The sequence below is a fragment of the Adiantum capillus-veneris genome, chromosome 13 (genome assembly GCF_014529385.1).
Source record: "Adiantum capillus-veneris isolate H3 chromosome 13, ASM1452938v2, whole genome shotgun sequence".
Taxonomy (NCBI): Eukaryota; Viridiplantae; Streptophyta; class Polypodiopsida; order Polypodiales; family Pteridaceae; genus Adiantum; species Adiantum capillus-veneris.
Genome location: NC_140943.1, coordinates 47,606,388 through 47,678,476, shown reverse-complemented (window position 1 = coordinate 47,678,476; position 72,089 = coordinate 47,606,388). Strand labels below are relative to the sequence as shown.

The window sequence follows — 72,089 nt, the reverse complement described above, 5'->3', positions numbered from 1 at the left end:
AGTTTGGTAGACATCTTGATCAAACATTTTGACTTGGTGATACCCTTAAAGGCTTGTAGTCAATACACATACAAAAAGTTCTATTTTTCTTCTTAAAAAGAAGTATTGGAGCTTCGTATGGTGGACTACTAGGTCTTATAAGTCCTCAATCAAGCAAGTCAATGATTTGAGTTTGTATTTCCTTGTGTGCAGATGGATTTACATGATAAGGTGCTCTACAAGGAGGTTCACTACCCGCCGGTATAATATCTATTTTGTTGTCTTTTGGGCGTGAAGGTGGAATTGCAGGTGGTAGATCATGCATGAAACAATTCTTAAATTGTGAGAGAAAATCATCATGTGAAGAATCATGTGAGGTTTCCATTTCAACAAAAATTTGATTTACTAGCACCAGATATGTTTTCAAATTGCTCTTTTGGCTTGAGTGTGAGAGAGAAGTGGAAAGTTTTGATGTGCTAGTGTTGCTTGGATGGAGAAATTTTTATTATTATGAGTGAGAGACATGGTACGTGTTTTATAATTAATTAACGGATCAAATTCATGACAAAATGGCATTCCCAAAATCATATCAAGACCATGCAATGGCGCTTCCAGAAATGTACGTGCTTGTGTAAATTCACCAATGCAAACTTCAACAGTGACTTGGGTTTTTCAATTAAAATGTTGATTATTAAAAACAATTTTGAATTTATGAGGTGAAGAAATTTTGGAGAGAGAGAGTTGTTGTGCCAACCATGCATAAATGAAATCATGGCTACAACCATCATCTGAAAGAATGGTGACACTTTCACCCTTGACTGTGCCTTGCAATTTGAACAAAGTGTGAGGAGATATAGAAGTACCTGAAGATGGTTTGTCATCATGATCATACTCAGGATCATATCCCTCATCGTAATTAGCTTCCACTTCATTGTCGATGGGATTAGCATCTTCGATGAGGTTAATAGTAGCATCGTTGGGTGGTTGTTGTTAAAGGGTCTTTGGTTTGGATTTCGGGTGACTCCATTGGATTGGCCCTTGGGTTGGCCATTGCTCTTAGCACGACCTTTTGGGCACTTATCTGCATAGTGACCATACTGAAAACATTTGGAACACTTTACCTTTTTATTACCATTAGAATTTTGAGCAGGATGTTGGTTGGAAGAATTTTGGTTGCCTCGTTGCTGCGTGTTGTTGTTGTTGTTGCCATAGGGTTGAGAAATTGTAGCAGAATTGTCAAATCTGCGTCTCTTGAAAAAGGTACAACTTTGATGTTTGTTCGTCAAAGTTAGAAGAGAAAGAAGCTCTCTTGTTACGGTTAGTGTTAGCAGTTTGTTCGGTGTGAGGGTTGTCCAACTTTGTTCTTCTCCGCATTAAGGGCCGGATTAATAGCCTTTAATAGTGAATTTGGTTCAAACATATTTACCTCAACACCAATTTGTAGTGCTAAGCTAGATATATATTTTTGCTTTAATTTCCTACAACTAACATGTTTAATAGCTTGCAATTGAATTAAATAGTTCCAAAAACAATCAATGTAGCCCGGGTACATCTTCATTTCGACCATTTCGAATTAAATCACACTGGTGTCGTGATTAGCTTTATATTGTGTGGGCAAAAATTGAGGTAAAAACAGCTTTTTGAATGCATGCTAGGTACGTGGTCTTTTACCATGCTGTTTGGTGGCATTCCACCACAATGCAGCACTACTGCTGAGATGATTTGATGCACACTTTACCATTTCACATTCGGGAAAGTCTTCATCACAAAAATACTCATCTAATTGACTAACCCATGCTAGAACCGTGCTAGCATCTTTAGTGCCATTAAAATCCTTGAAAGTGAAGGCTTTTCTGCTAATTTTGTTTTGCTTGGGTGCCGGTGCAGGTTCTATGAGTGCAAAATGCAATAGTTTATCTTCAAGCTCTTGCCTTCACATACGTTAGAGATTGTTGAAAATGGGCAAGCTTCTTAGCAATTGTGGGTAGATGTGGAACGTGCTACCGTAGTGCCTTTGGTTCGCTTTGACACTAGCTATCAACTTTGTGTATTGGTCTATCACTTTGTCAATGTGCTCATGGACGATATCCATGGTGATTAACATCTCTTCACATTGTTCCATCTGTGTGTGTGTGTGTGTGTGTGTGTGTGTGTGTGTGTGTGTGTGTGTGTGTGTGTGTGTGCATGCACAAGTGCGCTTGCAAGAGCTCAAGCTCTCTCCTTTTCTATCTCTTAACAAAAAGCACAAAAAAAAAAACCATATGCATCGCTACCGTAGTGGCTTTGGTTCACTAGCTATCATCGTTGTGTATTGGTCTATCACTTTGTCAATGTGCTCATGAAAATTGTTCCACAAGGTATTTCTTCCACTTATAGACGAGTCAAAAAGCCTTCTATATATTGCATTACATCATCACAACACCTTTTCCTTCTTGCTCCATATATCTATCAAAGCGATCCATCGAGTAAAAGTGGTTGGTTGTGCACATATTCTTCAAATGCATAGCCTACAAAGATAAACAAAGAGACATTTATTGTGGATTGGTGGATTATTTTTTAGAATTTTATTATTTCTTTTGATCAAAAGATTCCATAGATACTCATCTATAATCATATCCCTCCACGTGGTAGAGAATCTCATAAACTCTAAACAAAATATGTGAGAAATCCTCCTCCCTAGGGATCTATGTAAGAATTATACAATTTGCACTTTTCATATATATAACAATTTCACTATACATTAAAGTGTGGAATCAATAACATAGGGGAGTAGTTCTCAACACCCAACCTAGCATGGAGTTTATGCCATGAGATAGACTGTATCCAGAGGTACCTAGCATGACTAGTGTTACCTCTGAATGTTAATAAGATACTGTCTAATAATCTTACTATGTCTTAGTATCTTGTCTTCATGTCGAAGGATAGATTCAGGCTGAAGTACCTCTTCTTGATCCTCAATCTCGGACGGGTCCCCAATTATTAGTTCTCTTGGTGGTTCTCTTTTGTAAGGGTTAAGTAGGCTCACATGAAAAGCATTGTGTATGAGCCAATAATTGGACAACTTTTGCTGATAGGCTATCTCATTGATTGATTTAAGGATTTGAAACCGTAGTATCATTTTGCTAGCTTAGCATAATACTTTTGGTGACCCATAGGATTTTTGCCCGTCGTTTGCCTCAATCGAGCCTTGGGAAACTTGAGTAGGACCCAATCGTTTTCCTTGAAAGTTAAGGCCCTTCTGTGATTGTTAGCAACAACTTTTTGTCTTTGTTGTCAGATGGATATAGCCTCCTCAATCTTTTGAAAAGATTCTTGTAAGTATCGGCTATACTCTCAGCTACATATGCATAGAGACACTTTATCGAGGAGAGCTGGAGAGAGACAATCCCAGAGACAAATTACAGATTTCTTTACACTAGATATTGGATAGTCAGAGGAACAACCAGAAGATAAACCACCATTGCAAAGCTCTTCCCACACTGCCCACACTCACACTACCATTACTGGCACTTATCATAGACATAGCACTGGAACTAGGGAGATCCAAATGGCCACGAGTGAGGAGAGGAGCTACACAGCACCGACAAAGACTATAGCAGAGGATTTGAGTTCTACTTTCTTGACGTCCAGAGTACAAATGAGGATGGATCCTTGCCATATCCCCCCTTCTTCCATTGTACAATACCTTCTGTACCTTTTTTATTAGCTGGCACGTCCATACAGTCCTAGCTTGTAGTAGTTGTATTTGGTTTTAACTATTTTTTGTATTCAAACACGGTATTAGATTCACTATGTTGCAACAGCTTGGTCTCATAGGTAATTTTGACCTTTTGAAGATTTTAATATACCATTTCATTTCATTTCTAGAGGGGATTTCGGATTTAGTTTAGTCCACTATTGGGTGAAACAAGGTTGCCAGCTATCTCCTACACTATTTGGCATGTATGTGGATGAGGTTGCTGACTACATTAAGGAGGATGGTGATAGAGGAGAACACTTTGCAGATACATGAATCTCACTATTGTTATATGCTAATGATATTGTGTTGATTTTTGAATCACCAAAGGGGATGTAGGGTCACTTAGATGCTTTGTAGGTCACTTAGATGCTTTGTACACTTTTTCCCACAATAGTGGTTGTCTGTTAACCTAAGGAAAACCAAGGTTGTGGTGTTTGACACCACACCACAATGGGTTAGGAGGTCAGCACCCACTTTTACATATGGCTAGGAGACGTTGCAATATACAGATGCATACACCAGTCTTCAGTGGACCGATGTTTTCATTAAGGAGAAGAGTAGAGACTAGATTAACGAGAGCTCATGCAGCTTTGGAGGATTGGAGAAGATGTGTTTCCAAGTTCATTTTTAGAAGCCTCAAACAAAGTTGTGTCTATTTGGCACTCTAGTTGCTTCAACTATGCTTTATGGGTTTCAGATATGGGGACCCTTATTGGACCACCATGGAAGATCTGGTAACACTGATGGATGGAGATGTATGGAGAGGCCTCTAGTCTTTATGATCTCTTGGCTGATTTGGGCTAAGGCATCAATGCCACATGAGATTATCCGAGCCGAGCTAGTTGTCCCCCCTCTCATTATCAAGGCCCTTACTAGATCAGTTTCCTTCATACAAAAATTATGGGACCTCCCCAAAGATAGATATGCTCGGCTAGCCCTTGACTCATCCCAACAACGCACGCTACAGGGGGACACATCATGTTGGTACGGGCAGGGGACATCATGGTTTCAAGAATATAGTTTCAGCATGGATAGATTTCCCCCATTCTAATACTCCTTGGATGCACCCTCCGTTCTCTAACATGGACAGAGATCACTAGACTTATACGTCAGGATTTGATTCAAATGGATACCAAAAGCACATGGATAGAGCTGGTAGAAGAGTTGTGCACAAAGATGGATTTCTATAAAGAGCATCTTCTCCAAATAACAGAGGATGGATATGTAATCAGACCGGCCTATATGGATGCTCATTTATCCTATGGGATACAATGTGCTATTGGTCAGATGCGCACATCATTGCATTAGCTAGAGATTGAGACTAACAGATTTAGGAGAGTACCAGCAGAGGCCAAGATATGCCATTTATGTCATATAGAGCCAGAGACAGAGTTACATCACATGTGTCATTGTTTGGTATACTATGAGATACAAGGCCGCTTGCATTATCTATTTAGAGAGGGATTTGGACCGTTGGCTAGAGTCATGAGATATCAAGATCAGAGATGCCTCAGGTTGTTTTTGCTAGAGCTCTGTAGACATAGGAGAGTCTCTTGAGGAGATCAGGCAGAGGGAGAAATTCCTAGAGGGAGATCATTTTAGAGCAGAGACTCGATAGCCAGATGAGCATGCTTCACAACAGACTTCATAACCCACCTATACCAAATGTATATTAGTTGACAGAGCCATTGAGATCGAGAGAGCTAGACGCCCACATCTACTAGGGCGGCCACGACATTGATGGAGGCTCCATCATAGGATCAAGTCTATTCTAGCACGACATAAGAGACGCCCAATGAGACTATTTATAGAGGTAGACATTGATGAAGCACTTCAACATCCCATGCAATACTTTCTCGAACAATGTTGGATACCGAGCATCCTCAGGCATTGATGATGAAGATGGTGATGATAATTTTAGTCTTTCATTTTACTTCATTTACTTTATTTTATTTTTATTTTTGTACCCAGACATTGGATTAGATCCACGAAGATTGTATCAGTTTGGTGTCATAGCTATAGATCATTTTGTCCTTTTTGAAGACGTTTAATATAATATTTCATTTCATTTCTCTCTCATGGACATCTTCACACCAACAGCTAACAGCATATGCTGCATATGCCATACAAAGCTAGAGATGGAGATGGATTATATATGTCAGTGCACAGTGTATTACTGCTATAGTGGTCGCTTCCACTGTCTATTCAAAGAAGGCTTTGGACCTTTCTCCAGAGTCATGAGCTATTAGGACCAGAGATGTCTTAGACTGTATCTACTTGAGTTACACAGACATAGAGATAGTTTACTGAGGAGATCTGGAGAGAGACAATCCCAAAGACGGTTTACTAATTTCTTTACACCAGACACTCGACAGATGGAGGAGAGGCCACCACTGCAAAGCTCTGTTCACACTCCCACCCATGGTACTCTCATTGTATTGGAGCTCGGGAGATCAAGATGCCACGAGTGAGGAGAGGAGCAGCCACCACTGCAAATCTCATCTCACACTCTCACCCGCGGTACTCTCATTGTATTGGAGCTACGGAGATCAAGACGCCCACAACTGAGGAGAGGAGCTTCACAACATCGACGGAGACTACAACAGAGGATTCGAGACATACTATCGCGACATCCAGAGTACATTTGAGGATGGATTCATCACCCATTGTATCTCTCTCTTGTATTAGGAACCCATTGTATCAGGGATCACATATACCCTACCCAGTTCCAGCTAGTAACACTTCTAGATTCAATTAGTATCTCTTTTTTTGTACTCAAAACATGGTATCAAATTCATCGATTTGTAACAGATTGGTCTCATAGGTCATTAACGCCTTTTAAAGACGTTAATATATCATTTCATTTCATCTCCCTCTCTCTCTCTCTCTCTCTCTCTCTCTCTTTGTATGTGTGTGTGTGTGTGTGTGTGTGTGTGTGTGTGTGTGTGTGTGTGTGTGTGTGTGTGTGTGTGTGTGTGTGTGTGTGTGTGTGTGTGTGTGTGTGTGTGTGTGTGGAGAGGAGCTTCACAATATTGACGAAGACTACAACAGAGGATTCAAGCCATACTATCTCGACATCCAAAGTACACATGAGGATGGATTCATCACCCATTATATCTCTCTCTTGTATTCGACACCCATTGTATCAATGATCACACATACCCCACACAGTTCCAGCTAGTAACACTTCTAGATTCAATTTAGTATCTCTTTTTTGTAGTCAGACATGGTATCAAATTCACCAATTTGTAAGAGATTGGTCTCATTGGTCATTTTGGCCTTTTGAAGATGTTAATATGTCATTTCATTTCATCTCTCTCTCTCTCTCTCTCTCTCTCTCTCTCTCTCTCTCTCTCTCTCTCTCTCTCTCTCTCTCTCTCTCTCTCTCTCTCTCTCTCTCTCTCTCTCTCTCTCTCTCTACACCTGGCAACCCTCCTTCGAAAGAGGGGGATGCTAAAGAGGGGAAGAGGGGGACAGTGGGCAACACATGCTCTGTCTACTCCGTTGCTGTTTGTTGCTCTGTCTGCGAAATGTCGTGGGAGAAAAAATGGCTCCTGTGATAAATTCGGGACTTTTTAAAAGTTTTTTGTGAATACAGTTTGCAGACTTCGCAATTTGCAATGCGCATAATGGCACAGTTAGCGACGCCATTAGCGACACTATATTAATTTTTTGGGGCAACAATTTTGGCATCGCCCGTAAGTTTCTTAGGCGTCGCTACTTACAAAGCGGCCTTGTAGTTGACAAGCAATGATTGAACATTCTTATAAGGTGTAGGGAATGGTCACACTGAGTGACCATTCCCTATAATACTAAGACTGCATGGGAACCAACAACGGCTGAGAGCCATTGGCGAGAGCAGTATTACATGGAATGGTCACTCACAAACCATTCTTGGCCTTCACAGTCAGGGGGAGTGGGGTCAACTAAATCTATCGACTGCAATGAGTGCTGACAGTGAGCTCAACAGAATAGATTTTGTGCGCTGAGTTGGCAGCCATTCTTGTTGCTGACTTGGTGCATGTTGCTTAGAGTTCATTGGATTTCCTTCCTATTGCGGACGTGGCTAGCATCCATTACCTACAGGTTGGATTATGCAGAAGAAAGTTCACAAGATAAACGGCCCTAATTGACTACCCTGTGACCCCTGACTATGAGGGTATACATAAGAAATCATTGCAAAAAGGAAAATTGACACCAAGGACATCCCACTTCTCTTCAAAAATTGCATCATGATTTGAGATCTACGAATAGAAACATATACTAAAAGAGATTAGCAAGGGTTTCCCAACCAGTTGTTTGCCTAATACAATTGCCCACTTGTTGGCACAATCTCTAATGAGTCACTATTAGAAGATTCCAACAATAGATGCCTATTCCAAAAAAGAAGATGCTTAAGAGGCTTTTGAACTTTTGTTATTTAAAGATAGGTTTGAAGATGAAGAAGATATGATTATGGAGAGTAAAGTTGTAGGTTTGAAGTTTTTCATTTCCTCATAGTTTTATGTAGATTGTAGAAAAATGGTTTATGCACTTCAAGCTTTATTTTAAGAAATGGTTGATGGAGATTGAATCTTGATTGACGATATTTGGCACAATGTCAGTCACATAATCACTCCCTAAACAATCAATGCAATCTTCTTGCCAACAATGTTCAAGGATAGTGTATCGAACATGTTTGATTATCCTCAAAATTCATGGAAACTTAATTGCTAGGAAAATCAGTGAGTTATAGCTTTATGTCTCATATAGGATCATACCTAATTAGTTTCAAGCTTGGATATCCTTAAAGCACTGTGATGATCCTCAAGCACCCATAATAACCTAACCATCCATATTGGGGCTATGTTTCACATGCAATGGTTTGCTCAAAAGATAGAAGTCACGGACCTCAAATATGTGTCACTAAGTGAGATGTTGCTTACAAACATCTTTTATAGTCCATCAAGTTAGCATGTGATAGATTGAAGTTACAATTGGGGATGTGAGTGATGAATACCTGCATGGGGGGATGGTGTGTGGAAGGGTCCATCTCAAAATATGTAAGTGTAGTACGTGAGTTTACTCAATGAAGTCTTTTAAATTTCAAAGAGTTATAAAACTACCAGTACAAGAGGGGTTAAAAAACGAGATATAAAAAAGTTATAAATTCGTGAAAGAAAAGGTTCTTGTAATACATGGTGTGTGTAGAGAGGTTTTAGAAAGACCTTTTAGACACATCTACTATAGCTATTTTAAAAGGTGGACACCTCAGGATAAACATAATTTCTTTATGCAAGAACATTTTGCTTATCCTCTTGTTTTGGGTCAACCTTTCGTTATGGCAATGCGGTTGAGACGAAGGTTTGGAATGATAAATTTTCATGTGCTAGAATTCAAAGAAAAGATGGTAAAAGAACTTTTCAATTTATAACTGTATGTGTATAGCATGCAAGGAACAAGGATAGCCTTCAAAATCATAATTTACCAAGGGTGACAAAGGACATTATAGAATCTAGAGATATAGAAAATTGTTTTAGTGCCATTATAAGGTGAGAGTATGATGACACTCATAAAAAAATAGATTTTGCCGATTGTTGATGGTAAAGAGGCTATTCTTTCAAATTTTTTGAGGTTAACTTCTCAAGGTCTGGTGTTTTACAAAGACTTAATGATTTATGAAAATGGGAGAAACAACATATGTGCAATGTTCAAAGATATTTTCAAAGATGTGAAGTGTTGGATCCATATAAGTTATCTCAATTAAAGGTTCTGTGGTTATGATGGAAGAACTTGAAGTTGCTCCTCATTTTAATGCTCATGAAACAACTTGAATGTACACGTGATGGATGACATGAATACGATGCTAATTAAAGAATTTCATTCTTCAGATCACTATGCCTTTGATTGATGATGTGCCAATAAAAGAGTGTGAAGAGGGTGAAAATGATTTGACAATGGATCAAGGGGATACAAAATATCTGTTACCAACCATAGTGCTAATTATAACAATTGGATTTCATTGAGGTTTGAAGATGTTAACCTTACTTTTTTAAGGAAAAAGTCTATGTTCGGAGTTAATTGTGGGTCACTTGTGTGGAGTGTTTGGGAAAAGACCAAGCCCGTTTAAAACTGAAGCTATTCTAATGAAGGACTTCAATTAAAGAAGTTCAAAGATTTGTAGGTGCAAATATTTTCTACTTAATTTGGTTACCTCATTGCGCCCATGTTGCAGAAAAAATGTTTATTGTTACGAAAAGGTCAAAAGTTTAGGGAACGAAATGCACATCAAAGCTATGAGGAAACTGACATAGATGACAAAGAAAATGTTGGACAACTGATTACAAGTGTAGATGGATAATTCTTGAAACTCTTAATATTAGTCTTAGAGGCATTAAATGCAGAATTAGATAGGATGATGAGAATGGTGAAAGGTATGCAATAAGTGTGGTGCTAAGATGTTAATTGCTTAGCATTTTAGCAAAAAGCGTATCCATAGATTAAGAGAGAACTTTGGGGTGTTGAACTACTGTAAAGTATGACAAGAATATTGGAAAAATTACCAAAAGACCCCTCTAATTTGTGGAAATTCCCAAAATACCCCTCAAATTTAAAATTTTCAAAAAATACCTCCAATATTTTGTCATAAATTCTCAAAATTCCCTTCAAATTTTTTAAATTTTCAAAATACCCTTGGTTGTGAGTTTAAATTTCTCCAAAGATACAAAACTTTGTAGCTTTTCATAGGAAGACTGATTGTCTATCAATAGAAGATGCTAAAATGAGGAATTGAGTTGGTTATGTAAGCTTTGGAGATGAATTGCTTCATTATTTTTAGACATAATTGCCCTTTTTTGCGACTTAATTTGTGACAAATTACATGCCAAGCACTCAAACATGGATCTCAATTGTCAAAAAGACATAAAGACTGGAAAATCTTGAGCAATCCAATTAAAATAGATACAAGGGTATTTTGGGAACTTTTGAAATTTGAGGAGTATTTTGGAAATTTCCAAAATTAGAGGGGTATTTTGGTAATTCTTTGAAGAACATTTTATGGGTGCAATAAAGAAGGCTAAGACGGAATGCTTATCTCTACATAGAATGACAACGAGTTGTTTAACACTAGATATTGCCATGTTACGCTTAAGTGCTTATATCAAGTTTCTAAATTTTGAATTTCACCACATTGTTGGAAAAGATAATCCACTTCCTGATTATGTTATTTAAAGTCATTTGCTATTGGAATTCGATGTTAGCCTGTAGTAGTAGGATCATGTAAGCAAGAATGCACGAAAACCGTAAGTAGAACTTTCAACAAAGTACTAGGACATGGTGATCTTATCCGATGAGAGATTGTGACAACCCCTTAGCACATCTCCATGCCCTTGTCGGGTCTGCTACATTCCGCAGATTGACATTTTGTCATTATTGTTCTCACTATACTATAGATGGAAATAGCTGAGGTAGCCAAAAGACATTGGCACCATTGCCACAGGGATCAAAGCACTTAGACTAGAGTAGATGAGACACTATAACCGTCTCTCTTAGTCTATAAAAGTTTAGGTTTTGATTTAGGTCTTAATAAGCTAGAAAGAGTCGAGGTATCCTTGACTTTTGTGTGTTTTGGACTACCCAAAGGTTGAGTTTCTTGTTGAGGGAGTTCAAGTGTTAGGTTTTAGTGTAGGAAATCACTTGGAAGTTTAGTGCAAGGTTTTAGTGGCTAGAGTGGCTGTAGAGTCTGTGTTAGGTTAGAAAAATAAAAACAATGCAAGGTAGATACTTTACAATTCAGAAGACATTTGTTTCAAATTTATTTTTGTTCTTACATAAGAGTAAGATAAGTAGAAGAAATTTGATAGATACTCCCGTCATTTTGGATTTGAATTAAGTTGGAAAGATTATCATTGCATGTTGAATTCAAAGTTGTTTGTAAAAAACTAAGAAGTGAAACACATCATTGTGATTTGAGGGTATAGATTGCATGCACATGAGTGTATGAGTGCACAACATTAAACATAAAAATCAAAAAGTTTGTCATTAGCCTCAGTGAGAACAATCACAATTTTTTCCAGCAAAGTTGATAAGGGGAATTTTTGCATCCTTGAACTGATGAAATTGTTTGACATATTTGTTCAAGCCCTTACGTGAGAGATGGTTGCAAAGTGAAACATCTTATGTATGCAAGAGCCAAGTGACTTGGTGTCAGTAAGGTCATATCCTTCTTGGCTCTCCTTTACAAAGTCAAAATAGACTATAGGCTAGTGTGATAGAGGCATCTAGAGGCACAAGATCTAGAAAAAGGGAAAAACGAGCATTTTTGGGTATTCCTTAGAAAAAAATGGGATTTTTGGGGGGAAAATAGCATTTTGGATATTCCCTAGGAAAATCACGATTTTATTCTTTCACTACATACAGGGGTCAGAAGCTGCCAAAATCTAGGACATAAATACTTCTTAACTCAAACCAAAAAATCAAAAGTGAGTTTGTGCATATAGCTTGAGTGTAGGTCAAATTCAAGCTCTTGGACTTGAAAGAGTTGCTAAAATTGAGGGAAAACTCAAACCAGTGGGTCAGACTTTGTGATAATTGGTGAGTCTCCTATGAGAGGGAAAAACACTTGGGAATTCAGAGAATTTCCAGAATCGTGGAGTAAACAAAAAATTTGGGATTATTTTTTCTAGAGAGCGAGGAGCACATATTTTTGACAAATTTTGATTCTAGAAACAAATTCAAGCCTTGTGCATCATAATTAGCCCTTAAGATCAAGTGAATTGTGCATAATGGCTTGTTGGCTATAGAAATTATATATTGCTAGACTGTTATATTGTTATAGCCAAACCGGTACTTTGGTTTTGTGTTGAGCTTTGTGCAAATAAGAGTCTTATGCACAAGTAGATTCCAAGATAAACGAAGCTATTAAGGGATCTCACAAGTTCTAAGTACCAAGTCAAGTTTCATCCATCTATTTTGTTCATGTTTTTTAGGTTAGAAGCTTTAGATCATTCAGGTGAAAGGTCACCTCTAGAGATCAAGCTAGTTGCGTGTCCACTAAAGAGAGTGTCAATCAGACTGACCTAGAACACTTATCAACCATTCAGAAAGAGGTAGTCTTAGAAACTTCATCCAAGCAAGCATTTTTCCCCTTATGACTGATCAAGCACCGAGTATGAGTTAAAATTTTATCCTTTTGAAAATGCTAGATGGATTCAAGGAACACAACTTACAGATAGTATGAACCTTGTCAATGCTTACAACTATACATTAGAGTAAGCCAATGCAAATGCATTTTCAATAAACAATATTTTTGTCTTATCACTCTCTCTTTCTTTTATTGTGCACAAAATTTAAGAAGTATGCATGCTTAGAATCATGTTTTTGATGACGACGTCTCCCAAACACCAAGTAGAGCTTGTCACTCTACTTTGAAAATATGATATGGACTAAAGAGTAGACATGCTTGTGGCAGCTCAGGCTCTCAAGCACAAAATGGACTAGTCACCCATTTTGTAATGATGTCGTAGGGTAGAAAGGGATCCTTTATCCGCTAGGAAACCATGAACTAATGACTAGGTTTTACCTTCTCTACCTCATAGTCGAGGAAGATTATGATTTCAAGAGAGAGGTAATGTCATAAAAATTTAATATCTACATATCCCAAATGATTTTCTCATGTTAAATTGATCATTTAACATGGGGAGATCAAAGGGAACAAAATTTAGAATACTAGCATGTGTTGATAGACCTGTCTCACCAAGGAACCGAGAGGAGAGGTGGTCCAAAAAGGAGATGGTCTACCCGGAAGAGGGATGTGCACCTAATGGAGCTTGAAAAGACCTTACCTTAGGTTAAGCTTCATTAAGACCTCCAAATGTTAGTGCTAAAGACCTTAGACCTAGGACCATTAGGTGGGAACCATGCCCAATTTTGAGGTGCTTGAGGTGGGAGCCATGCCCAACCTCGAGATAGCTTCACAAGTCAACATAAATCCACATGTATAGTCTCACTTTTTTCAATCAAAACATTACAAACACATGGCAAGCCACATGTCAGGCCTCACTTTTTTCACTTGAAGCATTAAGGCCACATGTCAGGCCCTTAGCCAAGTTGCCCCGATTAAGCTTAAATCCTATTGGATGGCCTATAAGCTTAACCAATATGAATTAAGCTTGATAAAATTAAGCTTAGAAATTTTAGAAAAGACCATTAAAAGAACCAATAAGAATTAAGACCCCTACATTCGTATTGGACAATCCACCAAATGGTCCAATAAAATTTCAGCTTCAATAAAATAATTAAGATCTTTCTCTCAAAGGGAGAAAGGAGGAGTCTTGTCCAAATGCTACAATTAAATATTTAAGATCTTTCTCTCAAAGGGGGAAAGGAGAACACTTGTCCAAATGCTACATCCCTTGCTTGTTATGACTAGAGCCATTCGTTGGCTAGCCCAAGGCTTGAGCCAATAGGCTTGAAGCAAGAGTAAAACAACAAAATTGAATTCTCTCTCTCTCTCTCTCTCTCTCTCTCTCTCTCACATATACTCCACAAGCCACACACACTCCCCCATTGTGTGTTGTGCACACAAATCATCTCGTTCTCCAAGATTGAGAAGTAGAGAGCCTACACCAACACCTCTTGTCTATGGAATGCAAGTCCAACCAAGATTCATGCTTCAAAGCATTGCTTGCCATCTTCATTAATATGCTATGCTATGCTCTATGAGTAATGATATGAGAAGGAACTACTTCTTTCTTATATGCTACTTCTTCTTCCTCTTCCCTTCCCTCACTCCCTGCTAGCTCTCTCCACCTTTGAAGGTGTTTGAGGTCTTGGGCTTGAGGTCGGGGACAAGTTAATGTTTTTGCAAGGAAGTTACGGACATAACTTTGGTGCATGAGTTTTACCATCTTCATTGCATCAACAAGGTCTCAAGGAACACAAAGCATGTAGTGTACCAAGTTTCTCTTCATGGGAGAATCTATAGTACAGACACCTTTTGGAGGGGGGACCGACTCCAAGTAAATCCAGTCTCCTCACTGTTGTCAATTTCTCTAACTTTCTCTCTCTTATACAAGTATTGTTCATGCCAAGCTAAGTAGGCAAAATGTTCATTTTTCTACCTTTGATCAATTTCTCTCATTATGCTATTTAAGAATTGGCTTAAGCAAATGCTCACTATTGTTACTTTAATTTCACTACCATCAATGATATAGTCATATTATGGTACAACTTATGTATTCGATGATAATGTAATTGTGATATCATTTTATTTTCAATGAATGTAATGTAGGAGGCAGCACATGCTAGAGGTGCGAGTGGCCACACGTCCCACTTGGGTCACATGGGTAAGATAGGCTTCATAACCACTTTCGTAAGTATATATTTATAGATTTTCATACCATACTTTTTAGAATTATGTGAAAACAAATAATCATAAACTTTGGACTCTGTTTTGTAAACACCAAAGATTACGGTCGACCTCCGACTCCAGCAGAGATCGAGATGGTGACATGCCAGGGATACAGAGCCTTGCCGCACATCCTTCAGCCAACACGCTCTTTTGTGAGTAATATTTGTAACTTTGAGTTATCTTTTTATGTTAAAATGATTTCCAAATTAGTTTTTAATTATCAAGAGACTTAATTTAACTTTTATGAATGTAGTAGTTTCACGACGAGAGAGATCTCGAGCTTGTTTCGAGAGAGGAGGAGGAGGGTAGACGAGCAGCAGACACGTGATGCATCGTCTTCACATGCTGGGAGACAGGAGGATCGTGCGGACGAGTCCAATATGTCAAATACATAGCCGTAGTGTCATTTAGATAGATAATTATGTTTGAGTATTGACATTGTATACATACATTCATTGATGATTTATATATTCAATCTGCTTCAGTCAGTTCTAGTCTACTTGTATAATACTATTAAGTTTCTTCATTCATATTCAATTTGTTTTAATTGTTTTCATTTATACTGACAAGTTTTTTTGTTCATATTCAGATTATTTTAATCACTTTTGTTTAATTGCAAAGTGTCAAGGAAGAAAAGACCATACCGTGATAATTTATACTTTTGATTTTGTGTTTGCATAAATTCATCGGTTGTCTTTTTGTTGTAGTGTATGTAGAACGCTTCTGAGAGTACACTTTCCGCTTCAAATCTTGTTGTTTAACGTACGTAAGTGAAAGAGAGAGAGAGAGAGAGAGAGAGAGAGAGAGAGAGAGAGAGAGAGAGAGAGAGAGAGAGAGAGAGAGAGAAACAAAAATGGCCTATGAACTTTGAGGATAGCGGAATTAAGAGAATTAGAGTGAGCATTTTTATGAGGCTACTTTGAGAACATACAGGGTGAACTTAATTAGTGGTAGCAACATACTTAATTAACTTGGCATGATCAATACTTTTGCAAGAGAGAGAATTAGAGAACTTGACCACAGTTGAGGACCAGATTTATGTGGAGCCGGTCCCTCCTCCAATAGGCTTTTGTATTATAGATTCTCCCATAAAGAGAGACTTGATACAATATAATCTTTGGTTTCCTTGAGACCTAGGTGATGCAATGAAGATGGAAAATTTCATGCATCACAAGCATAACATAACCTTTGTAAAATCATTATCCATCCTCAGTCTCAGTCCCAAGGCCTCAAACACCTTCGAAGGTGGAGAGAGCCAGCGGGGAATGAGGGTAGGGAAGAGGAAGAAGAAACATTCATATGAGAAAGAAATAGTTCCTCACTTATCATCGCTCTTCTTGCTTAGCATAGCATCATAACGTAGTAATGAAGATGGAGAAGATGTCAAGCTTAAGCATTGAAGCATGGTTCTTGGTTGGATTTTCATTCCATAGCCAAGAGTGTTGGTGTAGGCTCTCAACTTCTCAACAAGCTTGGAGAAGGAGATGGAGTTCTTGCACTTTGCCAAGTGAGAATGAGTATGTGAGTGTGTGTGAGAGAGAGTATACCCCCCAAGCACACCCCCATCTTGGTAGGGTCGACCCCCCCTTCTAGCTCTTGCTTGCATTTGATTGGACCCCTACAAGCCTAGCCAATCACATGCAAAGTGCATATCAAGCAACCATACTAGCATTAGGACAAGTGTCCTCCTTTACCCTTTGAGAGAGAGGACTTGATAAATGCATAAATAGCTAATCACATGCAGAGTGCATTTCAAGCAACCATACTAGCATTAGGACAAGTGTCCTGCTTTTCCCTTTGAGAGAGAGGACTTGATAAATGCATAAATAGCTAAAAAGATTATTGGACCCCTTTAGAGGCCAACCAATAGGCTTTAGACACCTTATGAGGGCAACATGGAGAGGAGCTTGACATGTGTCTTGTTGCCTCTTTAGATTAGGCTTGCCTTGTGTGAGGGTGTGTGTGTTCTCTCGTGCTCCTACAAGTAGGACTTGCCCCCCCATGTGAGGATCCTTGTTGACTTTTGGAGCACCTTAAGCCCCTCAAGCACCTTAGTCGGCAAGCACGATAAGCACCTCAAGCTTGGGCCGGTTCCCACCTCAAGCACAACCCTAGCTTGCATGAGGTCTAAGGACTTTTAACACTAACCTTTAAAGGTCTTTATTGAAGCTAACCCTAAGGTCTTTAAGCTCCATTCTAGCATTTCTCTTTGACATACCATCTCTCATTTGGACCCTATTGACTTTGGCCCCGTGTTGAGATAGATTCCATAAGCACATGTCTATATTTTAACAATTGTTCCTATTTATTCCCCCACATTAAATGATCAGTTTAATATAAGAAAATCATTTGGGTTGGCTAGTTATTAGATTTTAAGATCGAGAGAGCCTTTTGTGTGTCTATGTGTGTGAGCGAGCGAGAGACAGAGAGACAAAGACACACACACACACACACACACACACACACAGAGAGAGAGAGAGAGAGAGAGAGCCTTTTGTGTGTGTGTGTGTGTGTGTGTGTGTGTATGTGTGTGTGTGTGTGTTCCAATAACAATATAACATATACACCGAAGAATCCTTTCAAATTACAAAAGACACTAGAAACTATGTCAATGAAAAGGTGGTATAAGTCCCATTCATAGTATAAAACTGTTAATCCTCACGGCACACGGACACCCTATGATCTATAAACGTTGTATTATTTAGAGTCAGGTACCGGGCTTGTCGGACCAATAGGAACAGGGTAAGGGTGATCGCCGATGACAGGCGCACTCTAACTGGAATATTCAAGGAGTTAGTTGGCTAAGTATGGGCGCCCAAGTGTGAATGGGGTGAGCTCATATAAAAGCCACTAAACCTAATTTTTACTCATTCTCTCATTGTGCAATAGAAGCTGCTCTTGCTCCATCTCCACCTTCTCCTTCACCATCTCCTTGTGTGTGTGTGTGTGTGTGTGTACGTGTGAGAGAGAGTGTGAGAGTGTGTGTGTGATCGAGCGTTGCGGCGGCACGACGGCAGCGAGGCGGTTGAGCGCGGCGTAGCGGCGTCTCCCTCTTCTTCGCGGCGCGGGAATCCTTCATTCGCAACTACGCAGGAAGGTGAGTGACACACCATTCTTCCTTGTGAGCTTGTATGTTGTATGACTGTGTGCTAGGAGCCTTTGTGGCTCGCACACGGCGTGTAGCAAGTCCCTAGCCTTGACATTTTTGGCGCCGCTGCCGGGGAGCTGCTGCGCGTGAAGCTCCAATGGCAACCTGTAAATTGTATTGAAGCTATTTTTATGTAGGAAAGGCGCCGCTTAAGTTTGATTATTGTTGTTATGCAAAAACAATAGAGAAAGACACAATGTTGTTGACTGCATTCAAGTTTTCTATGTCCTGTTAAGCTCTGTTTTGCTAGTTCTATTAAGCTCAGATTTCAGCTTACACAGTTAGCATTTCTTGCGTTTCTGCGTTTTCTGGTTTGCACTGCACAGTTCTGTCAAGTTTCAATTTTCTGCATTTTTTGGTTTGTGCACAGTTAGGCGCACAGTTAGTTAATTAAGTAGGTTAGTAATTAGGTGAACCACTGATTAGCAGGTCAGTAGCTGGGGGGATCACTAAAATTTTGATCGGGATCGGGATCATTTCCCCAAGCCCAAGCCCAAGCCCAAGCCCGGGCCTTGGCCTCAGTCCTCAGTCGTATGATATATACTAGACACTCTTATATATATACCCTACCCCCTCAAGAGGGAATGAGAGCATGTGGGGCAAGTCCTCCACTCTCCTCCCTTCTCTTCCCACTTGCACCCTTAGACTTGCTATTTGGAGCCTAGTTCCCCAGGTAGGAAAAGACTGTTTCGGGCTTTTCTGGAGCAAAATAGAACCAAAAGGTGGGCTGTAAAGCACAGCGCGTCCCTCCTAGCGCTACTCTCGTTTCGAGCTATCACACGGCCCATTCCACGACACGCTCTAAAAAATCTAGCAAAAAAACAAACAAAAAATACACAAAAAACTAGTCACAAGGCCTCCTAGAGCAGCTTGTTGACACCTTAGGGTATCAAAAGCACATGCACTTACGCTCTGGGCGGGTGCTATAAAACGAGCATATTGAGGGTGCCTCTGTTCATACGGACACCCATTACCCATCCACGATAGGCTCTAGACCCTCAGCGGGGACACAAGGTAGCACCACCAAAGACCCTAAAATAGCCGCTAGTGATTCCTCCTCCGACTCAGAAATCATGGAAGCATACCCTACCCAAAACACTGAGAGAGAAGGCCATGCACCTCCCGAAGCTCCACAGCCTAGTACTAGTATGTTTAGCCGTTTCATGGAAACATTAGGTAGAGCTACTCGCTCGGAGCCTGATGCAAATGAAGCACACGAAGGGGGTGGGGAAGTGGACTCTCCTTTCACATCACACGTGGACCCCACACCACCAAAGAGTGTCCATGTGGATATCCTGCCAACTTCTTACCAAGAAGGCCCTGTTGAGCTGCCTCCTTCAGAGGTTCCCTCTAGAGTACCGTTGGTGACAAGTAAAACCACGGGGAGCAACATTGCTTCTACCTCACAAGAAACCGTTAACACGTCGACTCTAGAAGGATTGTTCATTAATGATCATTGGACATACGACCTCCACACTGAGGTGTTGACGGATCTACAGTCTGGCCACGCCTACCATGTAGGATGGATAGAGATTGTACAATCCACCTCTAGTGCCACGAGCATCGAAGATCAACAGAAAATGATCTGTAATGTTATCCATGGCATTATTCAATCAGAAAGGCAAAATCGAGGGGTAAATATACTCTCAACTGGCCCCATGAGATTTCTAGATACGAGCAAGGCTCAACAGCCTACTCTATCACAAATGGAGACTCCTCTAATGAGTCCCATGGACCCATCTTACGTCATTTCACCTGGGGTCTCTATGTAATCTGAGCCTCCGAGCGACAACTTTAGCTTCCCTAACTTGGCTCAACCCTCTATTAAGGAAAACACAGTGCTCACTCCAGGGATAGGCCTGACAGAGAATGTACCGATGACATCTACGGTTAGCACAATGCCACTACCTAGTGTCGTAGTACCTAATATGGGGCCTCGACCGTATGTGTCTCTAGCCCCTTATGCACACATGGCCCCCACACCTCCAATTGTACCACTTGTTTATGCTCCTCGAGTGCCGCTCCCTAGCCCTTATCCGAGTGGACCTATGCCCGGTTATGTTCCATATCCTGCATCATCCACACATATGCCAAGACCGGTACCCGTCCCTCTCCCACATATGATTCCAAGAGTACCTCCACCGGCCCTGCCTCCTCACATAGGTGACTTGGCAGCGTTTGCTCAGACCATAGGTCGATCTATCGCGGAAAATATGCGTCATGCATCTGATAGAGAGCCTAGAAGTAACGCAGTACAAATTGCCAAACTCACGCAAAAATTCAATGGGGACGAAGATGCTAGAAAACACATTGAAGTAATGGGAAGGCTGGAGATTGGTATAGAACCCTAAGGGTGGACGAGAAAACAATCTACCCTACCCTTCGAAGGTTGTTTCTAAAGGAGTACATACGAGAAGGTGTGCTTTGGGGTGTAGCATCTCAACTACAGAAGGCCGAACGTAAGGAAGGAAAGTCAGTAAGGGACTTCATTAGTCGTCTAAAGCACTTAAACTCTCGCTGCCCTGTAAATGAGCGCTTCAACAATAACCAACTGCTTGATCGATTCATTTGAGGGTTGAGGAATGAAGGAATCTATAATGGACTAGTGATTAGAGGTATCACAACCTGGGAAGATGCCACTGCCAATGCAATCCAATTAGAGGACAACTTGATGATAGCAGGCATGAGGGTGTCTACTAACACGAGATCCACTAGCTCACAAACCATTGAGTATGAACCCATGACTGCAAAGCCCATTGCCAATGAGCCAAAGGTATTTGAGACATTCTTGACAGACCTCACCAAGGCAATCCAAGAGTCTCTTAAGGATAATCGAACCCCTCAAAATAGTCACATGTATCCAAGAAGGGAGCAACAATGGGGTTAATTTGCTTAGGTCAACATAGCACTAGTGAGTGCCCTACGTTTAGAGTAAAATTTAATGGAACTTGCAACGCATGTGGTAGGTATGGTCACCAAGCTAAGGATTGTTTAATGATCAAACGTATGATGGCAAATAGACCACCTGTAGCCTGGACGGATGCACCTCGAGCTCCTGTATTGATGCCTGCTCCACCTGTTGAGCAACTACCGCAACACATGGTCCCTAGATCTCAAAATGTTGTACAAGCTACACCGCTACCACCTCCTGTGCTAGGACCGCAGCCCCCGCATCCAAGAGTCGCCCCTATGAACCAAGTGGGTTGCGAGCCATCTAATGCTTATGCAGATGGCTGTGAGGAGGAAATAGACACTAGTATTGCCTACGGACTTGATATATTGGAAGAGTGTCCTATATACTACATGGAAGATTGTTGGGGCAATTCAAGCCGGTTTATCAAGCTGCTGCTCTCGCATCCAGAGGTCAAAATATCAACACCCAGGCTAGGAGGCCACCTCTTCAATGCTACGAGTGTGGTGGACCACATCGGGCAGCGCAGTGCCCTATTAGGCTGCAAAAGAATGCTGCACAGATGCAAATGAATCAAGGGAGCACGCTGCAATGCCAATACTCACATGTAATCGTTGTGGCATAGATCACTTGATTGCCCAATGCCCCTATAACCCAAATGCGCCTAAAATCACACCCCTAAATTTGGTCGAAATTGCTAGTGTGACATCGCCAATACCACCCGTCGCACCCGCTTATGCGATTACACGGTCCATGCTTCAAGGGCCAGGCCATATCCTCAAAGAGAGAGATACCGCGTCAGTTATCCAAGCAAAGAAAAACAAGACACGAAGGAAGAGGTCGCAGAATATGGGAAATTCAAAGCCAAGTTCCAAAACAAACATAGGAACAGGAGATGACCCCGTGTATATGAATGACCTCGAGGATGATTCAGATTCAATCGAGACAATGGAGACTAGAACCAATACCACAAAGGGAAAGACCGACAAAGAAAACCGTAACATGGAACCAAATGAAAACCGAATAAGAGAAAACCATAAAGAGCCTCTGAAAACACCACAAGTGTTTCCAAATCCAATCCAAGACCCCCAAGATAAACCGCAGGAAAAAAGGGAAGAATCGTAAAAAGAAGATTGGGACGTACCCAAACCCAGTAGACGAGATTGAGCAGGTGAAACATCTAAGAGGTTTAGTGGAGGAGACTCAAAGGAAACTAGAACCAGAACCCATGCATGTCAAAATTCATGACACAGTGTTTCCCACGCAAGTTCATCCACCCCACATGAACCATAGACCGTTAGCCATATCTAGTATCATCCAAGAAGGGAGTGAGGACGGGACATCAGAAAGTGAGCATACACCTTTCTTGTTGGAAAGATGTTTAACGAAGGAATACCTGATCCCATTGAGGAATATGAGATTCCATCCTCACCAGTTCCTAGTCAAGGACCTACACCCTGCAAAATGCCAATGAATGTTGCCAAACTAGTGGACTTCATGTCTTCTGAGGTCCGAACCACGATCATAGCAAAGCTGTATGGAGATCCTGAGTTATTCCTTGCACTTCGAGCATTCCTTAACGGAGAGCTACGAACGGGATTACCGCAGTTTGCGCAACCAAATAGGCCTGACTCGATTATGATTGATGAGGAAAATCATGTGCAATCACTTGACTTAGATGGACACGAGTCTGTGATCGAGGTACCCATTAACGAATTAGGGCAGTATTTTGAAGGCGACGAGTCTAATGCGACCCTACCCATCACTACCAAGGGATTAACTATAAAGGGAATTCTTGATGGTGGTGCGGGAGTTAGCATCGTTACAAAAGATTGTTGGGAATCCATGGGAAAACCCCGCCTCAGTGTTACTAACATTGTGGTAAAGATGGCAAATGGTACCATAGCCAAACCTATGGGGATGCTCAAGGATCTTAAGATCAAAGTTCTAGGACACAAGGTACGACATACGTCATTGTAATGGATTTCTCTAAACACCTTATGTCATATGAAATGATTTTAGGACGACCATTCATGAGGGAAGCACAAATGGTTCATGATTGGTCTAAAAATCATGTCTATTTGCAATTCCAAGACTCTGTCCTTAGAGTGGATTTGGTGACTGGTAAGGTACACCCCTTAGGGAGTAAAACCATTATTGATCATCGCTCTGACACCACAGTTCACTCGGCCCCACTACAATATTGTTACACTTGTAAGAAGGATACAGACATTGGCCAAGATTCTCCTTACATGGATGTGTTACCGGGTATGACGGAATCAGACAACGTAGATTGGGTACACCTAGCTGCAACCATAGATACCTGGGGAAATAGAGGAACCACTTGGGTCACACCAGAGGGGGAAGAGGTACCACAAATTGCACCTCTGAACATGATAAGTGCCATACATGCATCTTCTAAGGGCAAGGCAATTGTAGACCAATCTGACAGTGACACCGATAGCTCAATAGAAGACTTTGACCAACAAACTCAGACACGGACTCCCAGAGTGAAACGGATTCTGAATCTCATGAATTAGAGAGTGGAGCAAGTTCAGAGTCAAAACATTCGGAAGGACCGAGCACATCAACCGATGATAGCTCCTCCGAGAGTGAAGAGGACACCAACGAGGACTCCTTTAGTGAGCCAGATCTAAATGCAAATCAAAAGCAGGTCTCAAATAAGAAAAAGAAAAACTTTAAGAGGCGTCGATATCGAGCCAATGTACGTGCTAGGATAAAAAAGAAGAGATCCTTAGCAGAATGGCTCAGTTATATAGGAGCATGTGATGCTCATCGAAAATTGGTAGACGATTGGGGTGAATATCTCCAAAATGTTATGTGGTGTAGACCACGACCCCATGACATAGCCCAATTAGAGATCATAGACAAGCCAAAGTTGAGCCGCACTGCAAGGAGGCGTCAAAACCAAGAGTTAGCTCGACAACACAAGAAAGCAGAAATGGAAGCACAGACCAAAGCACAACCAGAATCCACAGACTTGCATCCTGCACCAGAACATTTCAAATCTTACACCACAGGGGAAGCAAAGGTTGTGTACACAAAAGCCCAAAGAATACCGATCGATGGGAATAATGGAATCTATGATGGTCCGGCAGTAGTTAAAGAAATAGAATTAGCCGACCCCGGTGAAGAATCAAAACCTGTTTTTATTGCCCAAGACCTCACAGAAGTTGAAGAGGCAGTCCTCAAAGAGCTTCTCAAGGAATTCAAGGACGTATTCGCTTGGACATACCATGATATGAAAGGTGTTCCACCTTCTGTGGTCCAACATACAATCCCTATGATTAACACTGCGAAGCCCGTACAACAAAGACCCTACCCGATGAATCCTAAGTACGCAAGGATCATTCAAGAAGAACTAGAAAAGCTTATCAAATGTGGGTTCATATATCCTATTGAACACTCTGAATGGGTGTCTCCAATAGTTATCGTGCCAAAAAAGAATGGGAAACTCAGGGTGTGCGTGGACCTCAAAAAAGTTAATGCAGCTACTAGAAGAGACCATTACCCCCTACCATATTCCGAACATGTACTCGAAAGAGTTGCAGGCAAGGAAGCTTATAGCTTTCTAGATGGGTACTCAAGCTACAACCAAATCACGATAGCGCTAGAGGACCAAGCTAAAACTGCCTTCATCACAGAATTTGGCGTGTTTGCATTTCGTGTGATGGCTTTTGGCTTAACAAATGCCCTGCTACATTCCAACGATTAATAAACACTGCTTTTAAAGAATATTTGAGAGAGTTTTGTGAAGCTTTCTTAGACGACCTTTGTGTTTACTCTTCTTGGAAAGAACATCTATCATGTTTGCGGAAGGTGTTTGAAAAGTGTAGGTTATATCGTATCTCATTGAACCCGTTCAAATGCCATTTTGGGTCAAGCATGGAGTTATTTTAGGGCATATAGTATCTAAGAATGGTATCTCAACCGATGAGAGCAAAATTAAAGTGATTCTAGAGTTACCACCACCAACCAATTACAAGGGAGTTCAAAGGTTCATGGGACACGTGGGTTATTATCGACGGTTTATTTTATTTTTCGCTGAGATAGCACGTCCTTTGTACAAGCTTCTCATTGAATTTAAATGGACTGAAGAGTGTGACCAAGCCTATGAACAATTGAAGAAAACACTAGCAAGTGCTCCGATTTTAAGGACACCTAACTGGGATGTCATTTTCCATGTGCATATTGATGCATCAAACTTTGCTATTGGGTGTGTTCTCACTCAACCAAGAGAACACAAATTGGACTATCCCATTAGCTTTGCAAGCCATCAATTGAACGATGCTGAAAGGAACTACACCACTACAGAGCGAGAAGGTTTAGCAATGGTTTATGCAATAAAGAAATTTCGCTACTACCTTCTGGCAAACAAGTTTGTATTTTATGTGGATCATCAAGCGTTGCTGTATCTGGTAAACAAGCCATGCTCCACAGGAAGAATCACACGATGGTTGTTAATTCTTCTGGAGTTTGATTTCACGATTGTAGTGAGACCCGGTAAAAGGCACGTCATGGCTGATCATTTGTCTCGCATACCCAATGGTGAAGCCCCTGCAGGAGTTGATGATGAATTACCCGATACTTCCCTATTCATAGTTGAGACTATGCCTGAATGGAGTGAGAACATTGTTAACTTTTTAGTTAATGGTTTTCCACCCAAGGAACTTCGTAAGGATATCGCTCGAAGGCTAGTAAAAGAATGTGAACCCTATTGTTTGATTGCCGAAACTCTGTATAGACTAGGCAAGGACGATATTCTTAGGCGTTGTGCCCGCGAGGATGAATATTTGTATATCTTGCAAGAAGCACATATGGGCATAGCAGGAGGACATTTTTCAGGAGACTTGACTGCTAGAAAGGTGCTGCAATCAGGCTATTGGTGGCCAACTTTATTTAAGGATGCATCACTTTTTACAAAATGGTGTCATGAGTGCCAACGTTACAAGACCACACAGCGCAAAGACAGAATGCCCTTACATCCTATTAAAGTAACCCAACCATTTGAAAAATGGGGCTTAGACTTTGTAGGTCCAATTAGTCCCGCAGCTTGTAACACTCAATCTCGATATATTCTAGTTGCTACGGACTATGTAACAAAGTGGGCTAAAGCTAAGGCTTCACAAAAAGCTGACGCGAGGACAACAGCTAAGTTTCTTTTTGAGAACATTATCACAAGATTTGGTTGCCCTTTTGAAATTGTTAGTGATAATGGTACCCATTTTATAAATGAGGTAATAAGAGAGCTTACCACGACCTTTATGATATCCCACCATAAGTCTACACCTTATTACCCGCAAGCTAATGGACAAGCCGAGAGCACCAACAAGACTCTAATCTCTATTTTAACCAAGACGATAGAAGCTCATCGAACTGATTGGGATTTGAAGTTGACATCTGCTCTATGGGCTTATCGTACTGCTTATAAAGTGGCAATTAATTGTACGCCATTCAAAATGGTATACGGCCAAGAAGCGGTTATGCCTTGGGAGTTTGTCATTCCTAGTCTTAGGGTAGCTTCGCAAGAAGGATGGAATGGTAACCCCTTAACCGAGCATTTGTATATCTTAGAAAAACTAGACGAAGAGAGACAGTTGGCTGTGCAAAATGCTCTTGTGGAAAAGGATAGGAGAAAGAAGTGGTTTGATCGCCATGTGAAGGACAAGGACATCAAAGTTGGTTATAAAGTCCTTATGTATGGAGTACGTAAAGAGAAGAAAAAGTTGAAATATGCTGGTAAAGGACCATATAGAGTATGTGAAATTACCCCACAAGGTACCCTTCGTGTGGAAACTCTTGATGGAGTTGAAACCATTGGATTCCTCAATGGGAGTAAATTCAAAAGATATTATGATCCTTTAAGCCAAGAAGAACTGTGGGCCATTCATCAAAAGAACGCCGCCAAAGCACAAACCGAGTTAAAGAAGATACAAGCTAAAGCTGAGGCTAAGGAGCGACAACAACGCATAAGACAAAAACGAGAGGCTAACCTTGGAGTCACAAATGCATTCCACGTGGAAATCGAAGAGGATTGGTTGGACTCTGACACACCTCTACGATACCCTATTGAGTTAAATAGTGCCTATGGAAAAGTGCTATATAACACCTTATTGGACACGGGTGCTAAATATAATCTGCTATCCTATGGGGTGTGGTGTCAGTTAGGGAAGCCACCTCTATCTGAGAGTATTATCCAAGTCAAGGGTGTCAACAAGAAAAAAACTACGGTTTTTGGAATCTGGCACACTTATGTCAGTTATGACAATGGAATTGTAGCTCAAGACTTTTTGGTCATGCCTACTAGAACTATGGAGGGTAATATAAACCTAGGACGCACGTGGATGATAGCCACCAAATGCACTATTGATTGGGGGACTGGGGGTGTCACAACGCAAAAACCAACTCTTATCCCTACCACTCAAGCCATAGTCCCTGAGATATTGCCTAAGGAAATAAAACCCAAGACATTGCATGTCCAGGAGGTTGAACCATACGTCCCCATAGCCCAACTCTCTAGATCTTCTACTGATGTAGTTGAAAGAAAGCTTGAGACACACAAGAACCATCCTAATATAACAAAGAAAGCATACAAGTGGGTCCCTAAAGCTTCTTTAGTAACCATGGCTGATGCTAAAAAACGGAAGCCTCGTAAGAAACGTCCCACTCGCTCCAAGAAATGTAAGAAAACGTGGCGTTGGATTCCTAAACGACTATTAAAAGCCCAAGGATACTATGATGGAAATGAGCAAATTTGGGTACCTAAACGTAAAATGTGTCCTTCCCTATCGACAACAAACCCATATGAGTCAAACAGTGTAACGCTAAAGCCAATGGCAGACCGTGGGAAGGGAAAGATCACAGAATGCTACACACCTAGTCCAGAGCTAGTTTGGGCTCCAAGGCAAACCCGATTTATTCCACCTAGCTCAGGAAGGGGGGAGTTTCATGACGCTTCTAGCTCCTCATGTAATACATCCATAGAGGTAAAAGCTTCTACACAGCCTCCATCTATAGTAATGGACCTCAATGAAGCTACAAAAGAATCCACACCTCCCAGTGTTCAAGAATCACCTGATGAACCACTTCAAGTTCGATCCTGGGAGAGTACCTTACCACCCTTGCAACTTGACGAGGCACCTAGGGTAATAGAAAACTACTGGCAAAAATCCTCACCTATTACCAATTGGAACAATTGGTTTCAAAGGGTGACAAGCTCATTTCAAACGGTATGATCTACCCAAGGAAGGGGGGAGTGTTTGTGAAAATCCATCATTCACTTGCTTCCCTCTCAACCTTTCTCCCTGACCTCTTAATCTCTGATCTTAGGGAATGTATATATAAAGCCTTATACTCACAAAAACAAGATAAAAAAGTAAAAGAGCAAGAGCCATCACACAAATCATAAAAACAAATTATGCACAAGAAGACGACCCTTGTAATATTTGCACTCTAACCATCATCTATTTGCGTGTACAGATATGGCTAGTACGCTAGAGTCATCCACTCCTGCCTTGGGTGAGAGGTACCCTCGTTACTTTTCACAAATATTTCACATGGTCTTTCCAGTGCTTGCATGTGAATGGGATTTGATAGGTACGCTAGCATGTGAGAGGAATTTTGAGGAGTTAGAATGGTTGATACGTCTCTTGACCACGTCTGATCCATACTTAGTAGAGAGCGTTTCTCCCATTGCACAAGCCTACCCTTTTGACCAAGATGACTATAGGCGTCTAGTGACCTTCTTAGTAAACATGGGCACCTATGATGAAGAAGAAAATTTACATGACTACACGGATGGCACATATGGTCTCATGGATGATGACTTTGTTTATCTCGATGACGAGGATAGGGGTTTAGCCTTAGGGTTTCCCCCCAACCTCTACAATATCCTATTCCCTTGACTCTTTAGGGGGAGTGCAAATAATTAGGTTAGGGTTCCTTATGTTTTTTGTTGTGTTCAATAAGTGTTGGTACCTTTTCCCACTAATGTGCCTTCTGGAGGTATTCCTTTTGTTTCCTAGTGTGTACAGGAGCGTGTTGCTATTGATAGGATTTGGACCTTCATGGAACCTTTCTCCCGTTCACACTTCAAATCAAGCGCGACCATCAACACAAACAGGTGTTTTATGTCCATTAGCATTGCCCTTATCTTTTTGCATCCATGTTTGTCTGCTTTGATTGTGATTGGTAGCATAATATTCAGCGCATTTGCTTAGTATCAAACATTTAATTCAATGTAATGTTTTGTCATAATCACTTGTCTAGGTTTAAAAATCAAGCAGTCCGACTAAGCTAGTTTGACCAAGCTAAGTATTAGAAATCTTCTCTTAATACCATGGGGAATGCCTTCCTAATAAGCATATGCAGTTTTAGGTAGACAAATTGATTGGTAAAAGAATTTCAAACAATTTGTTAGCAATGAACATTAAATTGCAATGTAATCAAATGCATAAACAGATGTAAAGGCAAAAAATTAAACAAGTCTGGGGTCGCTAATTTGACGGTCGAAAGGCACTAGAGATCGAATATTAATACCATGGGTAAGCTTCTTAATTTTCTGTGGTCAATTAAGTTGTTTAATCGCGAGAGCCAAGTATTCATGTTCAAGGGCTGACTAGAGGCTATATCTAGAAAACCTTGTAGTTAAGCTACCATAAAAGGAATTTCTCATGAAATCATCGCCTGTCTGATTACTTTTTCTTTGACCCCCCAAGGTCTTTTCACAGTGATTCAATTATGATGTGTGTGCTTATTTTGTATGCCTTGGGTTTTTTGCTTTTCAAGGAAAAGCGCCCACACTGGGAACCTCTAGGGCTCTAGTACCATAGGCGATACATGTGAGTGAAGTACCAAATCAAGCCGAGATTTCTCTTCCAGCTTAAAATTTTACATTGTGGCACTTTGATTTTTTGCTTGTTCATTTTCAACATTTAAATTTTGTAACTTTGGGGGGTCATATAACACTGTTACATTCCCCAGGCTCATCACATTAGTAAACTCCCTTTATAATACTTAAGCTAAAGGTCGATAGGGTTAAGCCCACTAGAAAGCCCTAGTACATTTCATACAATGCTGCCTAAATCGGATTAAGAACCTAAGTAACCATTGCTTATTAGGAAGGCATTCCCCATGGTATTAAGAGAAGATTTCTAATACCTAGCTTGGTCAAACTAGCTTAGTCGGACTGCTTGATTTTTACACCTAAACAAGTGACTATGACAAAAGATTACATTGAATTAAATGTTTGATACTAAGCCAATGCGCTGAATATTATGCTACCAATCACAATCAAAGCAGACAAACATAGATGCAAAAAGATAACGGCAATGCTAATGGACAAGAAACACCTGTTTGTGTTGATGGTCGTGCTTGATTTGAAGGTTCCATGAAGGTCCAAATCCTATCAATAGCAACAGGTTCCTGTACACACTATGAAACACAAACAATACCTCTAGGAGGCACATCAGTGGGAAAAGAGAACTTTTCTAATCACTCAACTCTAAAACAGAAACACTCCTATCGTACTAATCTTACCTACCCTCCATCACACAAGTGATGAGGATCAAAGGTGTTTTATGGCATAGGTTTCTGTTTCACTGTACCAGATGTGACATGTGTAGGTCTGAGTCAATGTTTTGACTTTTATTGTGCATACTCGTTTGCTAATTGCTCTTGCTCTTTATTTTTTTATTTTTTGTGAGTATAAAGCTTTATATGTACATTCCCTAAGATTGGAATTGAGAGGTCAGGGAAAAAGGTTGAGAGGGAAACAAATGAATGATGACTATCAGCAAACACTCCCCCCTTCCTTGGGTAGATCATACCGTTTGAAATGAGCTTGTCACCCTTTGAAACCAATTGTTCCAGTTGGTAATAGGTGAGGATTTTTGCCAGTAGTTTTCTATTACCCTAGATGCCTTGTCAAGTTGCAAGGTTGGTAAGGTACTCTCCCAGGATTTTATTTGAAGTGGTTCATCAGGTGATTCTTGAACACTGAGAGGTGTGGATTCTTTTGTAGCTTCATTGAGGTCCACTACTATAGATGGAGGCGGTGTAGAATCTTTTACCTCTATGGATGTATTACATGAGGAGCTAGAAGCTTCATGGGACTCCCCCCTTCCTGAGCTAGGTGGAACAAATCGTCCTTTCTTTGGTACCCAAACTAGCTCGGGAGCAGGTGTGTAGCATTCTGTGATTTTTTTCTTTTCACGATCATTGATTCGTTTTGGAGCTACGGGATTGGGCTCACTTGGGTCAGGTGATAGGTAAGAGCACAATCTACGTTTCGGCACCCAGATTTGATCATTTCCTTGATAGTAGCCTTGGGCTTCCAATAGTCGTTTAGGGATCCATCGCAACATTTTCTTACTTTTCTTGGAGCGAGTGGTACGTTTCTTACAAGGCTTCTGTTTTTTAGCACTAGCTATGCTCACTACAGAGGTTTTAGGGACCCACTTGTATGTTTTCTCTGTTATATTAGGATGGTTCTTGTGTGTCTCAAGCTTTCTTTCAACTACATCAGTTGAAGCTCTAGAGAGTTGGGCTATGGGGACGTATGGTTCAACCTCCTGGACATGCAATGTCTTGGGTTTTATTTCCTTGGGCAATATCTGAGGGACTATGGCTTGAGTGGTAGGGCTAAGAGTTGGTTTTTGCGTTGTAACACCCCCAGTCCCCCAATCAATAGTGCATTTGGTGGCTATCATCCACGTGCGGCCTAGGTTTATATTACCCTCCATAGTTCCAGTAGGCATGACCAAAAAGTCTTGAGCTACCACCCCATTGTCATAACTGACAGAAGTGTGCCAGATTCCAAAAACCGTAGTTTTTTTCTTGTTGACACCCTTGACTTGGATAATACTCTCAGATAGAGGTGGCTTCCCTAACTGACACCACACCCCATAGGATAGCAGATTGTATTTAGCACCCGTGTCCAATAAGGCGTTATATAGCACTTTTCCATAGGCACTATTTAACTCAATGGGGTATCGTAGAGGTGTGTCAGAGTCCAACCCATCCTCTTCGTGTGCTTCATTTGCATCAGGTTCCGAGCGAGTAGCTCTACCTAATGTTTCCATGAAACGGCTAAACATACTAGTACTAGGCTGTGGAGCTTCGGGAGGTGCATGGCCTTCTCTCTCATTGTTTTGGTTAGGGTATGCTTCCATGATTTCTGAGTCGGAGGAGGAATCACTAGCGGCTATTTTAGGGTCTTGGGTGGTGCTACCTTGTGTCCCCGCTGAGGGTCTAGAGCTTATCGTGGATGGGTAATGGGTGTCCGTATGAACAGAGGCACTCTCAATATGCTTGTGTTCTAACACTCGCCCAGAGCGTAAGTGCATGTGCTTTTGATACCCTAAGGTGTCAAAAAAGCTGCTCTAGGAGGCCTTGTGACTAGTTTTTAGCGTGTTTTTTGTTTGTTTTTTTGCTAGATTTTTTAGAGCGTGTCGTGGAATGGGCCGTGTGATAGCTCGAAACGAGCGTATCGATCAGAGGGTCGTGCCGTGCTTTACAGCCCTCCGTTTGGTCACTCTATGCCCTCGGAATCCCTAAAACTGTCAATTTCCAGTAGGGAACTAGGCCCAAACTAGAAAGTCTAAGGGTGCAAGTGGGAAGAGAAAGGAGGAGAGTGGAGGACTTGTCCCACATGCTCTCATTCTCTCTTGAGGGAGTAGGGTATATATATAAGAGTGAGTCTAGTATATATCATAAGACTGCGGCCTGAGGCTTGGGCTTGGGCTTGGGCTTGGGCTTGGGAAAATGATCCCGATCTATCTTTTATACAAACCAACCCGTCCGTTTTAAGAGTCACGTTTTTTATTTTCGAAAAATATCGCCGCCCACTCGCTCGCGTTTTTAATTTCCGAATTTTTTTCCTTTTTTTTCGTTGATGCAGAAAATACAGAAATTGAAAAAAACGCAGACATGCAGAAATGCAGAAAATGCAAAAAAAACGCAGAAATTGCAGGAAATGCAGAAAAAACGCAGAAATTGCAGAGAATGCAGAAAAAACGCAGAAATTGCAGAAAATGCAGAAAAAACGCAGAAATTGCAGAAAATTGACAAAAATGCAGAAAATTGCAGAAATTGAAAACGCCGAACTTGAAAATGCAGAAATTGCAGAAATTGAAAAAACGCAGAAAATTGCAGAAATTGAAACTTGACAACAAATGCAGAAAACGCAAAAAACAGAAATCTCCACACACTCCTTCCCTGCCTTTCCTATGATAGAAATTGCACCACAAGGAAGCGTAAAGTGCTAACCGAGCTTAGTGTAGGGCATATCCCCGGTAGCGGCGCCAAAAATGTGCGCTCCTTGCCGCACTGTCGAAGCAAGGGACTTGCCAATACACCGTATGCGAGCCACAAACGGCTCCAAGCACACAACAAGCCTAAACTAGCAAGCTCAAGAAAACAAAGGGTGTGTCACTCACCGCTCTACGCTCGCCTTCGTGGTGGATTCCTCGCCGCGATGAAGAAGAAGCTGCAGTCGTGCCGCGCTCAACCGCTTCGCCGCCGTCGTGCCTTCGTAATGCTCGATCGCACACACACTCTCCCTCTCTCTCTCTCTCTCACACACACACACAAGGAGGTGAAGAAGAAGAAGATGGAGATGGAGCAAGAGCACTCTTCAATTGCACAAATGAGAGAATGAGTAAAAATTAGGTTTAGTTGGCTTTTATAGGAGCTCACCCCATTCACACTTGGGCGCCCATGCTTAACCAACTAATCCCTTGAATGTCCAAGTTAAAGTGCGCCTCTCATCGGCGATCACTCTACCTTTCCCTATTGGACCGACAAGCCCGGTACCTGACTCTATCGAATACATAATACACGTCCATCGTAGGTGATGGGGTGTCCGTGTGCCGTGAGTGTTAACAGAAGGTGAGTGACACACCATTCTTCCTTGTGAGCTTGTCTGTTGTATGACTGTGTGCTAGGAGCCTTTGTGGCTCGCACACGGCGCGTAGCAAGTCCCTAGCCTTGACAAAAACAGTCTTTATACACAAGTGTTAAAATCAGGGGCCAAAAGATATAATAGTCTGTCATCTTCAAGCCAAGGAACTTTGAAAACCATAGTTGAGAAGGTAACCTGCACCCATGGAAACAACACAACTTTTCGTTAGGATTGGCACCATATGCAGGTGATGCATGGGTATCCCATGTCATAATAATCAATATCTAATTCTCCTAAATGATTTTCTCATGTTAAACTGATCATTTAATATGGGGAAGTGCCACGGGAGAAAAAGCTAGAATATTGGTTAAGTTACCAGACCGTCGGCCACAATAGGGATCCAAAGGAGGGAAAATAGATCCAAAGGGGGGGGGGGGGCATCTGCAAAAGAGCTATGTGCAAAAATGGGCTCAAAAGACCCTAAGGTTCAGCCCATTAAGACTTCCAAAATGCTAAGGTTCCAAAATTCAAAGGTTGTGTCCAAAGGTCAAAAGCCTAGGGAATTGGAGAGTCTCCCAAGGGGTCCAATGAGCATTCAGCAGCCTAATGGCTTGCATGATTCCTATTGGCCAGGAGGCAAAGGGGTCCAATGAGAGTTTAGTTTAATTAAGTAATTACCTAAAGCTCTCACCAAAGGGGAAAGGGGGGACACATGTCAAAAGACTATCACTTATGTTGCTTAATTTCCATTGGCTAGGCCTGGGGAGGTCCAATGAGGTGTGAGGATGAGCAAATAGGAAGAGGGGTCCACCAAGAGAGAGAGGGGGCTGATTTTTCAAAGGCATTATTGACTTACACACTCACACAATCTATGTGTGAAGCAAGAAGACTCTCTATGTCCTTCTCAAGCTTTAATGGAAAGCTTACCACCTACTCCAAGCTTCTGAGAAGGGAGGCCTACACCAACAACTCTTGGCTTTGTGATGCAAATCCAACCAAGATCCAAGCTTCAATGCATGCTCATCTCCTCTACCATGCTAATTACTAAACTAAGCTATGCTAATAAGAGTGATTATGTGAGGAGATGTATATCTTTCTCGTAAGAATACTCCTTCTTCCTCTCAATCTACTCTCATACCTCGCTAGCTCTCACCATCTTCGAAGGTGTGTGAGGTCTTGGGTTTGAGACCGTGAGGGAATTGATGTTGTGTTTAATAAGTTTTGTGCTGAGTGCTTGAAGTTCCCATCTTCATAGCACTAGCTAGTATTGAAGGAACACAAAGAATTGTATTGTAAAATGTCTCTCTTGATGGGAAAAACTGTAATACAAAGCCTTTTGGAGGGGGGACCGGCTCCATGCAAATCCGGTCCTCAACCGTTGCCAATTGCTTGATTTCTCTCTCTTTTGAAGTATTGTTCGTGCTATCTAACTAGGTGTTATGTTTTTTGTTGCTCTTTCCACCCAAGCACTCTTGTTATTCTCATTAGGAATCTATTCTAATGAAATGCTCACTATGTTCATGCTATTTTCCGCTACACACAAGTTACTAGGCCATTAAATGTTACATCCCACATGTTATAGATGTCACCCAACTAAATTGCTTTCAAAGATAAGTAATAAAAAAGGTGAAGGTACTCAAAATTCATAGATGGTTTCATTTACAAGGGAAAAAAACATATGGATCTGCTTTTTCTTTGCAAGTGCTCATCTGGAGACGAGTTTTACGAAGCAATTTAGCCTCAAAGTGCACCACATATACCTGTTTCTTGACTTTACAGAGTTTGGCATAAATTGTCGCTATCTTTTCAGGGTTAGTGATAGTGCTCATACATGCAGTCAATCTATACTCTGGAGTCACCTGTAACATAAAAAGATGTTAGTAAGTAAGTCCTACACCTCCCTAGACGGAATAAGCCACCATATTCGGCCATATCTTATGAGCAGCCATAAGGTATCATGCACAACCATACTTGGCAACCATATTTAGGCATAACCCTTCTTAACCATATTCACACCCACTTGGCCATATGAGCAGCTATATCTAGATGTAGCAACCATATTCGGCCACATGGGCAGCTTTAAGGTACCATGCATAACCATATTTGGCCACATTTCACACACTTCACCACCATAATCATAACCATATTCAGCCACAACCATTTTTAACCATATTCTCAACCAATCATTCACAACTATATTTAGCTACATGAGCAGCTTTGCACATGAAGTAGCCAACCATTTCCATAACAGTCATATTCAAGAGCATGCATGAGTTTTATATTGCTATATTGTTATATCGGTACTGGTGTACTGGTACTGTTATACTGCAATACTGGTATTTGCATACTGGTATACTGGTATTGGTCTTAGATTTGTAGTGCTAGTACTAGTACTGGTACTGGCAGTACTGGTATTGGCTAGTACTTGCAGTGCGGTACTAGAAGTACTGGTAGTACTGGTATAACTGGAAGTATTGGTATGTACTGGTAATGGCAGTATTGGTAATGGCAGTACTGGTGATGGCAATACTGATATTGGTCAGTACTGGGACTTGCAGTACTAGCCATTACTTGTACTACCACTACTGGTACTGGTAGTACTGGTATACTGGTACTGATACACCAAAGAATCCTTTCAAGGTATAATTCCCATTCATAGTACAAAATAGTCTTTATACACAAGTATTAAATCAACAGCTTGGAGATATAAAAGCCCGCCCTCTTCAAGTCAAGGAACATTGAAAACCATAGTTGAGAAGCTAACCCTCAACAAAGGGTCAGAAGAAGTAGCCAACTATTCCCATAACAGTCATAACATCGACTTAGTATAGTTAAAAACATACATGAGTTCTACTACCATATCAAAGGTGAATCACAACACAACCAAGCAGCTCGGACAGTAGTCCATATTGGAGACAACCTCACCTGAGATTGAGTCGGAGCAGCTAGCTCCACAATAGCTTTCTTGTCTTTGCCTTTTGCCATAGAGCCAACAACCCACACCCCCTTGCCAGTTAAATCTTCACAATCTTAAGGTACAGACAACCTTTCACTAGTACACACACACACCACAGACGCACACTTGTACCAATGCTAAGTGAGCATGGAAGCTCACCTTTTATAGTCTTTGTTGCCAGTAGCCACATTCTATTCATAGCAGCAAGGGGGTTCCGTCTTCAAGAGGGCAAGACAAGTCCGTCTTCAAGAGGGGGAAGAACCAACAACGCCATCTCGTAGAGAGAGAGAGAGAGAGAGAGAGAGAGAGAGAGAGAGAAGAGCTAGAGATGCACTGTAGAGCTGATGCCGCAGGAGGGAGCCACCGTGTCATCAAGCATATGAGGACACATTGTACAAAGTCAGGCCAGCTCGTAAAAACCCATTATATTCCTTAACTCACCAGGTGTTAGGTACAGTATATTACGCAACCACCCACAAATTTCTTATTACAAATTTCACCTCATAAATACAAACCCCCTTTTTTGTACAAGACATTTCCTAGGTCAATACAAGATATTGAGATTAATCCCTAGTTAATTATACCAAGGCCGTGGCAACAAGCCACTCCTATATCCAGAAGGAATTTAATCCTTGTATTAATAGCAGAATGTGTGTGTGTGTGTGTGTGTGTGTGTGTGTGTGTGTGTGTGTGTGTGTGTGTGTGTGTGTGTATCCTCCCTTACCCATGCACCATAACTAATGAGTATAGTAGGCCCATTACATGGGCCTACTTCCTCAGTAAAGAATAAGTAATGCAACATCAAACTTTGCACCATGCCATTCTTTTTTTACGCAGGTCGTTGTTATGGTAGAAATCAAAATTCTTCTATAGAAGCCATTAGCTTGAAACTTCCTAATAAGAACCCTTCTAGGGCTAAAAATACATTAGGAGAGGAGTAAATAATTAAATGTAAAATACTCAAACAAGTATGTAGAGAAATTTTGAAGGGTATGTTGCTCTTTTTCAGTACAAACTCAATGGAAGTCAGCTGAAGGTGATCCCGTTTCCAAAAAAACCTAGTAGGGAAGTTACCCTCAGAAGAAGTATCAATATTTGGTTCAATTGACAAATAGTTAGTACGTTTAGTGAAGGTAATACCGTTGATAGTTTCTTGTTTTAAACAGGTGGGATCAATCACTAGCCAAGGAGGATAGATATCCAACACCTGTTGGGCAAAGTTAGAGTTATTGATACTTAATATGTCATCCATAAATCTAAAGGTGTGATTACATTGTATAAGCAGAGATAGCCCTTCTGCTTGGGAAGTTTGGCTTAAAATCCATTTATATTCAACATATAGTAAATAAAGGTTACATATAGCCGGAGAACAAGAAAATCCCATAGGAATGCCGCATGTTTGACGAAAGCAGTTATTACCAATTAAGATATAACAGTGGTTTAGAACCCACTGAATGATTATTTGAAACTGAATACGATTCATATGAAGAGGGAAAGACTTGCTCACTTTTTTAATCCACCTCGCTAACTTAACAAAGGAGAAGCCAGAGAGCCCTTCCTTGGCTTTATTAGAGAAGGCCAAGTCTATGAGATAATTCAATACATTCATGAGACCATATTCGCCTGCTAGAGGAATAGTTTCATAGCATTGGTAATATCATTTGTATATACTGAATAAATGGCAGATGGAAGGTTCAAGAGGACTTCAACATAGTTACCAACAACCAGCCAAAAGGGTTGGATGTATATTCCTGAGAAGCGCCTTACATCTTCTCTTTTACTAGCACATATGTTTTTGAGCTCTTCACATACCAAATTAAGTCCTTCAGTAACATGTTTCGTAACACCACAAAAAAGGCAATTGGAAGCATCTAAGATCCATCAAAATTTACTCTTATGACTTTAAAAGTTGAAAACGGAATGGGGAGTTCAGTAGTTTCTACCTAAAATCCTAATTCGGTCATACTCTTACATGTTCTCTCTATAATAATATCCAAGTTTCCTTCCATGTGACAGAACTCATCACCTTTAAATCGATTTTCAGCCGGTTCAAAAGTAAGTTTTTTGTATATGACAGATGCCATATTAGACGCCTTATTTAAACCCACAATGAACCATTTCGATTTAAGCTTGTGAAAGGCTAAGGAAAGATCAATGGTTAGCCATGTAGACTCAATCTGTAACCAATCATGTGGGAGTTGTGATACCAACAAGGCAAAGTCAACCTCTAAAGTTATGTTCAATGCATGTCAAATTGACAACTCCAATTGGAGTTTATTAACCAAGTCGGCCAGACATTCAGTAAGTGCTTTTAAAGCAATATGAGGATTAAGTGGGTGAGGGGATATGTGATTGAGGCCTTTGGAAAGGAGGCATCTTACAAAGATATTCTCTATAATAGAGAGATCCGTGGTACATACGTACATTCCAAGAATGCCAAATTCCTTTGTAAATCGATCCCATAGATGAGAATCACATGACAAGGGTTTTTCCTTCCTAAAAAACTCATTAGAGTATACCAGATGTAGTATAGATTCAGTAAATCTCCATCCTATCCTAACATGGTTTAACAAATCCAAATTACCAAAGATAGTCATAAAGCATTTGTTAAATATAAAATGAGGTGAAAAGAATTCCAAAATTTTGTTGGTTAGTGAAGACCCAATGAACGAAAATTCCTTGCATACTTTCCTCCTGAGATACAAGATGCATTCTGCCAACCCCATTACATAGTACTTGCATTTACAAATCCAACAAATGTTTCACAGGATAGCCTCTGCCTCTCCCTCTAATCATGCTTCTTGCTTCCCCTCTCCCTCCATAAGACTCAACAGACGAGGAGGCCGGAGTCAAAAAAGATGTGTAAGAAGAAGTGGAGGAGATCAAAGAATGAGAAGAAAAATCCTTAGTATTAGTATTAGGTTTTAACATGCCAAGGAGAGTTTTGATACCAAGATAGTTAACATAAGTAGTCAGAAGTAGCCCGTGTTTTTCTACAGGCAGTTCTTTGAGAAGAGAGAGCATAAGGGGGCGAAACTGAATGAAAGCCATCTGAGCTAACATAAGTTCTTTGGCCTGGCCTCCTAACCAAGAGCAAAAAAGGAAGAGGTAGTGAGCTGAAGGAGTGTTGGGAAACATGAGATCCAAGTTGTTGAGGACATACCATATAGCATGATCAAACCAGATAATGTTAAATTCACAAAAGGCCTTAAGGTCAAGAAACCGACAAGCGCATTTGACATATGGCGTGTAAATATTCCAAGTGGACTCAGTGTAGTATTCAAAGTTACTTTTGGAGAATTCCATCAATCCCTTTGTATGCACATACAAACCAGTGTTAAGAGCCACATTTCTTTGAATCAAGAAACCGCATAGTGAAAGGGGCTTTAATAATGTCACCTTTATCAAGAGATTGGATGCCTCTTAATACTTTCAATCGTGCTTCTTCTATTAAAGATGCCAGCAGATTGGCTTTAAAAACCAAGGTTTCAATAGAGATATAAGCTAGAAAGCCTTTCTTGGGAAGGGCCCACAGGTGATGGTCCACACCAAGGGATTCAATTTCAACTTGGCAAGAAGGAAAAACCCCGAGAAACTTTAGATACCATTCTCATAAAAGAGGTCTCCCTAAGGGAGCATGGTTATGTAAGCTTTGGAGATGGATTGCTTCATTATTTTTAGACATAACTACCCTCTTTTACGATGTGACAAATTACATGTCAAACACTCAAAGAAAGATCACTTGTGAAAAATAAATAAAGATTAGAAAATCTTAAGCAACCCAATCAAAATAAATACAAGGGTATTTTGAGAATTTTAAAATTTGAGGATATTTTGAAATTTTTCACAAATTAGAGAGATGTTTTGGTAAATTTTTCCTATAAAGAATCATGGAGAGAGAGAGAGAGAGAGAGAGAGAGAGAGAGAGAGAGAGAGAGAGAGAGAGAGAGATTTTATTATCGTCCTCTGAATTAAAACATGACCAATACATGTGATTTACTATGTGTTGGGTTGATTAGTGATTCTTTATGCTCAAGGATCATGGTGATGAGAATCACAATGGGGAGCCCACACTATGGCGGGAGAGGAAAGTGTGTAGGTCTAAGTCATGGCTAGAAATGTGAGGGAAGCACGTTCAGGTGTGAGCAAAAGTTGAGGTCTCTGTGATAAGACTCTCCAACTTGAAGCAAGTATGATGTGCACAATCAATACGACTCTTTTGCATTGCCTCAACACCCCGTCCCGTATGCGATTGTGCATATCACCACCAAAGGGATAGACTCAAGCATATAAGAGAGTACGTTTTCCTCTTTTTGAAAAGAACATGGTTTAGTACTATGGGTGATATAATCAATACAGCATGACCCCATCAATTCCTCCCAAGCTGTAATACCTTGGCATATGGAAAAAACTTCATTCACTTGAAGTCTATTGAGACGTCATGTGCAATTGAGATGCATCCCATCTCCCATCTCCCAAACCACTTCTTTATGTCTTGCATCCATCCCGAGCTCAAGATCTTGCTTTTATGCAAATTACAAAGGGTTAGATGTAGTTTTATCATGTACTCCACAACCCTAAATCAATTGCAAGAGATCCAGACTCGAGTAGGAGTATAGGGTATTCGAGTCTTACCTTGAAGAAAGTTTGTGAGAAATGTTTTTGGCCATTCTTAACCTCTTTCCAAGTATAGACTTTAAGATGCTCCCGCCCGGTACTTCAACTCCATAAAGATGAACCTGTGTCAGCAATGTGTGAAAAGGTACTTTTTGAGAGCCCTACATGTGACATCTCTCGCATTACACAAGTTCTTAAATGTATGTAGTACGCCCACTTCCCAACTTCCCACACAGAGAGAGAGGGAGCGTTAAAAATTTATAGCGGCTCTTCTACCGTCTTGGATATCACACATTACCCGGGCACTTCAACAAAGCAGCGACATTGCACATACCTAAATGTACAGAAAAAGATGCAAGAGCAAAAGGAAGAAGCATCCAGAGGCCACATGGGTTTTACTCTCTTTTTTTTTTTTGGGTGTAACAACGGTAAAATTCAGCAGCTGCCCACTTCCCAACTTCCCACAGAGAGAGAGAGAGAGAGAGAGAGAGAGAGAGAGCTAAAAATTTATAGCAGCTCTTCTACTGTCTTGGATAACCAGGGTACTTCAACAAAGCAGCGACATTGCACATACCTAAATGTATAGAAAAAGATGCAAGAGCAAAAGAAAGAAGTATCCAGAGACCACATGGGTTTTACTCTCTTTTTTATGGGCAGCAGCTGCCTTTTCTTGCTTAGTGCTATACTCTAGTAAACTGTTAAACCAGTTCATGTTCTTGCACATTGACAAGGTCCAAAACTGGGAGCTCAACAGGTATGGAATCCGTATCCAATACATACCTTACTAATAAGACTTTCTTGGTATGGCATGCATGAGCATGCAGAAATCAATGTATTCGCACCACAATATCAAAGCATAACCTCTGTTTGATTGCCTTTGTTTACAGTCTGAAGACTTTTTACTGGTGTAACTACCACTGCAAGAAACCAGTTGTTTAATTGCCTTTGTTTACAATCTGAAGACTTTTTTTACTGGTAAAACTACCATGCAAGAAACTAGTAGTAGCAACAACTAAACAGTAAACTTTTTGGAATAAGATTTGACCAAGCCTCTCCTAGGGCAGCAAAGAAGAAGCTGACTTGGAACTTTCTTGAAGAAAAAGCCACCAGGTCCTTGAAACATAAGCAATTGCTGCCGTGGTGCTTCCATGCCAGTAGAGTCAAAGAACTCCCCCTGCACGATTTCAATGAAAAGATGGACCGCTTACACTTCACCCATAACATTACTTGCTAAGACTTGAAACCCATCCCCCGATACAAGCATAGATTCTTGCAGAACCGTGTCCTACTGCCAGTACCTTTCGGTAGAGAGACCTCTGCTCACTCTTCAAGAAAGCCTGCCCTGTTCAAGGTCATCACTGTCCCCTCTTGGCTCTTTGTATCTCCCCTCCTAGCTCTCTCGGCGTCAGACCTCCTAATACCTGATGATTCCTGTGTCTTCCTCTCTTTTCCCAGCTCAATAAAAGAGCAAATCAATCAACCTTCCTGTTCGGGCATGACTTCAAGCTTAACCAGGCTTGCATCATCAATCTGCAAGGCCAATCGAGCGGTCTCATAACACACAAAGGAAATCCCAGCAGCAGGAATAAGTTTTAACCAGGTTGTTCCAAGTCCCCTGTACAGAGCCAGAAACCCTTCATGCTGATAAATATCCAAAATGACCCCAACAGTCGATTTCTTAACAAAAGCCCCTGTAAGAGACAACTGCATTTGCCTTCTTGCCACCTGGTAGAAGAAAAGTCATTCAATAAATAAGCATAGAAAAAACTAAAGAGCTAAAACCACGGATTCATTTCTGAAAGGCTGTGCAATTTTGGACACACCTCTAATGGATAAGTAACAGCACTAGAAGCAGCCGCTGCCACAGCGCCAAACACAAGGGTTGCCTCTGTTGGAACATTATTCTTCCCCGTGGAACGACGATAAGCTGTGCGAAGCCCATCATACACAAAGTAATTGGTTGCAGCATAAGGGAACACTCCCACAAGGCTGGGACTCAAACCTGAATAAAATGCCAAGAACCCCTGCACATAAATTAACTGGCCTGAGCAGTATACAATTACCCACAGCAAACTTAAGGATTAAATCCCAGGGCAATCAGGATCATGAGCGCCAAAGACTTAAGGTACAAGTTGATTATTTCCCTTTTAGCATAAAGAGAACCACCATCTATGCATGATGACCGTGTAAGAATGAAATGAACGGCACCTTGGTTAAAAACTAAACTTTTTACTTTTTTGGGCTAGTGCCAGCAAGCTGTCAAAGTGCGCACTGCGCACACGCACACACGAACAAGTATACATCAATACAAAGATCTAAATTAACCAAATCATAAAACACTTGAACTTGAAACAAGACTGAACACAGTAGGCAAGACACGGAGTGGCAGAGTCCAATCCCAAAAGCATTGGCCCCTCAACTAGGTACCCCTTGCAATATTTCTTCATTCCCATAAGGCCAAAGTCGAAGTTCACAACTCAGAGAGCCCCCGTGACACTCTCCCTCTGAGTCGTCTACAAAGTTGTCCTCCTCTGGGTGCTATTAGAGAGGTCAAGGGTGCTCTAATAGCACCCTTGACCTCTCTTTCATAGGCATGGATCCAAAAGCGACTTTAAAAGCCTCATTATTTACAAGTGATCAAAATACCCCAATCAACTCCTATCAGAAACTAATGCTCAGAAGTGCCGAAAGTCAACACTTTCAATAACTAGCGCCCAGAAGCTTTCGAATGTCCCAACTCCACCACAACTGCAACATAAGCACCACAAAACGCGGAATGTTTTCCACCTGATTTCAGGCTACAAATAGCATTGGCTTCAGCTCGGGTCCTTTTCAGCTCTTCATCTCCTTTTTCGGTCCAATCAAATCATCACTTTGAGACGAACATTCAACTACAGGTAAGACCTTTACTCTTAGTTCAGGAGCAATTTCATGGAGCAGCAAGCAACCTACTGTATCCTTATCTTCTAGAGAGGCCGAGTATCCTCTTGCTTCAAGTGCTACATGCAAGTAAGTTAGATTGAGGCGGTGCTTGTAAGATGGGATTTCCACAAGCAGACCACTATCACTTCCCTTGATAACCCGAAATGTATAGCTCTTGCAAGGAATGCAATATTTCATGACAAGACCAATTTTTACTCAAGAAAAAATGTTGGATGGTACTATTCAACTTTCCATAAACCCATTACCAACTATCTTTCTCCTGTCTTCTGAGAAAGACAAACCCTCAACTCCAACTCACTTCTATTAGAGGCACATCCAAATGCTGAGAGGGGTTGTTAATGGAGGCTCCCTTTCAATGGTGGCTCCAGTATCTCCCTAGAGCAGATTAGAGAGAGGGTCATGACTGTACCTAACGTAGCACCACACCTACTGAGCTATGTATGAGCCCACGACGAGCATAGTAACATGAGAAGCCTATTTTTGGGCTTCCTGTCCCCAATGTCCTCCCGTTCCCCCCATCCCAGCACCATTTTGGGCTGTCCTCTTGTTTCAAAGCCCTGTTGTGGAATCAAGATTCCCCTTTAAGCCTTGTCCTAGCTGTTTGGGACCCCTCCCATATTAGTATGCTGATGAGAGGCAAGACTCTTGTTCCCAAGTCTTGTTGGGATCTTTGACTTTGATGCATTTTTATGGCCATATTGCACCTTATGCGGAGGTGGTATTTTTCATTGATGAGCTAAAGATGCTGGCCCTGCCCCTCCCTTATAGGGCATTGCAGCAATACATTATTGCCAATGTTTTGAGCAGGTGTCACAAACTGCTAACGTGTCAAGCCACTGAAGAACGGAGCCAACCTGCAGATCCCGTCCGAGAGGCCTAAACCCTAAGAAGAAGAAACAACAGAAGAAGTTCTCACCAACTTGCAAAGTCTTGCCAAGAGGCCTATTTTTTTAAAAGTTCCCACCAACTTATGGGACCTCGTCCGATGGGCCCAAGAGACCTAAAGACAATAAATAAATCAGGACCCACACACACACACACACAAAAGCCTGGCATAAAAACTTGATGACATGGCAACCAATACAGATACCCGCAATTTGCGCTGATGATGTGGCCCCCTATACGGACTTCAGCGAATTGCGCTGCTGACGTGGCAGGTATACGGATTTTCGTAATCCATGCTCACAGCTTTTGGGCGCCAGCTTTTGGACCAAATGCTTTCAGAGTTTGATGCTTTTTATGTAACTGCTTTTCATGGGCCAAGGACCTTTCAATATATGCAAAGAAGCGTGAAGGTGCAAAGGATGGAGTACCGGCAACGTAATGAGTTCAACCAATATAAAGAAATACAAAAGGGGTGCCAAGGTTTGGGGCTAGTGCTCTCTTGGGGTAAAACTCCGCCACTCCCCGTCTCGTGTGTCATGCACTCTCTATCTCTTTCAGTTTGATTGTTCTTTGGAGTGCTTAAAGTTGTTTAGTCTGTTCTTTTCTGTTGGCGCGTGGTACCCGTCCTTGCAACCACGTCTCTCTCTCTCTCTCTCTCTCTCTCTCTCTCTCTCTCTCTCTCTCTCTCTCTCTCTCTCTGTGCAACATTTTGTTTAGGATGTTAAGTGTCACAAGACGGGCACCTCGTGCCAATAGAAAATAAAAAATTGAACAGACTTTTAGCACTTCAATAACAACTGAACTGAGAGAGAGAGAGAGAGAGAGAGAGAGAGAGAGAGAGAGACGACATGCGACACGGAGTGGCGGAATTTCACCCCAGAGAGTATTGGCCCCAAACCTTGGCGCCCCTTTCGGTATTTCTTTATATTGCATCAAAACAGTACAAGCCGGTACTCCAAGCTCTACGCCTTCGTCCAGAAGCATGCCAAAGAATGAGCACATGGCCTCATATTTAAAGGCCCTAGGCCCAAAAGCAGTTTACATGATTAGCCTTAAACTCAAAAGCATCTAGTGCAAAATCATATTGTCCAAAAGCTGCCAACGCAAATTACGAAAATCCGTACAATGCCACGTCAAAATCTATCAACGCAAAACACGGATTCCGTACAGTCTGCCACCTCAACACTCAACGTGAAAAAAGGGATTTCGTGCAGTCTACCGCGTCAACAGTCAACTTGAGACGCGGGATTCCGTACAGTCTACCACATCAGCAAGCCAGTGCGAAATCCGGAGTTCCGTACAGTTTGCCACATCATCTTCTTCTATTGCTTTTGCTTCTTAGGGTTTAGGCCCCTCAGCCAGTAATCTACACAGTGGCTCAGTGCTTCAGTGGCTTGACACGTCAGCAGTTTGTGACATCCCCCCTTCTTGAAAGAGAGTAATCGTCCGCAATGACAATATATCTACAAAACAACTCAAGTTAGCTCAAAAATTTTCGAGGACAATCAGTTTGCTCTTTTATGTTGTTAAGGAGTTGAATTCTCCTTTCGGCTCTTTGATCAAGGAGTTGGCTTCTCCTTTCGACTCTTTTGTTCAAGGAGTTGGTTTCTCCTTTCGTCCAGATCGGAACTCTTGGCGTGGTAAAATTAGCCATCACACCCAGACTGCACTTTTCTTCCACGGTGTCTTGATGCACTAAAATTACATACCCACGCAATCTCATCCAGTTAGGAATATTCAGTGGTTGGCACATCACAATACAACACAAATATGCATATGATGTTACAAAACATATAAATATAAAGTCGCCGATGTACAAGCGCGCTCGCTGCTGCTGTGTTATCCTCGCTGCGCCATCGCACCCAAAACCCCCCCCCCAAGTGCTGCCTTGCCCTCCCGCTGGCTGCCTCCCCCCTCCCACCTGCCCTCAGCCCCCGCTGCCCTCCCACGCACTGCCCCTGTCCCAGCCTGTCCGCCCGCCCTCAGCCCCTGCTACCACCGCCCGGTGCCCTATCCCCTGTGTGCTTGTTTCGCTGCCTTCCCGCTCGCCCCAGCCCGCTTTATCCCCCCCCCCGGCCGCCTCGGCCCGTTCGCCCGCCCGTTGGGTTCCTTCTCCTCGGCAACTCCCTGCAGTTCGGCACTTTCGGCATTTGTTTCAATTCCTTGGAGTAGTGTTTGGCGCGCCCAATTGCAGCACCCTCCCGTCGTCCCCTTCTTACGCCACAGTAGTAGACACAGATGGAGGCTCCAACTTCGCCACAGAGGGACTCGCCGGAAGCCCCATCACCCGACCCCGCTGAGCCCACCATTCAACTTGCTCTCTCGCCTACAGAGCAAGTGAGCCTTGCCGCAGAGGTAGAGCGATTGCAGGCGACCTCGGTCATCTGCAAGATTCTTGGCACCCGACCTAGCAAAGGAGAGCTGCGGGACCTTCTCCAGGCCCGCCTTCTCGCAGAGGTGGGAAAGATCTTGGATGTCCAGATTCTTGGACGGGGTTACTATTAGATCGAATTTGAGTCCTCCGAGATGGCGTCCAAGGTCATAGCTATGAGTCCACTGCCATCCGAGCATCACGTGCCCACTTTCGATAGTGGCGACATGGTTTTGACCCACCTTCGGATGTTCTAGTAGAGGAGGCAGACATCCCCATCTCAGTCTGCTTTTCGGGTTTACGGAGGGAGTACCTACCACTTCTTTCCAGGATCGGTTCCGCCATTGGGATTGTCCTCGAGACACCTCGTACAGCAGCATCAGTAGCTGCCAAGGCGGCTGGCATTCCCTCAGTTCGAGTTTTGGTCAGAGATACCTACACGCTCCCGAAGGTTATCCTTTAACCTCGGGTGAGTGGGGGTTGGTTTCGACAGTGTGTGGAGTACTCGGGCCTCCCGAACCAGTGCTTCATTTGCCGACAGATGGGCCATCTAGCGAAGGCCTGTCCACGGAGGAGGCCGGGACCTGCACAACAACCTCAACCCCAACCTGCCAGGGCTGGCCCGCAACCACAGCCAACGGCACAACATACAGATGCAAAGCCACCCTCCGAGCCTAGGGCTCCAGCGGAGGAGGGGTGGCAGCAGGCTCGTGGCCGCCGACGCCAGGGGCCACAGCGTCAGCCTGCCACTCAGAGTGGCCCTCAAGTGCCTACTCAGCAACAGTGGGTTCCCACGGGGAACCGTTTTGGTCCTCTTGAGCAGGAGGAGATCCCTGCGCCAGTCCCCACCTCCGCTTCTCCCTCGACAGCCGCTCCCCCCCCCCCCCCCCCCCCCCCAAGAGTTCCCCCCTCTTCCTCATCCTCCCCGCCTTCTGCTCCCGTCGCCTCTCCACCTCGCCCCTCTACCTCTGTCGCCCCATCCCGCCCCTCTTCTCCTCCACTCTCCCCAGCTCCTTCTCCCCCCCCTCCTGCTCCAGTTTCTCAATCGGCTCAGAAGACTGGTCCCTCTCAGGCCGCTAGGAGATCTCTTGGCAGCGCCTTTGCCGCGAGCCGCCTAGCGAGAGAGGGTCATCCCTTCTTGCGGCCCCACTGACGAGCATTGACATCCGACGTCGCTGGGACTTCTTCGACTACGAGTTCACTCGTTTTCTAGGCGATTCCACAGCAGACCATGAGGCAGCCTGCTTCAGGGTCCATGTTTTGTTCCTCGCCGCAAGGGGGACAGAGGCCTTGGACTCAGCAGTTGGTTTCTTCTTTCTCGTATGTGGTAGGGCCGAGACAGAGTGGTCCCTCGACTCAGTGGTGGGATGGTTGCATACGCATGTCTTAGAGTCCTCTCAACGCATGGGAGAACTTGGAGTTACAGATATGCTGCAGACTTTGTGGCCATTGGCCAAGTTTGCGGTGACACCCCCAGACTCAACAGGACGTAGGCACATTGTGGTGTACTTCTTTGCTGATACGCAGTGTTTGCCTTGCTATGTATACATTCATGAGGACTCATGGACAGAGGAGGTTGCGTTACACATGGCTCGCTCTGCTTGGGCTTGGGCTAGGTGCACACTGCAATCACGTCTATCTAGAGGACGCTCGGATGCGGATTACTCCCCATCCAAGCCTGCCTCGAAGATAGCCCGTCTTGCTGCTGCGGCAGCATCTGTTCTCTCTCGCTCCCCATGAGGATCGTCTCATGGAACGTGGAGGACTAGGTGGGCCCCAGTTTCAGCGACAGGGGGGCCGATTGCGTCAAGAGCTTCAGCGTTGCCTTGTGGGAGGAGAGATTGATCTCCTTATGCTTCAAGAGCACCATCTGTGTGAGAGCCGCATTCGGCGATGTGGTCAGATTTTGCATGGACGTTATGATCATAGTCACAAGGGACGCATTCCGGGACGGGGGAACGGGGGACGGGGGACGGGGCTGAAATGGATTTTTAGTGTAAAAAAGAGAGCGGGACGGCAAGTGGGGACGGAAAAGTGGGGACGGGAAGCACGAAAAAGGGCGTCCCCTGTTACTATGGTTATGATACCTTTTGGTCAGCTGCTTTTGGACCTGGAGGCATCCAGGGTGGGGTATGTATGACTATTGCGGACTCATTGCAGGAGGCCATTGTGGGCAGAGGGATTATTGTGTCAAGCAGGGCTCAGTGGATTACTATGCAGGTTCAAGGTGGCCTTGTGGGCTTCCTGAATATCTATGCGCCCAATGTGGCGAGTGCTCGTGCAGAGTTTTGGTCACAAATTGTTGAGTCTTTGCCGCAGGCCGATCATTGGTGTATAGGAGGGGACTTCAACATGTTGGAGCACCCTTCTGACAGGATTGGTGGCAGCCATGCTACTGTGCATGGAGATGGAGTCGAGTTGGCAGCTTGGGAGAGGTTTTATATGACTTTGAGGGTCTCAGATACATGGCAGCACTCTGGTTTTGTGAGGCCCCCAGACAGTCTTGCCTTCTCTAGATCGGACCGAAGAGTGGGAGGAGTGAATCTATCGCGGATAGATCGCTTCTACACTAGTGACCACTTCAGTGACTCGGGGGGTTCAGTGGGCATCTTGGCAAGGACTTCCTTCTCGGACCATGCACCAGTGATCCTCACAGTGGCAGACAGGCACACGATTGGGAGCACGATGCTTCGCATCCCAGAGATGGTCTTGTTGGACTCAACACTCTGAGAGAGGGTAGAGGCTCTCTGGACAGAGGGCATGGACACCCAGGTTCCACCTGCAGACCGAGTGGCCTCAGGCCTAGCTCAACTTAGCCACTTTTTTCTTCAGGAGTCTCTGGCTCGCCAGGCTGCAGCGAGAGAGGCGGAGCAACGTCTCAGGGAGGCATTGCTTCACTACAGAGGATGCAGGAGCAGCATCCGGACAGTCCATGGTTGGAGGAGCAGTTACAGCAGGCTCGAAAGGAGCTTGCTAGCACAAAGGAGAGGCGTCATGAGTTTGCCTTTCATGGACAAGCATCTCAATGGACTCAGGTGGGTGACAAAGTGACTAGTGCTTTTTTTGAGATAGTGGGACCTTGGCACTCGCATGCCAAGGTCATTCAGTTGAGGAGGCCGGATGGGTCAGTTGCTCGTGAGCCCGAGGATATGTGTGCAGTTGCTACTAACTTTTACCGTGAGTTACTGTCGACTGAGCCTCAGTGAGAGCCGCAGGATGCATGAAGGGAGCAGGTTTGGGCACAAATGCCATGTCTTGTGACAGAGGAGATACGCCAGAGGCTAGAGATGCCACTTCAGCTTGAGGAGCTGCACACGGCTCTTAGGGCCCTCCCTCGTGGTAGCTGTCCAGGTGAGGATGGGTTGACTCCCAGCTTCTTCTTGGAGTACTGGGACCTGCTTGGCCCAAATCTTTGTAGTGCTTTTCAGCACATTTTGCACACATGAGTGATGCTTGACAGCATGAGTGAGGGGCTGATCTACCTCATTCCCAAGGAGGGTGGCTCCTTGGATGAGATTCGACAATGGCGCCCCATCACCATCCTCAACTCAGCCTACAAAATTCTTGCCAAGGCTCTGAGTTTGAGGATTCAGCCACTTTTAGAGAGCCTTATACATGGGACTCAGACAAGTTTTGTCAAAGAACGCAGTATCCTTGACAGCATCTTTACTTTCTGGGAGGCTTCTGCCCTGGCATGGCTCCGTGGTGAGGACCTTGTGATTCTTCTTCTCGATTTTGAGAAGGCATACGGCCGAGTTGACTGGGACTTTCTAGAGGGCGCTCTCCGCAGGATGGGCTTCTCAGATGCTTGGATCAGAGGGGTGTCAGCTTTGTACAGACACGCTCACAGTCAGGTGCTTTTGGCAAGAGGGAGAGGTGAGCGTTTCATGCTCGCACGCTCGGTCAGACACGGTTGTCCTCTTGCCCCCTTTCTCTTTCTGTTCTATGCGGACGCGATGAGCAGATTTTTGGTGTCACAGCAGGTTGGTCTTCGGGGCTTAGCACTCCCTATTCGGGGAGAGGAGCTACTGGACGTTGAGTTTGCCGATGACTCAGCCTTGTACTTAGATGGCCAGGAGGCCAATCTTCACAGATGTGAGCAAGCTTTGGAGACCTTCCGTTGTGCATCGGGCGCACTGATCAACTGGAGAAAGACAGTGGCTTTCTCGTTTGGGAGTGCTCCTGTGCCAGATTGGATGCCAGGAGAGGGTTTCAGGTGGATTCCCCCAACGACTGCAGTTCGGTACTTGGGTTGTCAGGTTGGTTTGGACTTGTCTCCCGAGCAGCAGATTGCTCCTCTTCTCCTGTCCATCAGGAGAAAGCTGTTACATTGGAGCTCAGCACGACTTTCGCTGGCTGGTAGAGTAGTAGTTGCCAACCAGGTGCTGTTGACGACCCCTTCTCTTCTGCAGACCACCCAGGAGTCCCCTTCTTGCAGTACACTTTTCGGCTTGGACGTCGTATACTTGCAGCACAGAGAGAGGCCCGCCCCGCTTCAGCACGTCATTGGCAAGAGCGCCTCACAGTCGAGTTCTTGGTAGCCTTTTGCCGGAGGCTGTGGGACTCCAGACAGCCGAGGCGCATCACTTTGTTTCAGTGGCTGGTTGCACACAGAGCTACAGCAGTAGGGGTTGGCTTGTGCATAGTGGTCTCTCGGCCGCATGTGCAGCCTGTGACCAATTGATGGAGAGTCAGCGTCATTGTCTCTCGGACTGTCCCTCGGCCCAGCAGGTGTGGCTACGAGTTCTTCGGCTGATGCATACTCTCTCCACGGCTAGACAGTACACTTGGGGGCCAGCGGGTTGGTCTACTCTCACCGCCCCAGCACTTCAGTTTGAGCTATCTTCCACCAACAGGATGATAGTGATACAGGGGGGGCGTCCTACACTCCAGCCTGCTACAGAGCTTACTCCACAAGAGTGGTGCAGTAAGAGAGAGGAGTGTTGGGAGCTCATCAATGGCCTGACACTTTGGTTCATCTGGCAGGCCCGCTGTTCCCACATTTTTGAGGCCCGCTCTATGCCGCCAACAGAGACTGTTCGTGACTTTTGGCTAGAGCTGATCCATACTCTCAGAGGAGAGCTTGAGGGACTACAAGGCAGCTCCGACCGCATGCGGGAGCGCCGCGAGGCTTTCCTTCGACTCTGGCGCCCTGGGCCTTTCTACACCATTGTCCAGGGTGTGCTCAGATGGCACTACCGACCACCTGTGTGGCTCTTCCCTCCTCCCATCCCTTGATTTAGCCTCATTGTATATATGTTGTTCTTTCATTGGGAGAGTCTCCCCATCATGGTTGTTGTAGCCCTCTCTTGCAGAGGTGGTTGTAGGCCTACGGGCAGCTTTCATTAACTAATAGAAGGATCTTTTTCTCGGAAAAAGAAAAAAAAAAGTCGCCAATGTACACTCCTCCCCCATAACCAACAAGGTCCGAGCCAAGAGATATTCAAGGACTCCCTCATCACTCCTCCCGCATAACCTAAAAAGGTCTAGGCTGGGAGATATAGAATCTTTTTACAAAAATCATCTTCGGACATTCCTATTTCAAAGTTCTTCATTCACACACTTAGTTTATACTGAACACAGTGTTTCAATCATCTAGTCATCTCATCCGTCCAAAAGTCTTACCTAGATCCCTGTGTAGCCATCTCATCTCACAGGAACTCTTTATGCGCTCACCAGAGTATCTAGTCATCTCATTCATATCGGAATCTTGGTGCACTAAAATCATTCAACACGCATCATCATTCATTCATTCATTTAAATTCATCATTCTTATCTCGAATCAAAAGGACATCCGATTCATTCATGAGCTATCGTCGCTCTCAATCTCACCATCTCATCCTTGATTTGACCTACAAAACACGCAAGGAGATGGCTCACCTCGTTGAAAAAGAGTGGATGTCCAGCTCCATGCTTCCCAATCCATACAGAAGCGAGTTCCTTGCTCCTATTTCCGATTATCTCTCACAAACAACCAAATTGTCAGTACATCAATATCTCTTTCAGTGTCATTTCCATAACCGGGTTCATCTTTTGGTCAAAAGTTCTGTTCCAGCTCTTCCTGCAAGTGTTGCTAAATAGGCTTTATCTGATAGAAAAATAATTCTAAATGAATTATTGGATTTATAAGTGAGAGGGTTTTCTCGCTTGGAACAACAGGAAAAATAATTCTAAATGAATTACTGGAATTTTAAGTGAGAGGGTTTTTCTCACTAGAGACATCCGAGTACAGAGTATTCCTAGTGCGTCATTCAAAGTAATGACGGGAGCACTGTGAACGGGAATATCTGTAAGGCCACCAAGAACGGGTAGTTATGATGCGTCACATCGGATGGGTGACAGGGAGCATCGGGAAGAAGTATCCGACCGTCCGGGAACGGACATCTCTGATGCGTCATAGGATGGGTGACATAGAGCATCGTGAAGGAGATTGTACCGTAAGTTCGGTAGGAAAGCACTAGGTGATGGGTATTCCTGATGCGTCACAAGGTGGGTGACGGGTGCATCAGAAAGGGGATATCCATAGTCGAGAGAAAATCCGAACTGGAAAGAGGAATACGCGTAAAGATGCAAGCACAAGAATAAAGATGGGTTCTGAGAGGCTTTTCTTAAAAAGCGGAATATTTTAACGAGTTTTTCGGGAAGAGCAGACTCTTTCCCACGAGGAATCTATGTTTGCATTGCATTCGTGCATGTGGTTGCATCCAGGAACGCCTGGGAAGTGCTATGAAAGCATTGTTTTAAACTTATAAGGTTTTATTGATCTTGTCACTCTTCATGTTCTCATGGAGGAAAGTCGGTTGAGAGAAAAACAATTGTACTGCTGCTTTTGCCATTGACCATCTTGTCACTCTTCATGTTCTCATGGTGGAAAGTCGGTTGAAAGGCTAACGATTGTATTGTTGCTTTGTGGACTTCAAGAAAACCTTTGAGATGATTCCACGTAGCAATTTGTTGAGAAGGATGGAGGAACTCCAAGTGCCGCGTGCCAAGTGAGTTTATTCTTGAATCTGCGAGAAATAAATACACAAAGCGAAAATAAATATTGGGATCACATTGAGCTATTCACTTGAGATGCTATAAACTTTAACATCTTCGGCTTCGCTTTCTATAATCTCTATCTTACAGCGTTGTCATCTACAATCCCCTCTCTATAGGGATAACACCCTCTTCTATGCATGTAATATGCATTGTAGGCTGGGTAAAGGTGCTAATGCAGAAGGTCCATGCACGTGGAGGGCTGTCTGGTAAATCCTGGCTAATTCATAGTGAGATCTACAACAAGGGGTTTTAAGGGGTGACCATCCACATTCAAAGAAAAGATGTTTGCTAGTTCCTGCCCCATTCATCATCCAATTTACCTTTTCCACTGCCACTTTGACATCCCTTGACATCTATACGCTATAACACACAGGAAAAGCATGTATTCACTTTTAATAGAAAATGCAAACTATAGACTCATGGTAGTCATCCATACGGCAATCTACCCATCAGCTCCATCATTGACTACGCACTATGAAGTCCCCACTAGCGCCACAAGGCCCAACAATGGGTGTAGAATAAGGAATCTATGCAAGCATGGCCAAAACAAGATGCGCATGGGGTATGTGGACTATTAAGGGCTATTGGATGGAGAGGGGAGAGAGAGGGAGAAAGAATTAAAGCTCCCTCGGGCCTCGGCATCCCTTTGCTCGAGAATAAGAAGAAAGAAAAAAAAGACATCAATGTTTCGTATAGATTAAAAAATACTTCCCTATGAGACAAAAGTTAGAACCACCTCCAGATATCATAAAATTAAAAGGGGGGGGGGGGGGGGGGGGGGGGGAGCCCTTGGCGTCAGCTACTGCCAACAATGCTTCTCAAAGGTACACACATTAATTACAAGGAGTTCAGATCAAATGACAATTCACATATTGTCTTATAAGTTATAATAGCCAGCTCTACATACAGCAATTCATTCATTCAATTAAGCTTTTTTGTTTTGAGAAAATGAAATTTTGTATCAATGTGTCGCAGGAGACCTACCTCATCTTGAGCTATCTTCCTGATCGCTTGTGACAGGCTACTATACAGCTCAGGCTGCAAAAGAAGAAAGGTAAGTCTCTCTACGCCACAGTTACTGATGGTACTCTATAAAAGCAACTACCTGAACAGAAATTCTGGTACGGAGCAATTCTAAAGGGTACGTCACAATTGTTCCAGCCATTCCAGCAGCTCCCCCAGCAACAGTAGCAGCCATGTGCTTTAAAGGATGACCCTCCTTGTTCAACAGCCTTCGAACTGTCTCAAAGACGCAAAGCTCTATAGCTTTGCTGGGGGCTACTCTTATGCAATTAACCAAATTACCTGCTCATGTTAGTCAAAGCTTGTTAGTTGTGTGATTAAATGAATCCTGCATGCAAACTAAGAAGTATACCTCTGAATAGACCTTGCCAGCCATCTTGATCTAAAATGTCCTTGCAGATGGTCCACGCAGACTTGTTACATCCCCGCAGACTATGTGAGGTGATCAAGTAAGTCTGCATACTCCAGAGAAAGAGGTTACACACCGCAGCAACAATCCCTTGCAAGGCACAGTGGAAATCATGCTAAAGGCTCACCTTTATCAGATCCAGTGGGGCAACTGCAGTCCTTGAGATTACACCAGCAAAACCTCCACAAACAAGTTGTTTAATCACATTAACTGTTTGCATTTTCTGTTTCCAATTTGTTTTAGACTCTTTATGCTTATAAGCAGGTCTCCTTGCGGCTTTTGGAAGACTGTCAATCTTTAGCATCTTGATATTAGCAGGCATGTGCTTTTCAGATGAGCGCAGTGGAAGCTTTCTAAGAGAAATCTTACTTGGACAAGCCAAGCCCTCTGTTTGTAGACCCTGATATGATTGTCGACTACAGAAGGATTTACCTGTCAGAATAATGGGTACTGGTTCTGATGTAAATGCGTACTCCCACGATTGCTCAGTGAGTTCTATGTGGTTCACACTGTGCCTTCTACTTCGCTCTGACTTTGAAGAGCTCAAGCTTTCCAATGGTAAAGCCTTGCCAAGTTGCACACTTACACTCTGCCCTCTAAAATCCATACTATCAGGAGTTTCACCCTTTCTCCAACTTTTTTCCTGGGAGGACGAACCTGAGACAGTGTAGACACCCTTCACAATTTCCTGAACAACATGCTTATTCATACCTTTTCTAGGAACATCTTGATAGTCATACCCTTTCATCTCTGAATTCAAGCTGAACACTTGAGCAGCCTTCATTGGCTCCCTTGCATCACTAGCATGATTCTCGAAGACGAATCTCTCCTCATCAATAAACTTCTTGGATTCCGAGCTCATGACAAAGGTGGAGTTCACGAGCTTCTTGGCCCCATTGTTTAAGTCAATTCCTTTCCTAAAAGTATCCTGCTCGTTTTCAAAACTTCCCTTGCGCCCATCATGCATGAGTACATTCTGTTTAGCAGTGTGGATACTACCAAACGCATCCGTTAAATGCGCAAACGGCCACAATGGGTACCCTTGTGTAAACTTACAGTTGCACATGTCCAAGAAAAATGCATTGCAGAGTCTGTCCCTGGATTGGTCCTCCATAAAGAAAATTCAGTGGTTCAGGCGTACTAAAACGGTGGTTTTCTCAACCTACCCTTTCGTAGAAACCAGGAATGCCACAAAGAGCGTGGACCAAAAGCTTCGATGGTGTTTCTGTGTGTAACGAGAGCATGCAGCTCATCCAACAGTCTAAAACAAGTGTCTTCATACCACGGGCACTTGTACTGTGTGTGAGTACAGACCCAAGATCATGGAAATGCATAAAAATGGCCTGTTGACAGTACACAAAACAGCTTATTTGCAGATACAAACTTACCACATCCATAGAAATAGAGACAGAAAACATGTGTGGAAAAATACGGCGTGAAATCTCTAGAGATACAGACAGAGCAGCACCAGATGTGTGTACGTAAATAACGAGAGACAGCAATGGTCGCCAGCCGGCCAATGGAGGGACTAACAAGGGACGAAAGCGTCAAGGCAATAGACACGTACCAAAGGTTTGAAACTCCAGGAGCAGATCTTCTTCAAATGGCGATGGAGGGAGTCTGTGCGAAAAGGAGAGAGGGAGGGTTGGGGGGCACGCGCGCGGGGAATGAAAGAGCCTAAGAGGTAGCGCCTACAGTTCGGACGGGGAATCGGGGACGGCCTTCTCTCTCGGTTCTCCTGACGCGCAGAGAGGAGACAGCAGGACAGCCTCGAATTTGGATACGCTTTGGGTGTGCGGACAGACAGCTGGCCTAAGCTAAATTCTTTGTGGTTGAAGCCTTTGCCACGCGTCCATATCTTGCTTTCCTTGACCCCACTCCATGTCTGAACTTGGCTCTCCCTCCTCCGCCTTCTTTGGGGCCATAATAATAAAGCGACTATTTTATCCATCTTTTTTGTGCAGAAAGTTGAAACTGGTATATTGGGTGGCCTTGCAACTTTGCAAGTCTCAAGGTTGACATGGTTGTACATGCTTCATACTTAGGTAGCATTCAGACTTCACGCTCAAGCTAAGCAAGCGTTGGTTGGCTGGAAAAATGTTCACGGAACCCACCATTACAGCAAGCGACACTCCCCTCTCGCATGTGAAGGCTTCCAACTTGTTGAATGATGGGAGCCAATCTCTGTCGTTTGAGCTTGGGGTTGACACATTCGATCCAACAAACCTATCAAAACTCATTGGATGCCTTGAGTGGTGTCAGCTTTGTGACACAGGGGAGCATATGCAGTCTGAATTGGAAGGTAGAAGATGCTTTTTGTTTGAGTGAAACTTCTTGGGCAGTCTGAACGCGGCATTAGGCTTGTTCACATGAGGTGGTGGAAGCCATGCGAATTCCTCAGTATCCAATATCATGGAGCCATTTGGATGTGGTTGTTTCCAAGAGGGGATTGAAGTGGGGGCGGAGTGGGGGATTTTGGCAGGTACGTCACGAAAGAAACGAGTTTTTTCTCTCCCCACCCCCCGTAATGTCTTCCGACCCTTGCCCGAGCACTTCTTCCACCCTCTAAGCAGACCTTCAACCAATTGTATGGCTACACACAAGCATGTGTGTGTGTGTGCCCTACCACCCTCTATGAACTCTCCACTTCAACTTCTTTCCACCTAGGAGCGACTTTTGTTGCTCTCACTTTCACCTTCCCATCTTAACCTAGCCTTAAACTTGGTTCAAACCGCAGTGGCAAGAAAGGATGCAAGGACGTATGAAGTGTGGGCCTAGCTCGCATCGCTAAGCAAATGGAAGTAAGTTTACAAGTCCACCAGGAGTGAGTGACCATAACAAACCCCCCCACCCCTTTCCACCACGCTTTTCAGCACGAATTACGAAGAACGAACTTCAAGCTATTGACTAGGAGTCCACCTCTGCCTTTGTGAACTCGAGGAAGATGGAAGCTTGAACATGTGGACTTCTACCATCAATTCCATACGGACCCTTCCTTAGGTAACTCAATCAACATGAATTACGTAGAACAAACTTCAAGCTAGGGACTGGAATTATAGGCATCCACCTCCAGCCTTTGTGAACGTGAGGAAGATGGAAGCTTGAACATGTGGACTTCTAACTAGCACTTCCATATGGACCCTTCCTTAAGTAACTTGATCAAACCTCCTAGAAATAATAAATTACTCTTGAAATGAGTGATGAAACTCCTAGTAAGGGGCATGTTGAATGTACATGAGTCTGTCAAAGGCCAAGTTTTGCAGATTGTGTCCAAAGGGCAAAGCTCGACCAACCCCATACGTAAGGGAGAAAGGACGCCCAAGCGCATCTAAATGGATACATAGACCATCACCTCCCAGCTATGAGGATCGATTGCCTTGCTAATAGTCTCAACATGTTGTACTTATATAGAAGCATTTTTTTACGTTAAGTGGGCTATAATGTGCAACAACCCGCCTAACATCTCTCTGTCTTCTGGCTTATCCACCCACTCAGATATAAACAAGGGCCTAAATCTATGTAGTGAATACTATTGACTAAATATTACATGAGTCATGAATGTGGGCATGTGCTTGATTTAAAAAGAAGACCATGCATGAGATGGTGGGGAGTTGGCACAGCCCTCCCCCATATGCATAATCTTAGAGGAACATGCCCTTCCTCTCTTTCCAATCAATGGCCAATCATCAACTTGCGAGTAAAGCAAGTAAATGGTCATGTTCTTTATAAATGGGATTCTCTAAGTGATGTATATGTTTTACTATGTGAAAACATACCTTGATCAATGTGAATATCTATATGTAATTTAGTGTGTTTATAGTTGTGTGTGCGTTTGTCAAAAGTTGGTTACTATGACGAAAACTATAACAACAGAGACCCCCTATGATTAGTTGTTTTAGTGGTATTAAAATATGTAGTCTCACATGGAACGTGAAAAGATGAGTTCAAAGTCTCACATATCATATACATAGAAAAAGGGTATGAATATTGTTGGTTATACATATTCAAGATTCTTAATACAAAAAAATTATTTTGTATCAGTAGCTTATTTATATTTGTGGCAACCATCTCCCTCTTACCATGAATATCAGTCACAAGTTGGTAACCACTTTTGCATAATAAATCTCAAAATTCTTACTAACGCAAGATTCTTAATACAAAAAAATCTCTTGTATCAATAGCTTATTTATATTTGTGGGAACCATCTCCCTCTTACCACTAATATCAGTCACAAGCTGGTACACTTTTCCATAATAAATCTAAGAATTCTTACTAACGCAAAGCAAGACCCAACACTAAGTGATCTTCCATCATGCATGCTACAAAAATTCATTAACCTTTAAGTTTCGCTCATAGTGGTTAGTCATGACATGTATTTGTCATAATAATCAATATCTAATTCTCCTAAATGATTTTCTCATGTTAAACTGATCATTTAATATGGGAAAGTGCCACGGGAGAAAAAGCTAGAATATTGGTTAAGCTAGCAGACCGGCCACAGTAGGGATCCAAAGGAGGGAAAATAGGGATCCAAATGGGGGGGCCATCTACAAAAGAGCCATGTAAAACAATGGGCTAAAAAGACCCTAAGGTTCAGCCCATTAAGACTTCCAAAATGCTAAGGTTCCGAAATTCAAAGGTTGTGTCCAAAGGTCAACCCTAGGGAAATTGGATGCTTTGTGTGTGACCAAAAAAGTCTTTGAATATCCCTACATAGGAGGGGGCGAGCCTAGCAAGTAGGGGATGAGGAGAAGGCCACACACACACACACAAGCTCCCTTTACACAAAGGGAATGAGGGACACATGTCAGCTCCCTAGGCCAGATGCCCACAAGGTGTACCCAATTCCTATTGGATGACCCTTGAAGTGGACCAATGAGAATTAGGCTAGAGTAAATTTAGCCTAATTAATTTTAAAACACTTAATAAAAAGAACCAATGAAAATTAAGTCTCCTGGATGATTATTGGACAGCCTGTGAAGGGGTCCAATAGGAATTGAGCAGCCCAATGGGCTACTTAATTCCTATTGGTCAGAATGGGGAAAGGTCCAATGGGGATTTAATTCATTTAAATCAATTAAGTTTAATTGATTAAGCTCTCACAAAAGGGTAAAGGGGGACACATGTCAGAAGGCTATCACTTATGTTGCTTAATAGCCATTGGCTTGACTTGGGGAGGTCCAATGGGGAGCCTGCAAGAGCAAATAGCAAGAGGGCTCGCCCAAGAGAGAGAGGGGGCTGATTTTTGCAAGGCATTATCACACACACACTCACACAATCTCATGTGTGAAGAAAGAGAAGACTATCTCTTCCCAAGCTTTGATGGAGAGCTCATCACCTACTCCAAGCTTGTGAGATAGAAGCCTACATCGACACACTCTTGGCTTGTGGATGCAAATCCAACCAAGAGCCAAGCTTCAATGCATGATCATCTCCTCTACCAAGCTAATTACTAAGCTAAAGCTATGCTAATATGAGTGATTATGTGAGGAGATGTACATCTTTCTCATAAGATACTCCTTCTTCCTCTCAATCTACTCTCATACCCTGCTAGCTCTCACCATCTTCGAAGGTGTGTGAGGTCTTGGGTCTGAGAACGGGGATAATTAAATTTGTGTTTACTAAGTGTTTTGCTTAGTGCATGAAGCTTTCATCTTCATTGCACTAGCTAGTCTTGAAGGAACACAAAGAATTGTATTGTACAATGTCTCTCTTGATGGGAGAAACCATAATACAAAGCCTTTTGGAGGGGGGACCGGCTCCATGCAAATCCGGTCCTCAATTGTTGTCAATAGCTTAATTTCTCTCTCTTTTGAAGTATTGTTGATGCTATCTAACTAGGTGTTATGCTTTTTGTTGCTCTCTCCACCCAAGCACTCTTGTAATTCTCATTAGGAATCTATTCTAATGAAATGCCCACTATGTTCATGCTAATTTCCGCTACACACAAGTTATTAGGCCATTAAATGTTACATATTAGAACCTTGACAAGAATGTGCTCTTAGCTTTGGTCATCCAAGAAATATAGGTGACTTTCTAGATCTAGAGTTTTACCCCTTTCAAATGCAATAAAGCACCCCAAAGCTCCATCAAAGCAACGATTTAGAAGTTACATTTTTGGCTCTTTGATTGCTCTCTATTTCTAATAATCTTCATTTGTACTCTCTCTGTTACCATATACATGTGGTAGTGATGTGTGTGAACACACTAGGACCGCCAGGGCATTTTTTCCCTCTTTAGGAGGTTTTTTCCCCCGTGCATTGTATATACGCCCATCACTCTAGGGCTATCTATCTTTCCATTGCACACTAAGTAAAACACTCTCTATTGTGTGCCTTGAGCTTCCTTCGTCTTCTCCAAGCTGTGTGTGTTTCTCTGCAACCCTAATTCCAACACTCTCGTCTTCTCTAAATTGCTTAAATTTACACATAACCTTATTTCAAATCATAAAGTTGTATCAATTCATCTTAATATGTGGTAGAAGAAAAATACTCGATGGATTAATTGACGGGGATGGTTAGTGCAACTATTGTGTTGGATGCAATCTTTGTTTCGTGTTATTTCAGTTGTTTCCTTCATGCTTGATATTCACTTTTATTGTAGAATGATTTTTCTATTGAGTCTATTGTGAGATTAATGAGATCCAAATATTGCTACAATTGTTGGGAAAGATTAGAAGCTAACAAATAGCAAACCAAGGAAACTTGTCATAGGTAGAATGCCTTTTTTTGTGAGAATTTCTTGGCACCCCGCTTGGCGCACGCTTTTTCTTCTCAAGCAAGATTTTTCTCTCTTCTCTCTCAACTCACGCTCTTCCACTCCTTCTCTCTTTTATCTCCTTGTTCACCCACACAACCGACTTCTTCTTTACTTAGTCTCTCTTTTCAGACACTCCTTGGCCAAGAGCAATACTCCACGTATTGCTAAGTTAAACAAGGTGAAGATTTACAATGGCTATTTTGATGGGGATCCTGTATTTGTAGTTGCGAGTGTAAGGTATCTATACATAGAGGCAAACTCTCGTTCTTGCACAAGTCATAAAATCTAATATCTAACCAACCCAAATGATTTTCTCATATTAAACTGATCATTTAATGTGGAAGAATAAACGGGAACAAGGGTTAGAATATAGACATGTGCTTATGGATCTATCTCAACACGAGGCCAAGGTTAAAGGGTCCAAATGAGAGATGGTCTGTCAAAGAGCAATGCTAGCTAATGGAGCTTAAATACCTTAGGGTTAGCTTCATTAAAGACCTCCAAAGGTTAGTGTTAAAATTCCTTAGACCGTAGGCAAACTAGGGTTGTGCTTGAGGTGGGAACACGGACCAAGCTTGAGGTGCTTGACGTGCTTGCTGACTAAGGTGCTTGAGGTGCTCGTCGTGCTTGCTGACTAAGGTGCTTGAGGTGCTTAATGACTAAGGTGCTTGAGGGGCTTAAGGTGTTCCTAAAGTCAACCATAATCCCTACTCATGGGGGGCGTGCCCTTATTGTAGGGGCATGAGAGAGAACACACACACCTTCACACAAGGCAAGCCTAGTCTAAAGAAGCAACAAGGACACGTGTCAAGTTCCTCTCCATGTTGCCCTCATGGTGTGCCTAAAGCCTATCGGTTGGCCTCTCAAGGGGTCCAATGATAATTTAGCTAATTAAATTAATTATGTATGCATTTATCAAGTCCTCTCTCTCAAAGGGGAAAGGGGGATACTTGTCCCAAGGCTAGCATGGTTGCTTGATATACACTATGCATGTGATTGGCTAGGCTTGTAGGGGTCCAATCAACTTCCAAATTGAGCTACAATGAGGGGTCAACCAAAGAATCTAGGGGCTTGCTTGCAGGGTATACTCACTCTCTCTCTCTCTCTCTCTCTCTCTCTCTCTCTCTCTCTCTCTAATTGTGTGAAGTGCAAAGTGCAAGAGCTCCATCTCCTTCTCCAAGCTTGTTGAGAAGTTGAGAGCCTACACCAACACTCTTGGCTATGGAATGCAAATCCAACCAAGAGGCATGCTCCAATGCTTAAGCTTGCCATCTTCTTCATCATCATTATTATGCTATTATGTTATGCTATGCAAGAAGAGTGATGATAAGTGAGGAACTATCTCTTTCTCGTATGTTACTTCTTCTTCCTCTTCCCTACCCTCATTCCCCACTAGCTCTCTCCACCTTCGAAGGTGTTTTGAGGCCTTGGGATTGAGGTCGGGGATGGTTAATGCTTTTACAAATTTTATGTTATGTGTGTGATGCATGAAGCTTTCCATCTTCATTCCATCACCTAGGTCACAAGGAACACAAAGATTGTATTGTACCAAGTCTCTCTTTATGGGAGAATCTATAATACAAAAGCCTATTGGACGGGGGACCGGCTCCATATAAATCCGGTCTTCAATTTTTGTCATGTTCTCTAATTCTCTCTCTTGCAAAAGTATTGTTCATGCCAAGTTAATTAAGTGTAATGGTTGTGTTTCTACCGCTAATAGTTCGCCCTTTATGTTCTCAAAGTAGTCTCATGAAAATGCTCACTCTAATTCTCTTAATTCCGCTATTCTCAAAGTTCATAGGCCATTTCCATTACATTGGTATCAGAGCTATTGGTTTCTCTTTTCTTGCTTAAGAAGAGAGGTCCTTAAGTTGTCCATGAAAGGTTGGACATGCTCATTGCAATAGGGTAAGTGGGACAGGGATCTATTATCTTGGTTGAAAAGGACTTAGTTCGAGGAACACCATTGGGAACTATAGTCTTAATAATGGAGTCTCTTGGGGCTTGCCTTTGGCATAACTATTATTATGCTACTAGAATAAGCACAAAGTAATTTATACATAAGTTTAATTGGCATGGCTGACAATAATGAAGAGAGTAGAATGAATATTGACAACTTTGATTTTGCACATGAAGGTGCTAATGATGATGCCCCCATGTTTGTTAATTATCTTGTTTCTAGGTTGCAATAAGCTATGGGCAACCCTGCTTTGCAAGACGAAGTTACTCAATAAATTCGTGCTTATGGGATTTCCCTTCCTCTCCAAAGAGGAGAGAGAGCTTAGGAGGCCTCTTGATGAGACTCCTAGAAGAAGACTCTCTCTCATAAGAGAGGAGGAATCCAAAGAACGAGAAAGAAGCAAATCATTAAGTTCCACTGAAGATGTGGCTCCACGAAGATGGCAGTCTAGACCGTCGCCAACTCCTCCCAAGAGGAAACGGTCAACAATCCACAGTCCTTCTCCTCGTCACTCCGAAAGGGAAGAGAGGAAATAAAGGAAGAAAAAGGCAAGAAAGATTTCACCCTCTTCTCCTTCTTCTTCAACTTCCTCCTCTTTCGAGAAAGCAACAACTATTCTCCTAAAGAATTGCAAATATTACCTTTCATGGCGAAGGTCTCAAAAGCTCAAGAAATTTAAAGAGCGAGGAAAGAGTATCTCTTTTCTCACCTATGATGACACCTTTGGTGCTACTGACAAAGTATTGGCTTTCATCCAACAATTTGATGCAGCCTTTGGAGACGAGGGCTTCACGGAGTCCTCCAAGCTACGCCATGTAGCTATGCACTTCCAAAAATCTACTCGTCAATGGTGGGCTAGCCTTCGTGGCAACAGTGAAGCCCCAATGACATGGAAAACTCTACGAGTTTTCATCATGAAGAAATTCCTTGCAAGCAATGCAAAGGACAAAGTGCTTACCAAATGGCAGAGTTTGAAGCTGCTCTCAAACGAGTCTATCCACAAATATGCGGACAAGTTTTGAGATTTATATCTCAAGGCTATTGTTTTTCAAAAGGTAGACTTTGCCGAGCAAAAGCAACAATTTTGTGCGGGATTACCTGAAGAAATGGCCGAGTACGGCCTCGTTCTATAACCGAAGTAATCCACCACACTATGGTTGCTTCGCGCATCAATTTCCAACAAGGGGCTAAAAGGAATGCCAAGCCCATGGAAATCAAAGACAAAAATTATGCAAAGGGGAAAACTCTTCCCAAGGAAATTCCAACAACCGCAACAACAACAATCGGTCCAAGGAGAAGGGAGTTTACAAAGGTAAAAATAAACTCTCTCCTGAAGAGCTAGAAGCTTTTTGTAAGGACCACAAATGCTTTAAATGTGGGGAGCAAGGACATGGCTATCGTTCTTGCCCCAAAAGAAATTCCCGCAATGAGACTCCTAGAGCTTCCACAGTCGAAGCTCCAAAAGAGGATTCTCATTGCAAAGGATCACCTCTCTCCTATGCTTAGGGAAAGGTAAGGGAGCATGATGCCTTCATCTTGTTTGACCCTAGCTCTACTCACAACTTCATATCAACAGAGTTGGCCACTAAGTTGGACATCCAAGATTTTGAGATGAGAGATACTGTAACTGTCGATGGAGCTTTCAAGGGACCACAAGCCTCCGTTACTCCCTTGACTAGGAAGTTGAGGCTTTATGTCCAAAGCTACATCGACAAAGAAGACTTTTTCATCTCTCCTCTCCAACATGAGGATGTTATTCTAAGGGCACCATGGTTCACCCGCATGGCTGCCAACAAGAAGTTCCCTAAAAGGAGAATCTACTTCACCTACAGGGAAAAGAGCATGTATATAGATGCTAATAAGTCCAATTGTACTATACCTTTTGTAAATTCACCTGCTTTTGATAAGTCAATGAAAAGCTCAGTTTCTGTGTACATGATTTTTATCAAAGAGTCTTTGAATGATGCTAATGTTTTAACAAAGCAAAGTGTTAGGAATCAAGAAGAATTAGACTTGTCTAATTTTCTAAATAGATTCCAAGATGTGTTTATTGATGATATCCCAATGGACTTACCTCCAAAACAAGGGGATGATGACCATCGAATTGAGCTCCTACCAGGAAGCTCACCGCCTAACAAGCCTCCTTATCGAGTTTCCCAAGCTCGACAAGAGGAGATCATGAGGTAAGTACAAGAATTGGTAGACAAAAGGGATGGTGAGGCCTAGCTCCTCTCCCTTTTGTTCTCCAGTCCTTTTAGTGCAAAATAAAGATGGTATATACCGCATGTGTGTGGACTATCCAACGCTAAACCATATCACTATCAAAAACAAATTTCCGGTACCGCGGGTAGAAGATCTATTTGATAAGCTACAAGGTTCGACCTACTTCAGTATGATTGAACTTAAAAGTGGCTATCATCAAAGAAGGATAGTGAATGAAGATATCCTAAAGGCCACATTTCGTACAACGTTTGGTCTTTATGAATATCTTGTCATGCCTTTTGGTTTAACAAATGCTCCAGTTACGTTCAATCGTTTGATGGAGAAAATATTTAGATCCTACCGAAAGTTCATTGGAGTGTTCTTTGATGATATCATCATCTACTCCAAGTCATTGGAGGGGAACAAGCAACATCTTCAGGTGATTTTTCAAGCCTTGAGGGAGAACAAGCTTTTTATCAATCAAAAGAAGAGTGACTTTTCCCTTCAAGAGATTCAATACTTAGGTCATATTATCTCTCAGGATGGTATCCGTATGGATCCATCTAAGGTAGAGGTAATAAGGACATGGCCTAATCCAAGGAGTCTACATGAGCTACGAAGCTTTATTGGTATGTGTGCATACTGTAGATGCTTCATGGAAAAATTCTCTCAAATAGCAAGACCATTACATGACTTAACAAAGAAGAACGTTAAGTACTCATGGACCGCTAAAGAGAAAAATGCTTTTGAAAATCTCAAAGAGAAGCTTGCCTCCCAAACAATGCTTATACTTCCGGATCTCTCAAAGCCATTTGAGGTCCAATGTGATGCTTGTGGTGATTGCCTTGGAGTAGTCTTGCTTCAAGAAGGGCATGCCATAGCATATGAGAGCCGCAGGCTCAATGCCGATGAACGGGTCTTGGGCATATATGAAAAAGAGCTTTTAACTATTCTACATGCCCTAGACACATGGAAGCACTATCTTTTGGGAACTCCATTTATTTTGCGAACGAACCACCAAAGTCTCAAGTACTTCATGACGCAAACGAAGCCTTCCGACAAGCAAATGAGGTGGAAAATTTTTCTTTCACAATTTTATTTTCATATCCTCACATTGCTGGTAAGCATAATCAAGTGATCGATGCACTATCACGACGACCGAGGGTAAATGGGTGTCTATAGCAGCTCACAATGATCTATCTACTATGATAGATGAGTATGCTATCGACCCTGACTTTAAAGACATAATGTCAGCCCTTGCATTGGGGAAGAAAGAAGAACCATTTACCCTGCATGATGGTTATCTTCTCCATGGCAATAGGCTATGTATTACTCACTCAGTTCGTGTGAGAAAGTCACGTATGAATCCCATGCTCCTCCCTATGCAGAGGGAAGCAACCTAGATTACTCCAGCCATTGCCAATCCCTAATTCACCATGGGAGAGTATATCCATGGATTTTATCTTTGGATTACCTAAGTCTATCCATGGGAATATGGGAATATGGACAATAGTCGACAGGTTTAGCAAGCAAACATTTATTCTTGTCAAAAAGTGTTACGAGACTGGGCACCCTCCTATTGTAGTGGCTAGCTGCAATTGGGATAGTTGGCGTAATGGTTAATTATGTGATGTCTATTTATTTTTCTAATTGAGTTGATGGTGATGATTTTGTAGAGTGGAATGCGGGGAGTTGATGAAGACAATAACTCTCGGCCATTTTATACTCGCAGGCAATAACTCTCGGCCATTTTATACTCGCACAGTATTTTAGATTTTCATTTCAGTAAGCCACTATGGCTCTGTAAATAATTGTAGTGGGAACTCCCCTTATGAGTCATGCAAGAACTAATGAGCTTCACTCATTTACAAAAGTGAAGTGGTTGTAAAAGAGGGGCCTCAAATTTTGGCACCTTAAATTCACAAATAATATATTAAATACCAACTCCTCAAGAGAGGTGCCGTGGAGTTTGGGGCTAGATTTAGGCTTTTATCTTGCAAATTCTCTTCTCTACTATCTTATGCTATGCTCTATTTGCTGTGTACTCTCTAATCAAGTCTCTATCCCTTACAATTCTCTTACACACTCTTACAATCTTGTCTACGTCAATTTTATGTTTTTGTGTGTGTGTGTGCGTGTGCGCGTGTGCTTGAAAATTGGAAAAAGAGGTGGACAGGTTGATGGTGATGTTTGTGAGCATGTGTTGAATAGTTTAAGCAACTGGTCTCCCCCTCTTCTCCCAATAGTGGTATTTGAGCAAACAGGTTTGATTTAATCGGCACCAGATTTCAATCTCAAGAAGGAATTCCTCGGAATCAACAAACTCCAAATTGCAATTTATCGAATTTTTAATTCAAAGATTCAAGGATTCGTGGAAATTCAAAGTTTAATCGGTCGAATTTGCAAAAGAAATTCTGCTTGGTCGTTAATTGGCGGCAAATCGGCAACTGATCGGGAACCGGTTTTCAGTTTCAACTTCATGACGGTCAAGAACGGAGATGTACAGTACCTTGTTGGTGATTAATAATAATAATATAAATAATTTCTGGATGAGCGAAAGAAGAAAGGATTTCGAAAATAATTGGTAAAGCTCGATCTGGTTTATGAATATAAAGAAAGAGTAAATTGTCGGAATCAATTGACGAAGAGGTGATACGATTGACACGGTACACGTTTTTGAACTCGAGGCTTCACCTTCGCACATGAGAATTTAATTTTTGCATCGGATTGACTTCCTTGACATGCTGTGGGAACCCTAGCTTACACACAAAAAGCTATGTCCCCGACTACTGCAGAATTGAGCTCAGTCAGGCCAGATAGATTCGCCTTGGCGTTGGGAGTATTTTTGCCTTCTTGCACTCGGGCCGAAACTGCCTGCTGAAGTCACCATCTCCACCTTTCCCCTGGCACTGTCATTCTCTGCCTACGAGCTCGCTATCTCCATCTTTCTACCATGCAATTCACACCTTCTATTAAAAGGTGTGGCCATTAAGCCTCAAAAGTTGTCTTTAAAAAGTTTGGCCATTAAGCAAGCCTGAAGGGTTGAAGTACAATAAGAGGGTGGTCGATCCGTCCCTAAGTCGGCAATCGAGCATAAAAAACAATTGAACAATACCTGCTCCATTAACCGAGCGGCAGTAAGTTGTTCTGTCCAATCATCACAAGATCCTCTTTAACCGAGATAACTGCGGTGATTAATCAAAAACCATCATTAACGACTATCCTCTACGACAGCAAGGAGCTCGAAAATAACATTCAATTCAATTCGATGGTGACCATAACGTAAAATTGCCAATTGTATTACCATTATTTTTGGGGATACGGGATATCGGGCGTCACGAACCTCGACTGACGCAGCCCGCACCGTTGGACCGCTCACTTTTCCGGTAATTCCCTAGCGCATCGCCATTCCGGACTTGACGCCACCGCAATTTCTCAGCTAAGTACATTACATTTATGTTATTTATTTTACTCTCTTATTCCACATATTGCATCTGTAAATATCACCAAATAGCCCTTTTAAGCATTATTATTTAAAACCACAAAAAAGGAGAAAAATATAAAAAACACGCAATCATGGCACACCTTCCTCGGGCACCCATGATTGCTGAACAACTTCTAAATCTGCAACAATCCCTCACATATGAACGCATGCGAAGGCAAGAACTTGAAGATAAATTATTGCATTCTGTACGCATCTGTTACCATATACATGTGATAGTGATGTGTGTGAACACACTAGGACCGACGGGGCATTTTTTCCCTCTTTAGGAGGTTTTTTCCCCCGAGCATTGTATATACGTCCATCACTCTAGGGCTATCAATCTTTCCATTGCACACTAAGTAACACACTCTCTATTGTGTGCCTTGAGCTTCCTTCGTCTTCTCCAAGCTGTGTGTGTTTCTCTGCAACCCTAATTCCAACAATTAGTATCAGAGCAGGTCACGTCCTCCCGGGCTTAGTCGCCAGCTGCTCCAGTACACGCCTGCTCACTTTCTCCGATTTCAGTGAGCTTTGGCGAGCGTTCGTAGGTCAACAAATATTTTGGGTAAGCTCGAAGAGCTTGGTCTGCTCAGAATTTTGATTTGGGCTCATTTCGCCCTCCGTTTCCACTACAGGCAATACTGCACAGGCTATTTCGTCATTTTGTGCAAAATTTCTGTTAGTGTCGTCTTCTGCATAACAGGTGCCTTATAGTCTTCTACGGTTTGTGCTATATAGCATAGGTTGTTCCTGCTCCGTTTCTCCTATTTTCGGGCAGTTTTCACATCAGGTGCATCATTTACCATGGCTGACAACAACAACACAGATGTGTTCAAGATGTTTGCTCTGCTGAGGACAGGTTGGATGGGGACAACTACCCTATGTGGGCTTATATGATGCAACATGTTCTTGTGTCAAAGGGTGTCTGGAATATTGTGCAGGGCATTGATGTACGTCCTGATTCTGAGGATGTAGGAGATGTTGAGGATGTTGCAGGTCTTGCTGCAAGGATTGTAGCTGTTAGAGTTGTTTTGCCTACGGCGGCATAACAAGCTCGTTGGGATGTTAAGGATGCGCAGGCTCATGCATTGATTGCGTTGTCTATGAAGCGCACCATTGTTCCTCACATCCGTTCAGCAAAATCTGCAAAACAGGCTTGGGATATTCTAGCAGGTCTTTATGCAAGCCGCAATGAAGCTAAAATTGCTTTGCTACGTAAAGAGCTGGAGTCGAAGATTATGCATGAGGAAGATGATATGGACACTTTCCTTGCTAGTGTCAAGGATATCAATGAGCAACTTATTTCTGCAGGTGAAGTTATTTCAGACAGTTCCCTTGTGCAGACTGTTCT

The 72,089-nt window shown here is 42.7% G+C and overlaps 1 protein-coding gene and 1 long non-coding RNA gene across 2 annotated transcripts; both read right to left on the bottom strand.

Annotated features, from left to right (window-relative positions):
- Window positions 1-40,993: 40,993 nt before the first annotated feature.
- Window positions 40,994-42,575, bottom strand: LOC147443936 (uncharacterized). Its single transcript, XR_015189998.1, has 3 exons — window positions 42,442-42,575; window positions 41,680-41,783; window positions 40,994-41,567 (listed from the first exon to the last, which is right to left on the bottom strand). It is a non-coding gene; the product is annotated as an uncharacterized LOC147443936 (long non-coding RNA).
- Window positions 42,156-58,284, bottom strand: LOC147443935 (uncharacterized). The gene is made up of 11 exons (XM_086526721.1): window positions 57,901-58,284; window positions 57,648-57,676; window positions 56,461-57,430; window positions 56,277-56,379; window positions 56,007-56,206; window positions 55,886-55,939; window positions 43,485-43,685; window positions 43,143-43,386; window positions 42,960-43,003; window positions 42,742-42,835; window positions 42,156-42,578 (listed from the first exon to the last, which is right to left on the bottom strand). Exons 1-11 carry the CDS (start codon window positions 58,282-58,284, stop codon window positions 42,511-42,513), a joined length of 2,391 nt encoding a protein of 796 aa, XP_086382847.1. The 3' UTR covers window positions 42,156-42,510.
- Window positions 58,285-72,089: the final 13,805 nt, after the last annotated feature.

Bases quoted from the DNA above. Each gene is read 5' to 3' on its own strand.
- LOC147443935 (XM_086526721.1), bottom strand. From the start codon at position 58,284: ATGGATAAAATAGTCGCTTTATTATTATGGCCCCAAAGAAGGCGGAGG. The intron at 56,380-56,460 runs GTGAGCCTTTAG...TGGAGTATGCAG, and splicing joins CCCCACTGGATCTGATAAAG to ACTTACTTGATCACCTCACA. The intron at 55,940-56,006 runs GTAGTTGCTTTT...CTTCTTTTGCAG, and splicing joins GTACCAGAATTTCTGTTCAG to CCTGAGCTGTATAGTAGCCT.